At 39.0% G+C, this 72,089-nt stretch overlaps 2 protein-coding genes across 6 annotated transcripts in view; one reads left to right on the forward strand and one right to left on the reverse strand.

The window, feature by feature from the left end:
* Positions 1-10,556: 10,556 nt before the first annotated feature.
* On the reverse strand, positions 10,557-58,784 carry PLGRKT (plasminogen receptor with a C-terminal lysine). Of its 3 annotated transcripts, XM_061199042.1 has the most exons (7): positions 58,699-58,784; positions 57,489-57,616; positions 55,859-55,963; positions 55,570-55,656; positions 15,181-15,311; positions 14,499-14,608; positions 10,557-11,111 (listed from the first exon to the last, which is right to left on the reverse strand). In XM_061199042.1, exons 4-7 carry the CDS (start codon positions 55,648-55,650, stop codon positions 10,990-10,992), a joined length of 444 nt encoding a protein of 147 aa, XP_061055025.1. In that variant the 5' UTR covers positions 55,651-55,656; positions 55,859-55,963; positions 57,489-57,616; positions 58,699-58,784; the 3' UTR covers positions 10,557-10,989. The 3 variants fall into 3 exon arrangements, with proteins under 3 accessions (XP_061055025.1, XP_061055023.1, XP_061055024.1); XM_061199040.1 differs by lacking the exon at positions 55,859-55,963; XM_061199041.1 differs by lacking the exons at positions 55,859-55,963; positions 58,699-58,784 and adding an exon at positions 57,895-58,087.
* An 11,993-nt stretch (positions 58,785-70,777) lies between these two features.
* CD274 (CD274 molecule) overlaps positions 70,778-72,089 on the forward strand; it is a 17,988-nt gene continuing 16,676 nt past the window's right edge. For 2 of the 3 annotated variants that reach the window (XM_061199045.1, XM_061199043.1), the window contains exon 1: positions 70,778-70,854. The gene's annotated coding sequence lies outside the window, so the exon portion shown is untranslated. Of the gene's footprint in view, positions 70,855-70,876; positions 71,004-72,089 lie in introns of those variants that run through there. The other variant, XM_061199044.1, reaches the window with a different exon arrangement.

Below are 72,089 nucleotides of genomic sequence, written 5' to 3' on the forward strand. Positions count from 1 at the left end.
AATATTCATCATCTCCCAAAGTTTCCTTGTCCCCTTGGTAATCCTTACACCTGCCCTTCCCTGCCTTGCCCCTTCCCTGTTCCTATGTAACCACTAATCTACTTTCTGTCATTATAGATTTTATGAATTTTCTAGAATTTATATAAATGGATTCATATGGTAGGTACTATTTTGTCTGGCTTATTTCACTGTCTGGCCTAATTATTTTGAAGTTGTGTGCATCAATAGTTCACTCATTTTTATTGTTGAGTGGTATTTCATTGTATGGGTATACCGTAATTTGTTTATCCACTCACCTGTTGAGGGACATTTGGTTTGTTTTCAGATTTTGTCTGTCACAAATAAATCTGCTGTAAACATTCATGAAGAAGTCTTGGCACTTCCCTGGCAGGCCAGTGGCCAAGAATCCACGCTTCCAATGCAGAGGGCACGGGCTCGATCCCTGGGCAGAGAACAAAAACCCCACGTGATGCGTGGCGTGGCCAAAAAATCAAAAAAACAAACCAAATAGTTTCAATTTCACTGCTTGTGATTGGTCAGTTTATATTTTGTATTTCTTCCTGGTTCAGTCTCAGAAGGTTGTGCTTTTCTAAGAATTTGTCCATTTCTTCCAGGTTGTCCATTTTATTGGCATATAGTTGCTTGTAGTAATCTCTCATGATCTTTTGTATTTCTGCAGTGTCAGTTGTTACTTCTCCTTTTTCATTTCTAATTCTGTTGCTTTGAGTCTTCTCCCTTTTTTTCTTGATGAGCCTGGCTAATGGCTTATCAATTTTGTTTATCTTCTCAGAGAAGCAGCTTTTAGTTTTATTGATCTTTCCTATTGTTTCCTTCATTTCTTTTTCATTTATTTCTCATCTGATCTTTATAATTTCTTTCCTTTTGCTAACTGGGGTTTTTTTGGTTCTTCTTTCTCTAATTGCTTTAGGTGTAAGGTTAAGTTGTTATTTGAGATGTTTCTGTTTCTTGAGGTAGGATTGTATTGCTGTAAACTTCCCTCTTAAAACTGCTTTTGCTGCATCCCATAGGTTTTGCATCATTGTGTTTTCATTGTCATTTGTTTCTAGGTATTTTTTGATTTCCTCTTTGATTTCTTGGTGATCTCTTGGTTATTTAGTAGCATATTGTTTAGCCTCCATGTGTTTGCATTTTTTACAGTTTTTTTTCCTGTAATTGATATCTAGTCTCATAGAGTTGTGGTTGGAAAAGATACTTGATACGCTTTCAATTTTATTAAATTTAGCAAGGCTTGATTTGTGACCCAAGATATGATCTATCCTGGAGAATGTTCCAGGAGCACTTGAGAAGAAAGTGTATTCTGTTGTTTTTGGATGGAATATCCTATAAATATCAATTAGTCCATCTTGTTTAATGTGTCATTTAAAGCTTGTGTTTCATTATTTATTTTCATTTTGGATGATCTGTCCATTGGTGAAAGTAGGGTGTTAAAGTCCCCAGTATGATTCTGTTACTGTCCATTTCCCCTTTTATGGCTGTTAGCATTTGCCTTATGTATTGAGGTGCTCCTATATTGGATGCATAAATGTTTACAATTGTTATATCTTCTTCTTGGATTGATCCCCTGATCATTCTGTAGTGTCCTTCTTTGTGTCTTGTAATAGTCTTTATTTTAAAGTCTATTTTGTCTGATATGAGAATTGCTACTCCAGCTTTCTTTTGATTTCCATTTGCATGGAATATCTTTTTCCATCCCCTCACTTTCAGTCAGTATGTGTCCCTAGGTCTGAAGTGGGTCTCTTGTAGATAGCATATATATGGGTCTTGTTTTTGTATCCCTTCAGCCAGTCTATGTCTTTTGGTTGGAGCATTTAATCCATTTACATTGAAGGTAATTATGGATATGTATGTTCCTATTACCATTTTCTTAATTGTTTTGGGTTTGTTTTTGTAGGTCTTTTCCTTCTCTTTTGTTTCCTGCCTAGAGAAGTTCCTTTAGCATTTGTTGTAAAGCTGGTTTGGTGGTGCTGAATTCTCTTAACTTTTGCTTGTCTGTAAAGGTTTTAATTTCTCCTTCGAATCTGAATGAGATCCTTGCTGGGTAGAGTAATCTTGGTTTTTCTCTACCAAGAGAAATCTAGGGTTTTCCCTTTCATCACTTTAAATATGTCCTGCCCTCCCTTCAGGCTAGCAGAGTTTCTGCTGAAAGATCAGCTGTTAACCTTATGGGGATTCCCTTGTATGATATTTATTACTTTTCCCTTGCTGCTTTTAATGTTTTTTCTTTGTATTTAATTTCTGATAGTTTGATTAATATGTGTCTTGGCATGTTTCTCCTTGGATTTATTCTGTATGGGACTCCCTGCGCTTCCTGGACTTTACTATTTCCTTTCCCATGTTAGGGAAGTTTTCAACTATAATCTCTTCAAATATTTTCTCAGACCCTTTCTTTTTCTCTTCTTCTTCTGGGACCCCTATAATTCCAATGTTGGTGCGTTTAATGTTTTCCCAGAGGTCTCTGAGACTGTCCTCAATTCTTTTCATTCTTTTTTCTTTATTCTGCTCTGTGGTAGTTATTTCCACTATTTTATCTTCCAGGTCTCTTATCCATTCTTCTGCCTCCGTTATTCTGCTATTGAGTCCTTCTAGAGAATTTTAATTTCACTTATTGTGTTGTTGATCATTGTTTGTTTGCTCTTTAGTTCTTCTAGGTCCTTGTTAAACGTTTCTTCTGTTTTCTCTCTTCTATTTCCAAGATTTTGGATCATCTTTACTATTATTACTCTGAATTCTTTTTCAGGTAGACTGCCTATTTCCTCTTCATTTTTAAGTTACTGTGTTTGGGGTCTCCTTATCGCAGGCTGCTGGTTCATAGTTCCCATTGTTTTTGCTGTCTGCCCCCAGTGGGTAAGGTTGGTTCATTGGGTTGTGTAGGCTTCCTGGTGGAGGGGATTGGTGCCTGTGTTCTGGTGGGTGGGGCTGAATATTGTCTTTCTGCTGGGCCGGGCCAAGTCTGGTGGTGTGTTTTGGGGTGTCTATGAACTTAGTATGATTTTAGGCAGCCTCTCTGCTCATGGGTGGGGTTGTGTTCCTCTCTTGCTAGTTGTTTGGCATGGGGCGTCCAGCACTGGAGCTTGCTGGCCGTTGAGTGGATCTGGGTCTTAGCGTTGAGATGGAGATCTCTGGGAGAGCTCTCATCGAATGATATTATGTGGTGCCGGGAGGTCTCTTGTGGTCCAATGTCCTGAACTTGGCTCTCCCACCTCAGTAGCTCAGGCCTGACACCTGAGCACCAAGACCCTGTCAGCCACATCGCTCAGAAGACAAGGGAGAAAAAAAGAAAGAAAAAAAAATAATAAATAAATAAATAATTTTAAATTATTAAAATAAAAAAGTAATAATAATTTTTTCAGAAAAGAAGGGAGCAAGAAAACCAATAAACAAATCCACCAATGATAACAAGTGCTAAAAACTATACTAAGATAACCATAAAAATCCAAAGCAAATTAGTCGCATACAGCAAACCCCAAGTCTACAGTTGATCCCAAAGTCCCCTGACTCAATTTTGGGATGATTCATTGTCTATTCAGGTATTCCACAGATGCAGGGTACATCAAGTTGATTGTGGGGATTTAATCCGCTGCTCCTGAGGCTGCTGGGAGAGATTTCCCTTTCTCTTCTGTGTTCGCACAGCTCCTGGGGTTCAGCTTTGGTTTTGGCCCCACCTCTGCGTGTAGGTTGCCCTCAGGCATCTGTTCCCGCCCAGACATGAGGGGGTTAAAGCAGCGGCTGATTAGGGGGCTCTGGCTCACTCAGACCAGGGGGAGGGTGGGGTATGGTAGTTATAATTGGAATGCGGGGTGAGCCTGCAGCAGCAGAGGCCAGTGTGATGTTGCAACAGACTGAGGTGCACTGTGTGTTCTCCCAGGGAAGTTGTCCCTGAATCACGGGACCCTGGCGATGGCAGGCTCCCGGGGGGTGGGGGAGGTGTGGATAGTGACCTGTGCTTGCACACAGGATTCTTGGTGGCTGCAGCAGCAGTGTTAGCACTTCATGCCCGTCTCTGGTGTCTGAGATGATAGCCGCGGCTCACACCCATCTCTGGAGCTCATTTAGGCAGTGCTCTACCTTCTGTGCGCAGACGGGGAAGGAATCCCCTCTCCTCCTGCACCCCGATACAATGGTCTCTTGCCTCTTAGGCAGCTCCAGACTTTTTCCCGGACTCCCTCCCGGCTAGCTGTGGCTCACTAGACCCCTTCAGGCTGTGTTCACGCAGCCAACCCCAGTCCTCTCCCTGGGATCTGACCAACGAAGCCCGAGCCTCAGCTGCCAGCCCCCACCGGCCCCTGCGGGTGAGCAGACAAGCCTCTCAGGCTGGTGAGTGCTGGTCGGCACCAATTCTCTGTGCAGGAATCTCTCTGCTTTGCCTTCTGCACCCCTGTTGCTGCGCTCTTCTCCGTGGCTCTGAAGCTTCCCCCCCTTTCCACACCCCATCTCCACCAGTGAAGGGGCCGTAATGTGTGGAAACTTTTCCTTCTTCACAGCTCCCTCCCAGAGGTGCAGGTCCCGTCCCTATTCTTTTGTTTCTGTTTTTCCTTTTTTCTTTTGCCCTACCCAGGTACGTGGGGATTTTCTTGCCTTTTGGGAAGTCTGAGGTCTTCTGCCAGCGTACAGTAGGTGTTCTGTAGGAGTTGTTCCACATGTAGATGCATTTTTGACGTATTTATGGGGAGGAAGGTGACCTCCACGTCTTACTCCTCTGCCATCTTGAAGGTCCCCCCACCTGCACTCTTGTCTGATGGTTTTCTCTGGCCTCTAGATCCCACTTTGCCTAGGATCATATGTGCTGGAGAAATAACACACCAGGAACTGCCCTCCACCAATTAACTCAAGAGTGGGTTATAAATACCCCAGCTCTTTCACTCCTTGGGTGGGATAACTCTGGCCTGAGGGGAGGGTGTGTTCTAAACCATTTCTCAGAGTTCCCCAGCAGGATTAAGCTCCAGTTGCCCACAGAGGTAATTTCCTGGGTCAGACTTCATTTACTGGCTTCCTTTTCTTCCCCAGTTCCCCACAAGTGTTTCTATGAGCATCTCCCAAATAAATGCCTTGATCAAGTCATTATTGCAAAATTCGCTTCAAGGAGAACCTACACTGAGACAGCTAAAAGAGATAAAAGTGAGCATCTGAGGAAAAGAAAATGGAAAGGAGAACAGAATGCCTTTTAACTATGACCCATGAGCCTGTTTTTTGAATTTTTCCTTTTCCTAAAATTCTCCTGTTCTAGTAGGAAATTGATGTCTCTGCTTGAATTGCTGAAAAGAACTTACGAAAGTCAGAAGCTGAACAGAACCTCCTTTGCCTGCCTAGTTAGACTTTCAGGCTGTTTCAGAGGTAGCGGGCTCGTCCTAAGTCTGCAGTTCAGACAAGGAAACTGGCTGGAAGGTCAGTCCAACACCCTATGTTTTCCATGGCTATTGAATTCAGAGAAGTAACTATCCATAGGCACAAACTGTATTCAAACCCCAGGTATCTTTTTATTATTGCTAGTTTGAAATAGGTAGCATTAGTTGGACTCTTTTCAAAAATTTTAGTTCTTTGAAGATGAAAAGAAAAGCATTCCAGAGGCCAGTTTTTCTCTCTGTTATTTTAGGAAGATGTAAAATTGTCAAGTATCTCAGAATCCATATTGGGTTCCTAGCGCTCACTCTGTCTCTGTCTCTCTCTCTTTTACAAAATCGCCTTGGTGGATAGAGTTGGTGCTACTTTCTACTCAAGTCAGATCTTCATCAGCAGTACTTTAATGGTGTAGGGATGGTGGGAAGAGAAGGAAAAATAGTTACCTATATTCCTCAAAGCCCAACCATATTATCCTGACATCCTGACAGCTTTTCACAGACTTCCCTTATCACATTTCAGTGTCTACTAATATCTCTAGTCTGTTGACTTTCTCATACATTCAACAGCTGAGTCCTTACAGTTTTTTGAAACCTTCAAGCTATGATAGATCTCTGATTGCCAGTCTTTCATGGGACTTAACTTCATTTGGACACATTCTTAACTCTGTTCTCCTAATACCAAATGAAATGCCAAAACCAACTTGGGTTCAGGGTCTGTCTGTCCCTTATGTCCAGGCAGGGCAGAAAACACCCACAAAGTGCCGCTGACCATAGATGAAGTCCTCCAAAAAAAACCAGGTAAACTGAGGTTAGCATTGCATCATTCAACCCCGTGACACTTGTGGATTAAGAAATCGTATACCAAAAATGTCATCCAAACCTCAGACTCAGCAATACTACTGAGTCATTATCAGTGGGGTACAGATTTCCATTTGCTTTTATCTGTGGTCATGATGAATTTGTGCTGCCCCAGGCACACTTCTTACTGTTATCCAAGTAGCCAGAGGAACAAGTTAGCACAGCAAAATAAACTGGCCTGTGAGGGGATCCCATGGGTGACTTTGGTCCCTGGGGGGCTCAGCTCCCCCAAACAAGCTAGTAACTGAACACTGGCAGCCATTCTTGAGCTGTTTACTGTGAAAGGCATTTGATGTAAAATTCCAGCTCTATTCCTTCATGAGACTACACTTCCTTGGTCCTCTTCTTATTTTCTAGGCCTTTCTCACTTCCCCTTCTCTGCCCCTGGCCATTCTGGGCTTCCTGGTGCACCTGTAGCCCAAGTACTGCTCCAACCTTCATAAACTCCAAGACTGACACAAAGTTACTGTAGAAAAATCAGCAGAGATGCTAAATAGTTAGCCCTGAATGTTAGAAACAACTTTCTGCAAATTGACAGTGGGTAGTATGCAGGGTATTCCTGAAATCTCCTGTAGGCATCCACAAGGCCAAACCTAAGGAAACATTTCCAACCCTCATGCAAAACAGACACACTCGAAGGCCAAGAGAAACCACACTGCCTGAGTTACAGGCTTTATTTTAAAATATTTCTCAAAAAAAATTAATATTAAAAAAATATATTTTCTCAGTAAGAGTTTGTTCCTTTCCCAGAATACTGGAGCAGAATAGGTTCTGGCAAGGGTCTCTAGAATATCCCATTTGAACATGTGAATATTAAAATTGTTGAAGTCTATAAAAATGTTTTCAATTTCATATTGCTCATATTCCCATTACATTGTTGTAGATTATTTTTGCAATCTGAGTCTGATTCCTCCCCATCCTCTTCTAACTCATGCCCTTTTAACCTCACTTTAGGACACCTTCTAAGGCTCTGAGACTGAGCATATGTGATAGTTTTTAAAAATTATTTTTGATTTTGACTTTGTCATTGTCCTCTTAGAGTCAGGCAGCATGTTGCATTGGAAAAAATCCTGCCAGTGATACCAAACACCAAAGTTCTAGTACAAACTACCATTACCAGATGTGAAACTTTAGGTAAATCACTAAGGGCCTCCATTTTCTCAACAGTAAAAATGGGGACTTAGACTAGACCATTTCTAAAGGTCTTCCCTCCCTCTTTAACATCTTGACAATAATTTCAGTATTTGTCATTAAACTGTTTTGAGTAGATTTGGGACACTGCTATAATCTTTACAAAGTGCAGTTAAGTACTACGCCATTGAGGACCATTCAGCATTACCCCCAAACACAAACTGAATTGGGTGGAACACCATATAAACTTCATTTATTTGTAATTTTAGTCCCCAGTTGTCTCATTTAAATATGAATTTAAAACATTCAAAACACTTAGGTACTCTGATGTCATAAATTACATTTTTACTATTACAATATTATTTACTATTGTAAAGTGATTTCCAAGAAGGGTCATTCTGCTGTAGAGAATTTCTGGACCCGTATTTATTTCCTTTAAACTATGACTTAACCTCCGCATACACTAAGAGAGTCTCTGTGTTGCTTTAGTTGAACCAACAATGTTTGGGGAGAAATGGATAGCCACATGGACTGAAGATGAGATTTTTTCCCCCCAACTTTGTTCCTAATCACTGACAAAGACATTGGATGAGGCTACCATTATTTTAATCTCTAAATCTTTGCTCATAATCATACAATAGTTTCTCATCCTTCTCCTTATACACTTTCTCAGAATAATTTCCTCATTCTTCTTGTAATATCACAAAAATTTGTGGTTATAAGCTAGCTGAACAAAGACCCTATCAGGTTCAGTATTTGGAAATGTCAGATGTCTAGTTGTTAATCAGGGCTTATTATTAATGCAAGTATTAATTAACATAAATGACTAAGAAATAGCTCAAGAATCAGGGCATAAATGTTTGTCTTTTCAATTAAACGATACTGTAAATAATAAATTAGGGGGAAAGCTTTGGATAATCAGGAATACCAAAGACAATTGGGATATATTTTAATATAGTCGAGTTGCAAAGCCATTAGTTAATAGCTCTGCTTTGATTTTTGCCTCACCACACAATTGGGAGCAAACAAAAGTGTGAGTATGTGCGTGTGTTTAGCAGAGGCTCTATTCAGTAACAATTATTAATTAACTCAGGGTCAATGCCAAGAAGCCAAGACAAATGAATGGCCTGGTGGTTCAGAGGGGACTCAGGGCCTGGATATGTTTCACAGCAACACAAATCCCATGTAAGTTATTTAGCCAGTCAACCCTTGCAGGGGACTCAAACCCACTCTTGGTGAGCCCTGGCTCACCAATATGTCAGGAATATTTGGACAGCATGATTGAATTTAAGGGGAAAGAAAGACTTACAATTCCAGATTCTGACATGGTCTACAAACCAATGCTAGATATTAGATATCCAGTAGACTACCAATATGCCTCCCAATCACTTCTTTCCCATGTTCTCCAGGGTCCCCAGATAATCCATGTGGATTAAATGAAAGGAAATCACCTTCTCCCTCTAAAACCTCAAACTGGTTTCCTAGTCCTGTTATTATTCATTTTCCTGAATCCATCCCCAAAGCCACGCCATAGCCAAATTTGGGCCCTGGTGAATGCTCAGGTGGACCATTGCAGCAATTGATTGGGCGCTGGGATCTTCCCCCTGCAATTGACTAATCCCGATCCCAATTCAGATTCTTTCATGCCCATCACCCTGAAGATAGAGTGCAAACTATAGAGTGTTACACCCAAGGTCCTTCAGGAGTTGAGCTGTGCCTCCAGGCTCACTTCTTAAAAAGTACCCCATGTAAGGAACCTCTTGCTCCAGGCAAACTGAACAACCAGCAGCCGATCCCCGGACTTGGCACACATGGACGTGCCTTTAATCAGTCTTCTTCTGCCCAAGGTGCCATTCCTCTTCACTTCCTTATCTTCCTGGAGAAATTCAGTGGATCCTTCAAGATCTGGCCCAAGTTCTCTACAGCTATAATTGTTTCAAAACCATATCTTGCTATGCTTGAGGGTAGTGGCCATTATATTCATAATTGTTTCCCCCCTTCAGATTTCATCTTCCACTATTCTCTCTGGCCTTCTTTCTGTTCTCTGGCCATGCCAAGTCTCAGAGCTTTTCCTCTGGCTCTCCCCTTTGCCTAGAGATCCCTTCCCTGTCCCCATATGTGCTCTTCACAGGACTGCCTCATTCAAGTCTTAGCTCAAATGTCACCTCTGCAGAGAGGCAATCCTTACTGTCCCAGATCTAAAGTAGCCTCCCCCAATATTCTTCTAATCATTCTTTTATTATCCTGTTTGCATTTGTCTCCATCAGAAATGAACTTGTTTATCTTCATGTTTATTTGTTCTCTCCCCAGCTTTCCCACTCCTCACTAGAACATATTTCTCTGCCTAGGATATAGCAACCTTGTCTATGCATTCACTCATGTAGCCCCAGTGCCTACAACAGTGGCTGACACATAGCAGGTATTAATAAATATCTTTGGAATTAGTGTATATAGGGTTTGCAACTGTAGGAATGGATATAAACAGGATTATTTTATGAGTATAGGTTTCCTGGTGAGTGGAAATAAAAAGGTGGACATCCTAATCAACCTTTCCCTCCTTCCCACCTCTCTAGAAACTGTGCCGAGTCATTATTTGAATGTTTTTACCTTTTGTCTTTCACAATTGTCTTTTCATGTCAAGAATGCATTAAGGCATAACTTTTTCAAGACCTTTTAGAGTATAGACACTGGAGCCAAACCATTTAGAGTTATGTCCCAGTTCTGTCTGTGTATGACCTTAGGCAAGCAATTCAATCTCTTTATGCCACAGTTTCCACATCTATAAAAATGATGGGGGCTTCCCTGGTGGTGCAGTGGTTAAGAATCCGCCAATGCAGGGGTCACGGGTCCAGGAAGATCCCACATGCCGCAGAGCAACTAAGCCCGTACACGACAACTACTGAGCCTGCGCTCTAGAGCCCGCAAGCCAAAACTACTGAGCCCGCGTGCCACAACTACTGAAGCCTGCGCGCCTAGAGCCCGTGCTCCGCAACAAGAGAAGCCACTGCAATGAGAAGCCCATGCACCGCAACGAAGAGTAGCCCCCGCTCGCCGCAACTAGAGAAAGTCCGTGCACAGCAATGAAGACCCAATGCACCTAAAAATAAATAAACAAATAAAATAAATTTATTTAAAAAAAAATGATGCCTGCCTCATGGGATTGTTGGGATAATTACAAGAATATGTGCAAAACAATCAGACAATGGCCATAGCAAGTGCAATATACATGTTAATCATTAATATTAGTTGTTTTCTATCATGTGGAGACAGGACACAATTGAAAAATCCAAATAAAAGCAGTATCTGTGGGAGATTAATGTGATGGGGCAAGTGTGTGCAACAGAGAAATGAGAACAACAGAACTTTTGCTTCCAGAAATTCAAAATAATATAGTTTATTAATTTTACATTTAGATGTTTGTGATACACACACATATAGAGGAAATCTGAAAGTTATTTAGAGTACCTCCATGATTTTGTGTTGAATGTTATACATTTTATTTTAAAATAATAAAGTTCATCTTAAATTTTATTATTTTAAAATAAAAACCATTATATCAAAATCTCAAGCATTTAAAAAATTGTAAAGGCCATGATTCAAGTCAACAATTCTGTATTTTGAGATTTGGTGGGTAAACATGATTTCATTTGTCTATGAAGAATTTACTCTGTTCCCTTCTTGCTTTTTCAAGGTTTTCAAAAGTGATCATTCCTTTTGGCAGCTGCAACTTACTCTTTTCTGTTTCCAGTATGTTCTCGGCTTCACCTTAAATAAAGTACAGAAATGTGCAAGGTGACAAAGGGGTCATCAGCATTTTGTGAGAAGACCTACTTGTTGTGTTCCAGTGACATGCTGTAACACTGTGTGGAGGCATGCCCCCAGATCTCACAGTTAAATGTTTCACCCACTGTCCCCAGTGAAGTGACCTCCCAAAGGAAACACATTAATGAATCCTGAAGATTCATAATGAGATAAATCAGATGCCAGAGACTTTGTTTGACAGAAGACAGCATTTTAAAATGTAGAAGAGAAAGAATACCAAGTAATATTTTTTTTCCTTGAAGGAAAGTCAGGATGATAACTATTAGTTGTGTTAGGAGGGGTTTAGGGTGGTGAAACCCCATATAGTTCTTCTTGTTGCCCCTTATTATATCATAAGTGACGTGAGAAGAAAATAAAGTTTACTAAAAAACTCTAATTTTTCAGGAAAGCTAATCTTTGACTTGAAACTACTTATAAATACCCCAAATAATATTAAATGTTCTTTAGTCCATATATACATATATCCATACACATATACACATTTTTATAAACAATTCCTCTTAAATAATAGCTAGTAATTTCTTGGGCACAGTGACATTTGCCAACTTTTATTGTTGAAGACTAGCGAAATTTTGAAAAACTATAATATATATTGTTGACATTCCATAAACTTTCCTTGGGAATAAAGGCAGTTGTTTTCTTGAAATATTCCTCTTTTAATGCACAATTAATTTATACTCCAAACCCAACAGGGCAGGCTACAATTTGCAAATTATCACAGCATTCCAACAATCTGCAAACATTTTTTTTTCTCAGTCTTAAATACTAAGTAAAAATCATTATAAAATTGTATGTAATCGGGCAGGCTGTTGATGACAGACTAGATGTTTCCATGGGAGAGTGCCTTCCATATGGCAGATTCTTAGTATGTGTTTACAGAATGGCTGATAATAAAGTCAATTAAACAGGAAGTATATAGCTTGGGGTCATCTCTAGTTAACAGGGCTATATATTATAAACTAAACTTTTTAATATGGTAAGTTTCCTGGTGGATTCTAAAGTTTTTTTTTTTTTTAAACAGGAAATTTCCACAACATGCCTTGGAAGTTAAATTTTTATATTCTATAGACTCTGATGGACCTGTAATAAAATTACTTCCCAATTATACAATCAAAATATTCCTAGAAAATAAATTTGCTCTCCATTAGTAATACGTTCAAGTGCATGCTGTATAATAGAGTTGAGATTTCTTAATACTACATACTAACTTTTATGAGGGACTGAGAACTCTAATGTTCTTATAAACAGTGAGACATAGTTGAGCTCAGACTAATGAATTCTTAAGCAGATGAGTAACATGAACCTGAGCAGGTTATTGAAATGAGTTTTAACATAAGTAAATCAGTTTTGTACAGTTAGTTTCCAGCTTAAAATGGAATTATACTCCAAAAGTTAACTTGTAGATCAGTGTTTTAGAACTCAGAATACATTTTCCCACAGTAATATATGCTATAAATAAATTTCTAGGCCATCAACAAAACAGTTTAGCCCACAATATAGCTGAACTATGATACCAATAATGTCTGACCCCAAAGGACATTTTCACATAGTTTCTATGTGGAAAATGTACTTCTATTTTCAAAGGGGAATTTTTAAGAACATATCATCCCTCCATATCCCTAAGTTTGTGAATGAAATGTTCTACTGCCTACTCCCAATACCTGCACCTTCTCCTTTCCCATACTAAACCAGTCCCCACAGAGCCTCAGGGATAGTGATGGGCCTACAGCCCAGGAGAGAACAGGATGGCAAAAATGAAGGCTTGGGAAAGCACTGTTTCCAGCATGCTCTGGGTTGAAGGCTTGAGGAGTAGGGAAATAGGGATCCTCATGAGAGGTGTGTAGTGGTGGGAATTTGGAAGACATGGATATCCTAGACTAATGGGAAACTCTGTCTTCTTGGGACAGGAATGGCATCTGTGGCAGCAGGGCTATTTTCTAGGGCAATAAAAGCCAGAGTTCAGTGAGAGCAGCACAGTACTGGTGAAAATTTAACAATCAGCTTTCCAGAACAAAAACAAATGTACATAAGTTTATTATGTACATAAGTTTATTATAAATTCTACATATATGAAATATATGTAGCATACAATTTATAAATAATAATAACATGTACAGTACCCTTTATCATAAATTCCATATAGCAAATTGATCCTCAAAGAATGTTTTTATTGATTTTGCTGAACTCTTTTATCCATAGCTCGCCTAAGCAGTTGATGAGAAAGTATAATTTCAACATGAATGATGGTTGGTGTTTTCATTTACGTTAATGAGTAGGACAAAAGTGAAACAGTGACATATGTTGGAACTTTAGTTGTTTGAGAATATTGTGGACTTTGTTGAATCAGATAACAGTTTTCAAATATTAGGACATTTCTTGAATTTTTTTATGCTATTCACAACATAACGGATATGGACACAACACACTTTTAAGACTAATACACATTATTAACATTTTCTTCATCATTTTCTTAAGTCTAGACCACGGGTTGGCAGACTTTCTTAAAGGGCCAGATACTAAATATTTTAGGCTTGTGGGGACTTACATATCTGTTGCAGTGACTCGGCACTGTCATGGAAATGAAAAAGCAGAAATGAATGGGTATGTCTGTGTTCCAGTAAAACTATATTCAGAAATAGGTGGCCAGCCTGCAGATCATAGTTTGTCAACCCCTGATCTAGACAATCAACAAAATAGTAAGTCAAGCCTTGATTTGGTATTTGTAGATTTCCATGGTGTAAATACTCCCACCATGACCACCTTCAAGCTGACATACCAATGGGATGTCACTGAAGTCAGAGTTGTATCTGTATTTTATTATGTCTATATATTGTATCTGCATTTTCACCATACAGATACAGTAGATATACATAACTTAAAAGAATAGATATACATAACTTAAGAGTACAGATATTTGTAAAATAATTAGAAACTAAGTTCTGATTATTTATTATTGTTTTAAATATAATTTAATATTATGTATTTTCTGTAATTTATTTAATTTTAAGTTTATATAATTTAATTTTTTAAAAAATTTTATTGGAGTATAGCTGATTTACAATGTTGTGTTAGTTTATGTAATTTAATTTTTAATAATGACTGTATTTAACAACCAGCTTACAAAATTCCTAAACATTTGACAGTTGGTTCTTGTGAGCTGGTATGAGGTGACTCCAGCATACCACTATGTGAGAGGGGGTAGAAATATCGGTCATTGGTAGCTCAGGGAGAGTCTTGTCAGAATTTTCATAAGTCAAGGGGGTGTGAGGAGTGGATCCTGGAACCAGAAAATGTATCAGAAATTGAGACTCTGGTTTATCAAAGACTTACCTTTCATTCTTTGTATAAGGGTCCCGTAGCCCATGTCATACTGGTAGGTAAGGACAAAGCCTAATGGAACGATAGGGAAGAGGAAGGCAGGCTTCTTCTTTTTAATTGCTCTGATTCAAGAACAAAAAGGAATGAATATCAAGGAATAACCTGTAAATAAATATCTCTGTACTTGATGAAAGGAAAAAAGTTATCCGCTTTTGGGAAGAATATCCTCCATTTCAGAAGTTACTTAATTCTTCTATGGAAATAGGATTTGCTTACCCATAATCCCTCAGCAGATTCTGCAGTTCTTGGGTAGGGTCTATGATTTGTTCATCTTTATTTGATGTTGAGGCTCAGATTACTCATTTTAAAAATATTTAAGTATTGATATCTATCCCTTAGGGACTGTGGAGATGAATTTGTAGAGACTTCCTTCTGTCTTGGTGCAAAGTCAGTCCTCTCTCTTACTTATAAAATGGAGAAAAGTACAGAAGAAATCTAAGAAACTAAAGGAAGAATTAACTATTACTGTCCTGGTTCTACAGAGTTACCGCCAAGGACTAAGCTATCAGGGTTACTTTGTTTGCCTATACGTGTACTATTTGGATCAAAGTCCTATCTTGGCCAACTTAATAATATGATCATGGCAGAGACAAAAAGAAGTAGAAGAAAATTTTAAAGTAAGTAGCAAATATACCCAGCTGTTAAAGACACGGCTGCAATGCCAAAAAAAGTTCCAAAATATTTGAGGAATTCCCGAGACCAAGCAATCTGCATAGCCATTTGTCTTTCTCTCATTTCATTCTGCATCATTAGCTGCCTTTCCAGCTGAGGACAAAACAAAAGACAAAGTGTGGTTATTCATCTTTTGAATCCGAGCACAGAGTTAATAATTTGCTTTTCTAGTGGATTTTCTTTCTTCAATAGCTTTAACTCATGTTTTTTCTTTTTTTAATCTCAAGAGACTTTGACTAAAGTCCCTCTGGACTGCTATCCCCAACTGTAACCTTGGCAGTGAAATCTGGAATATATATGGAATAAGTATGATATTCTTCTTCAGCTCTTGTATGCATGCAGTCTGGAACATTTATCCAAGCCCAAAATATATGTTCAGCTTACTATATGAAATGTGAGAAAAATATCTATGTGCCTTTAAATACAGAAACACTTTATTGGCCTTAATTACCATTTGCACTGAAATCATTTTGTCTTCCAAAACCATCCAGCTCCACACTGAAATTCATTTGAAGTATTGGGTCCATATTGCATCATAATATGATGGTAGAGGGGTATTATTTTCAGACATCAATAGAGATTTTTCTTTGCCACATTTTTCTTGTTGCCTCAAGTCCTTCACCACTTTAGTCAGTGCCTTTCACTGCCTTAGAACAGAAAGCAGATACAGCCCAGAACACAGGAGACCGAATTTCTGAATGGATTTTTAGAAAATACATAGGAGAAGCAACAGTCTGAAAGCCCAAGCCCATTATTTTGAAAGAGTTAGATTCTTGAGAGAGAAAAGAGCTCTTTTTAAATTCTCAAATCTTGGCACTGTGTATCATTAGCAAAGCCTAGAGGATAGCAAGCATATAAACCATAGTGTGAGAGGAATGAGTAATAATGTGACTCAATTTTCCTTCCATGCCTTCTTTCTCCTGTGGGAAGGGACTGGAAGAGGAGAATGAGATTTTATGAACAAAGATGGGGCTTGGCTCCGTGACCCCTCCTGGGGGTTGAAGCCCCAGGGGATGTGATGGATTTCGAGTTTGAGAATCCTCAGACAGAGAGCACTTGTAGTTCTGCCTCCTGTCAAGAATTCTGGGAAGGGGCATCTAAAGTAAAGCAGAAATGGTTGCAGAGCAGATCTAGGCTTATAGAAGGCCTGAGAGAGGCCACCCCAGTCTCCCTCAGCTGCCAAGCGTTGTGGATAAAGTCTGCAAGGTTCCCAGGTCAACCTGGAGAGGGTCATAGAAGGTAGCTGATAATTGAAAGCATGTGGCTTACCAGAGAGTCACCAAAGCCTAGGGCCCAAGAACCCAATAATAGACACTTGGGTAAAAACTAAGGATATTCAAAAACTCTGAATACCCTAACTTTACTTATCTATAAATCTGAAACTATTCTAAAATTTAAGTTTATTTTTTAAAATGGTTATAAACAAATCTTATATTCTAGGTCTCTACTCTCTACCAATAAGAATAGAAGCAATCATCTCCATATATCATAGAGAAATTGTGAAAATCAGCAAGACTGTATATCTTCAATAAACTAAGTCTAGAGTTGAAAAAAAATCCATGCAGACCCTCTCTTTCATGGGCAAAAAATCCTGATGAAGGACATCATTGAGCTATAATGATAATTATCAATTAAAACTTTATTAATTACCACATACTTTATAAAATTGTGTTTAAAGTCACAGGTCTAGGTCCAAATACATTTTAAAATTCAAATTAATTAGTAAATTTTATCACCAAACTTTTTCAATAGCCATAAAGGGATAATTACATTAATGTAGTTATTAATTTATCAGTAATAGGCATTTTTTAACTAAATATACATTCATTTTCACCCTTCTTCCCCAAATATTGACACTAATAACAAGAGCAAAAGAGAACATGTACAGTAAGTTTCTGTAACAGTCTTTAACCCAAATCATAAATATAAAATTCTTTATCCTATTTTAAAAGAATTTTACACCTTTTTATAATAATTATTTTCCTATCTGTTACTTTTGATACTGCTTTATAGGACAATTTGAAATTAAAATGTTTCTCATTATGACTTCAGAGTAAGATGATTTTACAGGCTTAGCTGGTACTAGTTTAACAATTACAGAGCCACAATTAATTTTAAAGAGAATATAATAAAAGGGAGCTAGCTTATTAAAAATTACTGTTCAGGGACTTTCCTGGTGGCGCAGTGGTTAAGAATCCGCCTGCCAATGCAGGGGACATGGGTTCGATCCCAGGTCCGGGAAGATCCCACATGCCGCAGAGCAACTAAGCCCGTGTGCCACAACTACTGAGCCTGCGCTCTAGAGCCCGTGAGCCACAACTACTGAGCCCGCGTGCCACAACTACTGAAGCCCACACACCTAGAGCCCGTGCTCTGCAACAAGAGAAGCCACCGCAATGCGAAGCCCGCGCACCGCAACCAAGAGTAGCCCCCACTCGCTGCAACTAGAGAAAGCCGCGCGCAGCAGCAAAGACCCAACGCAGCCAAAAGTAAATAATAGATGAATTAATTTAAAAAATCATCATAGCGTTTCTTTAAAAAAAAAAATTATTGTTCATAGTAGAAACCACATTCTGACCACCTTCATAAAACTGTTACATCCACTCTTTCTTGTGTATTTTAACTCTTCAAACTCTTTGTTTAAAAAATATTAAGGGCAGCCACAAAATTAGTGACCTCAGTAATTTGTCAATCTTTTGAGTCTCAGAAGGGGCAACTATGTAAAGATCCACAGACCATTTAATACGTTTCCCTTTAATACAATCTTAAAATGATTAAATTTCATGTGGACACATAAAATATTTTCACAGCACAAAAAAGGCAACGACATTGTCCTATAAATTATCCTTATTGTAGTTTTAATTTTTTATTAATTAGAGCCTTTCCTATTTTTGAGAAATAATTAGGCCAACCTTGAAAAAAATCCGTATACTTCTGTGTTTTTAGTTTCCAACAGTCTTTTAATTTATGCATAATATATTCACATGTAATAGAAAAGTTGTCTTTTTATTTGCTTAACTGGACAATGCCAAAAAGCTATTCTGCACGTTTTGTCACAAAAGAGGTTTTGTTTTTATCAGAAATTAATATTTTATATTTGTCTATGCCTTTTTAAAATTAACAGAGACATTATTGATACCTTCTAAACTAAAAGCAAAATCAGAATTTCAGGTAAACAAACCATAAAGATCATTAAAATAAAGCAACCATAATGAAAGCTGTGACAAGTGGCATTTAACTTTAACTTGCTCTACAGATATTTTAAATGTTCAACATCCAGTAAGTAGTTTGGGAAGAATCTGGAACGGGAAATGAATAACAAATTGAAGCTTTTAAAAAATAAGTCCACTGTTTAATCAATGAGTTATGAAAATAATTGAAAATAAAATAATTGAAGTATTATTCAGAAGCTTAAAAGCTTTGGTTACAGCATCTTGTTACATACCTTCCAATAAAGATTACAACACAATTAAATCCACTCTTACTCTCAGATGTTTGTAAACAATAAGGTCACCCTATGTAAAAACTAAGAATTCCAGTTTGGCAAAAGCCCTTTATATTACTTATGGATTCTAAAATATATGGACTTTCTCCAGCAAGATCAGAAGATGCTGACAAGATGAGTAGAGCCTGGGAAAGAACGAAAGATCAATGACGTTCTCGTCCGTTATCTAAAATTCTTTAAAGACATAGCTCCTAACAGTGTCTGGTACATTATAAATGCTATTAACTGAAGTTGAAGACAATTCCAGAACTTAAGTAAAAAACAATAATAAGCGTATTTTCTTTTATCCTGGATTTCCTCATTTTAAAGAGTACATATTTCTTACTTTGATAATTAATGTTCCTCTATGTCAATCCTAGCTGTGCACAAAGCTAAGACCTCTATTCTATAATACTTAGAACAAAAAATCTTAGAAACAAAATATGCTTCAAAAATAAAATTAGAAAATCATTAAGATATTGTAAGATGCTTACTTCTACTTTATTGTGGCAGCTGATACACTGATAGGAATAATAATGTGGCTCACCAGGTGCTAAGCACTGTACTTAATTTACATATATTGACTTGCCTGCAAAACCCTATGAGGCTGGTCTATGAGTTGAAGATAATGGAATCCACTCCAATTAGTAATTTAAACAGAATGGGAATTATTGCAAGGTATTTGGCAGGTTAAGAATTCCTAGGGGAGCCATGGAAGTTAGTTTGTGTTCTATACTATCAGGAATAACATAGCAGGGAGAAATGCTCAGCCAGAACAGGGGACTCTCTTATGGGAACCCCACAGCTACTGCCTTCTGTCATAGATGCTTAGAACCAAATACTGAAATTCCACCTCCACATTCCCAAATGTCAGTCAGCTCCACTACAGTGATTACAAGAAGATCCAACATCTTCTAGAAGCTTTATACTGCCCATGTCCACCTCCCAGGTTTCCTTCAGGTGTGCCTAGTTGGCAGAACCATGTCAGATGTGAAACCCAGCTGCAAGAGTCTGAGAAATCTGCCTTTGGCTTTCCAGCCTCTGTTGTACTGGCAGGCACTCCATAAGGGAGTTGGATGGAATGGAAGCTGAGCAGAGGATGTATTGACTCAGTTTACAGTTGAGGAAACTGAGGATCAGAGTTCGATTGATTTTCCCTGTGGCCTCAGTTATCAAATGGCAGATCTAGGATTCAAACCCAGGCCTGCCTGTTCCAAGGCCCAACCTTGCAGTCTACTCTCAGTACACTGGCAATAATCAAGTCAGTGAGGAAAATGGGAGTAAAGCAGGCAGGGTATGTCGTTACAGATCATCTGAAAAGCCTTTGGCCTTCTATTATAATTAATACAAGAATTTTAAAAAGACACTGCGTAATGAGCTCTAAATTTACCGGGGTACAGGCTGACCTGAATTACTCTGTTTAATTCCCCTTAAAAGAGCCTCTCTACACACTGTCTCTGATTTTATGCCCCCATCCCTATAGTGATTTCAGTGACCAGCACTCTCTGAATGTGAGCCTCCTAAGGCTCTTGTGACCTCCTCCTCATTGTCATATCTAACTTCTCAGAGAACTGGGGGCAACCACCACATCCAAATAATGACCACGGCCCGCAGACTTGATTTCTAAACATTTCTTGAGATGTGGCCTCTCCTACGCTGTTGCGCAAGCGTGGGTTTGGGGCTCAGACCAAGGGCCCTGGGAGAGAACAAGGCCAGCCCGTGGCTCTATAAGGAAACTAGTGTCTGTGCTCAAGGTGAGGGCAGAACAGGAAGCTAAGGAAGTTCTGAAAAGTCAAGACCTGCTCCCCTTCCATAAATGAAATACAAAGGGGAAAGGCAACTCCTAAAAACATAGAGGTACTAGAACCTTCTCCAGAGAAGGTCCTTCAAATCCTCTATTTGTTTACTTTCCCCTAGAATTTTTTTCTCAGCCATCTCCTCTTGGTCTTCTCAGCTCCTGGTGATATTATCACTTTCCAGGATCCAACTACCACTTCTTGCTGATGACGTCTGAATTCTAAATCTCTACCCTGGAGCTCTTTTCAGTGGTAGATTGTGTTTCCAACTGTCTTCTGAGCATCTCCACGGGGAGAGAGACAGCCAAGTCTTACCTAAATGTCTCTGCACACCTCTTAAATCCAGCCTTCTTCCTGCTGTTCCTGCTCCAGCTCAGAGCATCATTACCCATCAACAAAAGCACTATATTACCACCAATCTGTCTCTATCCTAGTTTCTTCTCCCTCCAATCCATCTTTTATATGGCTCTCTCTATATTTATTTACATTTCTATTCCTATCTCAAAAGCAATCTCATGTTACTTTCCTGCTTAAAAAATTTTACTGGTTCTTTAATTCCTAGACAAGACATGGCCTTTAAAAATCCTATTCCAATTTACCTCTTGGGCTTCATGTCCTGCCAGTCTTCCCCTAGAACACAGCCAGCAATCCTCACCCAGACTAGGCACGTTCATCTTTCCACAGCTTTTTGCTCATAGAAAGAGACAGACATTGGAGTCACTTGGACTGGGTTCAAATTCTAGTTCTGTCACTAACTTGCTATGTGATTGTGCACAAGCCCCCTAAATGTCTTGACTCCAATTTTCTCTATCTCTAGGAGCAACATAGTTACCTTACAGGGATGCTCTCCTAAAGAAGATGGCATATTTGAAAGGGAGTTTTGCACTGCAGGCATTGGAATGTTAGCCCCTCTGTCTTGCTTTCTCCTCTTGTCTCCTGTCCCAATGGTTACCTAGACTTAGAGCCTTTTTCCTTCACTATCTTTGCTCTCTCTTTCTAGGACAGTTCACCTGTTTTCCTGACTTCAAAGTTTCTCTTTGCTGAAGATGCCCACATCTCTATCCGGAGCCCCATCCACTCACTGAGCAATGCTGCCAGCTGCAGTTGGCTGACTTGTGTTCCTGGTACTACACTGAATTCAGCACTCCCTGCACTGTGACTGTTAGTTCCTCCAGACCAGCCCCCCTGCCAGCTCCTTGTACTCCTCAGAGGCTCCATGATTCTCCCAGAGGAATGAAAACTTTGGTTTCCATCTTCAACTCACTCTTCTTCTTAACCCCCCACGTATCTAGTTAGTCCAGAAATTCTACCACCAGCTTTTCCTCTGAAATCTCCCCTTTTCTCCATTCTTGCTGCCTCCCCTGAAATCCAAATCCCTATCACCTTAGACTTTGGGTACTGCAGTGGCCCCATGTTATCCTTATATGTCTAGCCTGTGGTATAGATCTATTAACTAAAAAGCACTGTGGCCCAGAAGTTAATACTATGGACACTGGAGCCAGACTGCCTGAAATTGAAGCCTGGCTCTTGCAAGCTGTGTAGCTTCTGGCAAGTTCTTATATCTCTCTGTGCCTCAGTTTTCTCATCTGTAAAATGGGGCAAATGACAATGCCTACCTTAAAGGGTTGTTGTAAGGATTAAATGAGCAAATACATGTTAAGGTCTTAGAGCAGAGCTTTAATAAAGATTCAGTAAAAGTTAGCTGCTATTATTTGCCTCGAAAATAGACATAAGATTGCAAGATTATTTTAAAATATTTTAAATTAAATATAATAAAAAGTTCTGCTCCTGTCATTCCCCTGCTCAAAAACTTCTAAAACTTCTCTTTTCTGCCACATCATGTATAAATGCTCTACTCAGCTTTCTGAGCCCTCTGGACCAGATCTGTGCCCCACCTCATTTTCTAGTGTAGCCCTTCCCAGCTTTGGTCAGCTGGACTTCCTGCAGTTTTCCACATGTGGCTCTATCTGACTCTTCCTGGCCTTGTGACCTTAGGTGAGTCACAGCATGTCTAAACAGCCTGTTTTCTCATCTGTAAACTGGGGATAATAACAGTACCTTCCTGGTGGGATTTGTTTTTTTTTTTATGAGACTAAAAAGGAATTAGAGCATCTTTGTTTTAACATGCCTGTAGTTGTTGAGGGAGAGCAGGCTTGTATGGGAAAAGCAGCAGCAGTCTACATAGTGTCAATCAGAAATACATTTCTGTAAATCTTGAAGCCTAGGGAGGTAAAAATACATTTCAGGAGAAAAAGACAAAGTTTCCACAGAAATGAACATAGTATCCTTAAAGGCTAATGGTTATTGAGTCATTTACTCTTTATAACAGTCTGTTTGGCAGGTGTCACTAATATCCCATTTTTCCAGATGAGAAAACTGGTGGTAAGAATGATTAAGTAACTTGCCAGTGCCTGTAGCTCTCGTACATCCTGGGTGTTTCTTTTACTTCTTAGTAATACTACTTAACACCTTTTATAATAATAGCCAGGAAATTAATAAAGTACTTATTTTCAGAATACAAGCCAAGGCAAAAGAGAAGTAAAACAAAATAAAACAAAAAGACAAAACTAAACCCCAGTGAATACAACTGTGACCATGTAGAATATTCTTTAGTTTCACTTCTATCTTCTCAATGAGTTACGTGTGCTTCTGACCCTACATTTCAGTATCCATGGAATCCCCAAAACTAGAGGGTTTTTTTTAATCCAATAAAAAGTATTTCTGTACTTTGATGTGCTTTTCTTACATTCATAAGTAATATAAAATAATTCTTCTAAAATGCTTCAGAAGATGGAGGAAGCCAAAGCAAGAAATAAGAGGGATTAAAAGCATTGTTGAACAAAGGACTTTCCACCTGGTTGACAGGAATTTTTTAAAACTTTGCTTGACAAACTGATTCGAAAAGTCCCTTGGAGGAGAAACATCCCACAACATGGATGAACCCCAAAAATATTATGCTAAGGAAAGGAGCCAGACACAAAAGACCACAAATTGTATGATTCCACTTCTGTGAAATGTCCAGAAAAGGCAAATCTATGGAGACAAAAAGTAGATTAATGATTTCCTGGGTCTGGAGTTGGGATCAAAGATTTACTATACTTGAGCACAAGTGAACTTTTGGGGGTGATGGAAATGTTCTAAAACTGGATTATGGTGATGGTTGTACAACTCTATAAAAATACTAAAAATCATTGAATTGTACCCGTACAATGTGTACCCCTACAGTTTTATAGTATGTGAATTACTCAATAAAGATTTTTTAAAAATAGAAGTGGGACAGAGTAGCCTTTCAGCATCAGTAAGTAACAGCATGCATTTATTTTAAATCATTAACAAAAATGATGATGCTTTGTGGTGATATAGCTGCCTGACCACACAATTATTCCTGTGTCTTAACGAGGTTTTTCATGTTCCGCTCTCAAGAACTGTTCAGAAACATCTGAGCCACTTGGTAAGGAATAACTCTATTCAGATGCAAAGACTTTATAAATCATTTTATAATAATATATTCCACCTTTATATTTATCAAAGAGGGAAGAAAAAACTGTTTAGCATTATATATATAGTCCTTTTCATAAATAGTTTTAAGCTTTATATTCCATACATTTTCTATTTTCATACTAAAACACACCACCAAAATTTTCCTTGCAATGTCAGGAGGCAGGGAGGAATATTGTTTTTTCTCTGTAAATGTTTCTATTTTCTCTTCAAGCATTCCTATCCCTAATACTCATATCACCCTCCCTGGGTATTAGACCTTATTTGCCCTAAAGAGGTGCAAAATATACCACAGCAAATTTTTGGTTAAAAGGGTGGGTTGAGCTGATCTATCTTACTTTAAAACATTGCTCAAATGTCGGCTCATCACCAGTTTTGCAAGCTATTTTGGGAGCTCAGCTTAGATGGCTGTTAATCTAGAGATTCTTTTATTTAGAGGAAAATACATTTATATAGCAGCTAAAATCAGAATCCAGTTAACACCAGAAGGTTAACCTAGTGATATAATAATTGTTAATGGGAAGAATTTGTGGGGCAAGTCATTTCCAATTCTAATTAATTTTAGGCAAGCCTTTAAATTAGAAATTTATTTAAACCTGATTTCAATATGAAAACAAAAGTAGATTGTAGAAAGAATTCATTATTTAGTTACCCATTTCTGGGAAAAGATACTTCTGACAATTCATGTTCACATGCAATTTAAAAATAAAATATCATCTCACTATTATAAGAAAATAATCATTAATTCCTGAAATGGAAAAACATGTTATTTTTACATGTTGTCCTGTTCTGATTTGTATGGATCTCAGAGTTCTGCAGAAAGGTGAGCCTGACCCAGTCATGACCAATAAGTCTTAGATTTGCTGCTGTTTAATCCCTGTAGTGACACTCATTTCTTTTCAAATACAATGCTAAATAAAAACCTAAACTAAATAGCCACAGATAGGGAGAGAGAAGTCAAACTGAGAAATAAACATAAATGTAATTAGAGTTTTATGTCATAAGATTTTTTTGTGCTATAAACGTTTTCACACAGGCTTTTTGTAAACAAATTTTTTTTTAGTGGTTTCTTTTTTAAATTTTTATTTTATTTTGGAGTATAATTGATTTACAATGTTGTGTTAGTTTCAGATGTACAGCAAAATGATTCAGTGTCATATATATATATTTTTTCAGATTCTTTTCCCATTTAAGTTATTACAGAATATTGAGTTGACGTCCCTGTGCTATACAACAGGTCCTTGTTGATTATCTATTTTATATATAGTAGTGTATATATGTTAATCCCAAACTCCTAATTCATCCCTCCTCACCACCTTTCCCCTTTGGTAACTATAAGTTTGTTTTCTAAGTTTGTGGGTCTGTTTCTGTTTTGTAAATGAGTCTGTTTGTATCATTTTTTTAGATTCCACATACAAATGGACAAATATCATATGATATTTGTCTTTCTCTGTCTTACTTCTCTAGGTCCATCCATGTTGCTGTTAATGGCATTATTTCATTCTTTTTTATGGCTGAGTAATATTCCATTGTATATATGTACCACATCTTCTTTATCCATTCCTCTGTTGAGGGACATTTAGGTCGCTTCAATGTCTTGACTATTGTAAATAGTGCTACAATGAATATTGGGGTGCATGTATCTTTTTGAATATATGCCCAGGAGTGGGATTGCTGGATAATATGGTAGCTCTATTTTTAGTTTTTTAAGGAACCTCCATACTGTTCTCCACAGTGGCTGTACCAATTTACATTCTCACCAACAGTGCAAGAGGGTTCCCTGTTCTCCACACCCTCTCCAGCATTTATTGTTTGTAGACTTTTTGATGATGGCCATTCTGTAGTTTTGATTTGCATTTCTCTAATAATTAGCGATGTAGTGCATCTTTTCATGTGCTTTTTGGCCATCTGTATGTCTTCTTTGGAGAAATGCCTCTTTAGACCTGCCCATTTTTTGACTGAGTTGTTATTTTGATATTGAGCTGCATGAGCTGTTTGTATATTTTGGAGATTAATCCCTTGTCAGTCACATCGTTTGCAAATATTTTCTCCCATTCTGTGGGTTGTTTCTTCATTTTGTTTATGGTTTCCTTTGCTGTGCAAAAGCTTTTAAGTTTAATTAGGTCCCATTTGTTTATTTTTGTTTTTATTTTCATTACTCTAGGAAGTGGATCAAAAAAGATATTTCTGTAATTTATGTCAAAGAATGTTCTGCCTATATTTTCCTGTAAGAGTTTTGTAGTATCCAGTCTTACATTTAGGTCTTTAATCCATTTTGAGTTTATCTTTGTGTATGGTGTTAGAGAATGTTCTAATTTCATTCTTTTTACATGTAGCTGTCTAGTTTTCTCAGCACTACTTATTGAAGAGACTGTCTTTTCTCCATTGTATATTCTTGACTCCTTTGTCGTAGATTAATTGACCATAGGTGCATGGGTTTATTTCTGAGCTTTCTATCCTGTTCCATGATCTATATTTCTGAGACACATATTAATCAAATTGACAAAAATTAAAGACAAAGAGAAAATATTAAAAGCCACAAGGGAAAAGCAACAAATAACATACAAGGGAATCCCCATAAGGTTATCAGCTGATTTTTCAGCAGAAACTCTATAGGCCAGAAGGGAGTGGAACAATATATTTAAGGTGATGAAAGGGAAAAACGTACAACCTAGAATACTCTACCCAGCAAGGGTCTCATTCAGATTAGACTGAGAAATCAAAAGCTTTACAGACAAGCAAAAGCTGAGAGAATTCAGCACCACCAAACCAGATTTACAACAAATGCTAAAGGAACTTCTCAAGGCAAAAAATAAAAGGCCACAACTAGAAAACAAGAAACTTATGAATTGGAAAGCTCACCAGTAAAGACAAACATACAGTAAAGGTAGGAAATCATCCACACACAAATATGATATCAATAGGAGCAATAGTGAGAAGAGGAGAGCACAAATGCAGGATATTGGAAATGCATTTGATATTAAAAGAACAGCAACTTAAAACAATCTTGTATATATATAGACTGCTATATCAAAACCTCATGGTAACCACAAACCAAAAATCTACAATAGATACACAACAAAAAAGAAAAAGCAACTGAAACACAACACTAAAGATAGTCATCAAATCACAAAAGAAGGGAACAAAAGAGGAAGGGAAGAAAAAAGACCTACAAAAACAAATCCAAAACAATTAAAAAGATGACAGTAAGAACATACATATCAATAATTACCTTAAATGTAAATGGATTAAACGCTCCAACCAAAAGACGCAGACTGGCTGGATGGATACAAAAGCAAGACTGGTACATATGCTGTCTACAAGAGACCCACTTCAGATCTAGGGACACATACAGACTGAAAGTGAGAGGATGGATAAAGGTATTCCATGCAAATGGAAATCAAAAGAAAGTTGGAGAAGCAATACTCATATCAGACAAAACAGACTTTAAAATAAAGGCTGTTACAAGAGACAAAGAAAGACACTACATAATGATCAAGGGATCAATCCAAGAAGATATAACAGTTGTAAATATATATGCACCCAACATAGGGGCACCTCAATATATAAGGCAAATGATAACAGCCATAAGATTTTCTTTTATAATCCTCCTGAATGTTTTATTTTCATAAGAAAGAGGTACATTTTTTATTATGGGCTGTTTATTCACACTCACTTTCTTGCAATAAAAAATAAGCCTAATTTGATAGCATTGATAAGCAAGCAAAGATAGGAAGTATTAAAAACAACAGTGGCTCAGTATTGGCCCTGGGTTGGGGGGTGGGGGAGCCACAGGAAAGTCAGAGTGGTAGAAAGGGAAAGGCATGAACTATCAGGAATGACACTTGCATCATTGACTCTTCAGTCTGGAAGAAGACAGTTAGTACTCCCTATCTTAAATCAAATAGAAAATTAATTCCAGGTGAATCAAAGCCCTGAATGTACCAAATGAAGTGATAAATATATTATAAGGAAAATTTGGAGACTGCTTGTATAACCTTAGGAAGTCAAAGACCTTTCCAAGAAAAACAGGAAACATGAAGGAAAAGATTAACAGATTTTATACATGAAAAATAAAAAAATTCACACCTATTAGGATGGCTATTATGAACAACAACAACAGAAAGTAAGAAGTATTGGCCCGGGGCAAAGATATGGAAAAACTGGAACCCTTGTATGTTGCTGGTGGGAATGTACAGTGGTGCAGCTGCTATGGAAAATGACATGGCAATTCCTTAAAAAAATTACAGGATTACCATATGATCCAGTAATTCCACTTCTGGGTGTATACCCAAAAGCAATGGAAGCAGGGACTCGAGTAGACACTTACACACCCATGTTCACTGCAGTATTATTCCCAATACCCAAAAAGTAGAAGCAACCCAAATGGCCACCAACAGGTGAATGAATAAACAAAATGTGACATGTACATGGAATATTATTCAGCTTTAAAAAGGAAGAAAATTCTAACACATGCTCCAACATGGAAGAAACTCAAGGACATTGTGCCAGTTGAAATAAGCAGATCATGAAATAACAAATATTATATAATTCTACTAATATGAGGTACCTATAGGAGTCAAATTCATAGAGACAGAAAGTAGAATGATGGTTGCCAGGGGTTGGGGAGAGAGGGGAGTGGAGAGTTAGTGTTTGATGAGTACAGAGTTTCAGTTGGGAAAGATGAAAATGTTCTTAGAGTTGGATGGTGGTGATGGTTACACGAGAGAGGCACAGTGAAGGGTTAAGAGTGTGGGCCTTGCAATCAGACTGCCTGCATTTGAGTCTGATGCCACCACTTATTAACACTGTGTCCTTGGGCAAGTCACTTAATCTCTCTGTACCTCAGTTTCTTCATCTGTAAAATATAGAAAATAATAGTAACTACCTCATGGGGTTGTCTTGAGGATTACATTATTAAGGAGAATAGCATGTAGAAATAAAACAACCCTATGGTTGAATTTGGAAACATCTATTTTAAATGCACCTACCCCTTGATCTAGCAATTCCACTTTCAGGCTGAGTCAATACTTAATAAAAACTAGTTGTTTGTTCTGTTCTTATCATCATCATCATTAATCCTATGCAGCTATATATTCTGATGTGGAAAAATCTTTCAGCCTAATTATATATATATATATATATGTGTGTGTATATATATATATGTATATATGTATATATATATGTATATATGTATATATATATGTATATATATATGTATATATGTATATATACATGCATGGCTATATATGGTTTTTTTTGCCTTTTTTTTAACAGCTTTATTGGAGTATAATTGCTTTACAATAGTGTGTTACTTTCTGCTTTATAACAAAGTGAATCAGCTATACATATACATATATCCCCATATATATGTATGTTTTTTCCTGACATCTGTTTCTCCCCTTTCCCCCATCACCACTACTTAATCTTAGTCTTCCCATGTCCTTCACCTATAATTATACTCTGGGTTCATTCTTTATGGGTAAAAAGAAGTTAGCTACCATACTGTGAAATTAAGGTCACGTGGTAAGCCGACAACTGGGTCAGGAGAAGAAATTGCTGACCAGGTCCTGCTCACACAACCTCTCAATGATGAGCATGTCTGGGGTGTCTAAGGAACAGCAAAGTAACCGGTGTAGCCAGAGAGGAATGAGCAAGGGGGAAAGTGGTAGATGATGAGGTCAGAGAGGTGATGGCAAAGGGATAGATCACCAAGCGCAGAGCTTCTCAGACATGCATGTGAATCACCTGGGGGATATATTAAAAGCAGATTCTGATTCAGTAGGACAAGGAGGGACACATGATTCTGTATTTCTAACAAGCTCCAGTGTTGATGCTTTTAAAAAGTGGACCGTATTTGAGAACAAGTCTTGTAGGCCTTTGCTGGAACTTCAGTAAAAATTGTGAGGAAGATGGGAAGCTGCTGGAGGGCTTTGAGCAAGAAGCTGTGTGATTTGACATTTTAATGGATCAGTCTGACTTTGAAGAATATGATGTACCCAAGAGACATGAGCACATACGTTTACCACTCATAGCAGCAATATTCATAATAGACCCAAACTGGAATCAATCTAAATATCCATCAACAGTAGGATGGATACATAAATTATGGTATATTCATATAATGGAATACTACAAAGCACGGAAAAAGAATGAATTACTGCTACAACTAACAATGTGGATAAATCTTACAGACATGAATTAAAAAAAAAAAAAACGAAAAAGAGTACATACTGTATGATCCCATATATATGAAGCATTACAAAGGCAAAACTAATTTATGGAGGCAGAGGTCTGGATAATGGTTGCTTTTAGCAGTGGGAGAGGCAGGAGGAAGCTTCCTGGGCTGGAAATATTCTATATATTGATCTGGATGGTAATTATATGGGTATAAACGTATGTAGAAATTCATTGAGCTCTGCACACAAGATTTGTGCACTTCACTGTGTCTATGATATACTTCAAGAAAATAAGAAGTTGTAGGGGAGCAAGTGTAAAAACTGCGAAAGCAGCTGGGAGGCTGTAGCACTATTCCAAGCAAAAGATGGGGGTTTGGAGTAGAGTGACAGCAGTGAAGGTGGTAAGTGGTTGGATTCTGTATGTGTTTAGAATTCAGAGCTGAAAATCATTTTCTGATGGACTTGATAAAGGGATGTGAGAAAAAGGGAAGAGTAAGAGGCAATCCCAGGTTTGTAGCCTGACCACAGCATGGTGGTGCCACTTATGGAGATGGAGAAGCCTGCAGGATGAGCAGATTTGATGGATAAGAATGGGGTCAGAATGGGTGAGAATGAGGAATTGTGGTTTGCATATGTTAGTTTAAAATGTTTGTGGATATCCAGATGGATATGTCAAGTCAGCAGTCTGTAGTTACAGCCAAAGTCTGGGCTAGCAATAGAAATTTGAAGTCATCAGTTATATAGGTGGTATTTGAAATTATGAGACTAGATGAGCTCCCCTAGGAAGTGAGTATAGATGGAGAAGAGAAGACAAGTGTGATCTGAGCCAGGGCCACTCCAGGAATATGCAGGAGTCAGGGAGAAGAGGAGGCAAAGGGGACTGAGCTGGTGTGGTCAGGGAAGTAGGAAGAGAACTAAGAGGTGTGTTTTCCCAGAAAGGAACTGAAGAATGTGTTTCAAGGAGGGAGTGATCAATGGTCAATTGTGTCAAGAGTTGCTGAGAAATTGAGTGTGATGAGGACTGAGATATTAATTATGTTGACTAGTAAACATCTGAAACTATGCCTGTCACATAGTAAGTGTTCAAATATCATAGGCTATATGGAGAATATCATGGAGAATATACATTAAAACCTATATATATCAAATCATTGTTCTGGGCAGGAGATCATGTTTTGCAGTGAAGAAAATAAAAGTTCTTCAGAAATGAGCTCACGCTTCTACTCTTTCCCCTTGGCCCTTGAGGTTTTGGCTTAAGATGGGCAAGTGGAAAGGATCTTCTCCCCATTTGGAACAGCCCTAGGGAACTAGCCTAGCCTTCAGTCACCTCGGTCCTAGAGATCATAGAGAAATGAAGTGTTTTCTTGGCCTATTCTGTAGCTTAAAGACTGCCCAAACTCATGAGGGAATATCCTTCTTCAGGGAAACAGGACTACCACGTATTCAAACTCCCCGTGCTTCAGTTTCCTCATCAACAAGATGGGACTAATTATCATGCCCATTTCATGATGTGTAACAAGGATTACAGGTATTAATATATACAAAGAGCTTAGAACAGACCTTGGCACATAGTAAGCGCTAAATAAACAGTAGACATTTATCACATTATCATAGTGATATCAATGTCCTCCAGCTAAAGAATACCAGGAACATACCTATAGTCAAAAAAAGTAGGGTTCATGGACTTGTTGCAGTAAAGAAGACACATACTATGGGGAATTGTGGGGAGTCTCAGTGAGAAGGTATTAGAAAAAGATTTATACCATATGGACTTATGTCAAGTGATTTGGGGGAGGTTCAAAGATCATTTGGACAGGGTGCTGCCAGGAAGTGGGAGTAATTCCATGATTGGAGATCTTAAGTCTTCTTATCGAGGTGAGAGGAACCAAGCAGATCTAAGTGGTAAATAGTAAAGATGCAGTAGCACTCATATTAGTCAGGGTGGGGGGATACTTGGCCATTCTGCAGTTTGGACAATGTTCATATCTTTGTCTGTTTCCTGACATGATTACAGAGTGGTGTTGGCTGATGGTGGTGATCTGTGAAACTACTTATGTTCCATAGGAGAACACCATGGACTAGCTGATAGTGCCAGGTCAGCTCCTAGCTGTCAGTGGGACAGTTTTCTTTCTCATTCTGTGTAAAATGACCTGTGCTTTGAGAGGGTGATTAAAAGACTTCAGGAAGACTTTCAATTTCCTCTGACAACACCTGAGTCATGAGTCATCAAAGAGAACCCGGAGAGGTGGGCAGAGAGGGTAAACTGATCGAGGAGAACTCTGATTGCTTAGTCCTAGATGTGCCCATCATCTCTGCTCTGAGCTGCTCTCTGGAAGCTCTCTGAAAAAGATAGAAAATTAGTGGGTGACTCGAAGTGAGCCCAGGGAGAAAACAGGAGGTGATGGGAGTTTGCTTCTGGCTCTTGGAGCAAAGAGATCCTGGCACATACTCCAGGATAAGATGGTGTTCTCCTAGGTGATCTAAAGCCATTATGAAGATGAAGTGGAGAAACTAGCTTCACAGTAAGTAGGACTGACCTTCCCTGAGGGACAGAGCCCATGGGAACTCCCAGCCAGAATGTACATCTGGAAAACTGAAATGCCAAGGAGAAATATCAAGGAGGAGAAAGGAGCAAGGGTGAAGTTTTCAGGGGTCTGAAATGTAAACAACCAGGAAAGCTGTTGTAGTGTGGCCAGTAGCACTAAGAAGGAATCTTTTGGGTCAGATATTCATTGTAAAAACGCAGTGGAATCAGGGGGCCCAATGCAAGCTGTCTAGAAAGTTCTGAAATCCTGGTGCCTGCCTTCATTTGACTCAGGCTAGGGGGGTGTTTTTGTTTAGAATCCCAGCAGTTGCCCACTCGTACATAGTTAAGTCCTTGTTTATATTTTGCTTGCCTTCCTCCAAGTAAAATTATCCTGTAAAACCATGGATTGCCAGGGGTAGACCTGAACATGTTGACAGAATTAAGGCAGCCTGATGTTGGACCAATTTCAGAATCTGAAAAATCACAGGAGAGGCCAAACAGAGTGGTGTCAGGCAGAGAGGGTCAAAGAAGCAGGCTGTGGAGCCTGAAGACCCTTCTTGCCTGGGCTCTATCCCCACAGGGTCCAAGGGCACAATGTGAATACTATTACATCATTCTCACCTTTACTCTACAATGTTTATTCTCTGTGGCATTACATGATTCACCAAATCAAGTTGGGGTCTGTGGCTCTGGAGCCAGAGAGACCAGATTATCAGCCTCCTTTGGTTACTAGTTATCTGATCTCAAGCATGGAACTCTACACCACAGTTTCCTCAACCTGTAAAATGCAGCCAGTAATACCTCCCTTGCAAGGTTATTGTGAGACTTAGAGATAATATTTATAAAAAGGCAAGCCCAGAGTGTAGGAAACAAAGGATGATGATAGCCAGTCAAATCTACGTCTGTGCTGCCTTCCACATCTCATGTTAAGTGGGAACATTTTCAGGGAGGAATTTTTAAATGTCTTCCAAATATAAAATGACTTAAAAAATCTATTGACTAACGTAATGCTCAACTGTCAGAAAAATTGTAACAAGGGACATTTGTTCTTTTACACTACTAAGTCTCTCTACCCTAAATATCAAATTAGCAAGATTTTCTAGGAACAGCAATTGAAGGATATATAGCATATCCTAATAGCCAGAAAAATAATTTGCTGAGCCGATGTTGGCCACAAAAGACCTTAAATTTGTCTCCGATGGTTAAATGTTTGTGTGTGCGTAAAGCATCATTAACTTTATCTAAAATCATTGATTTGAGTAAACTTTGGATGAAGCAATATGATTTTGATTTGTGCTAAATCAAAATAAGATTACTTTCTTTGAAGCAATCGCAATTGATGACATTTGTTTAATTTCTACATTGGTAGAAAAGAAAATAGCCAAGATGTCCTAAAACATTGTCTGGGGAGAAAGGTTAAGATAAAAGAAGGAAGTCATAACCTACTGCAATACTAATTTTATCTAGATTATCATAGTATTTCTCATGAGGGTAGCATACTTTAGTTTTCTATTAGAAAATTCCACAGAAGTAGTTTGTCACATGTAGGAAACAAAGGATGTGCTGTTGGGCACAAAGGTGATGTCGCATTGACCAGTTCTTAGAGCTTTGGTCAGATGCAGTGAGAAACTGGTGTTGATTGAGCTCTGCGTTCTGTGCATCATCCTGTGATCAGTGGCACACATTTCTGAGATTGTCCTCCAGAGTCAAAGGCAGGGTCTGTGGCCTTGAAGCAAGGGTAAGGTTGGCCCTAAACTGTCGAACCATGCAACAAAGCAGGCAGCCGCACAGGTGTCCTGGTATGTGCATTGATTTTTGTGCTTTGTCCATCTCAGCTGTCCTCAATCTTTTAGCTAGCCAAGACACCCTGAAGCTGGTGACTTACTAGGTTCAGTATAAAATTTGGGGAAAGAAGGGTTGGTTGGAAAGCCTCACAGGTAATTTGGATACACCTCCCCCTTACCCACTGCTAACATGCTGAAGGGTGTGGGCATCTTCTCCTCAACTGGGCAGTCCTAGGCCAACCTCCTTAGCTGCAAGGATGCACAGAGGTAAGAAGTTGGCCTGGCCTGGACAGCACTGAACTCATTTCTTAGATTTCTGACATTGGTACTATGATATCCAGAGGGGGAAAGGCAGCAAATCTCTTAGAACAACAATGCTGGGGAACTAGGGTTTAATCAAAATGAGACTTAAACAGGCTGAACACTGTGGAATAAATCTCCTGATTTTTCCTTGCCTTTGGTTTTTTCCCATTTCTGTTTTAGACATGGCGATAACTGTTATATAATCTGCTTTCCTCAGGACTGCTCCAGAGAGGAACTCTTAGAATAAATTAAGTGACACTTGCCAAGTTGTAATAGATGCTTACAATAAAGATGCTATCATAATTCAGATTAATTGCTTAGGGTTGATATGCTCATATAAATTAATTTTCATTGACAATAAGTCCCAGGAGAGTGTATTTCTTATTTCCACGGCTTATGCTAAATTTTATCTTAAAACTCCTACTCACACTTCCTGTATCATTACTGTGCAATTACTACATAGATATTCATAAGCCAAACTGTTTAAGGTTAACTCACCTTCTCATATTAGGTAATTACCCTGGGCTTTCGTATATGTTTTGCGAAAAAATACTTAAAGCAGAAAGAGACAAGTATTGTTATGTAAAAGTGCAAATGCTGTAGTCAGACTCCCTGGTTTGAATCTTACTATATACACTATATACTGACTGTGTGACTTCAGGCAAGCTACTTAACCTCTCTGGGCTTCAGTTTCCTCATCTATAAAATGGGAATAATAATTGGATCTCCTTATTAGGTTATCATGAAATAAAATAAGAGAATACATAAAATGCTCAGAATAGTGGCTGGCATTTAGTAAGCACTCAGTAAAAATTAGCTATTAGTTTTATCGACATGTTTCTTTATTAAAATAATTCATGGATTTAAAAAATAATTTGCGGGCTTCTCTGGTGGCGCAGTGGTTAAGAATCTGCCTGCCAATGCATGAGACACGGGTTCAAGCCCTGGTCTGGGAAGATCCCACATGCCGCGGGGCAACTAAGCCCATGCACCACAACTACTGAGCCTGCGCTCTAGGGCCCACGAGCCACAACTACTGAGCCCGCGTGCCACAACTACTGAAGCCCGTGTGCCTAGAGCCCATGCTCCACAACAAGAGAAGCCACAGCGATAAGCCTGCGCACCACAATGAAGAGTAGCCCCCGCTCACTGTAACTAGAGAAAAGCCCGCGTGCAGCAACGAAGACCCAATGCAGCCAAAAATAAATAAAATAAAATAAATTAATTAATTTTAAAAAATAAAATAATTTGCAATGCTATAGTAAAGAGACTTCATCCTGCCATTTTCACTTCTCTCTTGATTGGTGGAAGTTGGGGAAGGGGGTGATGAATAGTATTCTTTATTTTTCTCCTATCATCTACTCAATAATAAGAAATAGCTGGTTTGAACAACGAACATCTCATAATAATATGAAACAAATTTTAAGGCTTCTGTGTATATCTTATACCTCCTGTTGATTGTTAGCATAGTTACTGTGAAAGGTATAGATTTTTTAAAAATTGGCTCTAGCAGTTAAATAATGTTGCTGTAAAAATCTCACTAAGGCATGTGTAAATAGGTATAACTGTTTTTTCATAACCATACCCCTCAAAGCAGTTTCTTCTATAATTTAATATGGTCTTTCAACATTAATCTTTTTACTTAGCAACAGATATGTGCTTTCTCAAAGGGAACTGTAGATTAACAGAACTAACAATTTTCTTTTTTTTCTTATCTATTATTTTCTTTTGGTTCCAGATATTCTATTACTAGTTTGTAGTTTATATTCAGGTTTTTATTGCTTTAATAAGCTGATAATAAAGACCAGCAAACTCAAGGAATCAAGTAATTTCCTTCTAATAATATTTAACCATTTGTTGATTTAAAGTAAAACTAGTTCTTCCTGGGTAGTTTCCAAAGATAATATATTTCTATTTTAAAGATTTATATGATTGGTAATAACAAAAAGGCAAATCAAATACAAACCTGTGCCTTCATGGAAATGACCATTAAAAAAAACTGAATTGTGATAACTGTACTTAGACATCTGATGATTTGGGAAGGAAAGAATCTTATATTTTATAGCGATTCATTCTCCTTCAATTAGTAAATCTGTAGAATGACCATCTCCCTAGCTCAGTATTCCAACTAGTGTTGCTATTTTTATTATTAACAACAAGCTTCATATATATGAACACATTCCTAAGGAACTGTGAACACATTAGTTATAATTAACTTGGTTAAGTGAATTTTTCAAAGGCTTAATGGTCTAGACTTTTTGATGTAGTGACTGAGGTTTTTGAAATTCTTGGGAAGTAAGAACATGCAGGCTTTATCACTTGCTGACCAATGTGGGATGAGGAGACAGAAAGTAGAGGAGGCAACAATAGTCACTGAGAAAAAAAGCAAAACAAATGGTCAAGATGTAAGGAAATAAAGAACAAGGGGGAAATAATTGGAAGTAATATAACTGTATGAAACTTCTCAATGTAAGTTCTCTTTCATGAAAGGTTTTTTAAAAGTAACTTTTCATTTAGAAAAAGCCAAATATTGGATGCTGTAGACAAAATACACCATCAGTTCCCTCTAGCACCAATTTAAACACGTCTGTTTTTCATCAACTCTCTTTTTGCCTGAGATAGAGCCTAAAGTTGAACTATTTCCAAACAGTAATCTGAGGTGTTGCTGGCTGCAACAGACACCTATGTGAAGGTGGTGATTGCTCAGTGGGTAGAGAGATCAGGGGCAGAGGCGCTCCCATTCTGCCCATTCTGCAAGGCTGCAGCAATGACAGATTCAGACATGTTTTATTTCACTAATTATTTTATTAGCAAACCATTATTACAACAAAACATTATACTCAAAACATCACACTTAGATTTTCCTAGCTGTGAAAAGATTTTGCTAAAAGAAAACTTTGTGAAAGATTATCTTCAAATAGTTGCTGTATACAAAAGTTGGGAGGGGGGCTTCTTTCTTATCAATTTGCATGAGAAGTACTCAAGAAATAACGGTAGTTAAGTGCCTGCACACACACATTAAGCGGACAGACTTGTATTAAGATTCAGGTTAAATTAGTGGGTTGGCCAAAAAGTTCGTTCAGGTTTTTTCCGTACTTATGTAAGCTACAGAAGCATGTAACTGAAAAAAGAATTTTCCCTGACTGTGTGATCATTACTCTGAGGCATGATATTAGTTTCTGTAATAATTGGCAAGAAAGCTACCCAGTCAATTACCTAAACCAGAAGTCACTGAAAGCCTGGTTAGTGGTTCTAATCATCCCTCTGTAGATAACTTCGCAGAAACATGGAGCAATTTTAGAAAATAAGGGCAGTGATCATTAGGAAAAAAAAAAAGTATGAACTCATACAGCAGAAAATAACGTAAGAGAAGGTGAAAAGAAAAGTTTAAATTTAAGCACATCTTTAGAACAGGGCACATTCCTTTGTATAATAATCTCTATTCACAACTTCAAGAAATTTTTGTCCTCCTGTGTGATTGCATTATAATTTGGAAGCCTGTCTCTTCCCTTTTATCTATCACATGGGCAGATTTTTTTTTCCCTTTTTTTCAGAGGTGTGCATTTTGGGTTTCCGGTTCTTGAAAATGACAGTTATATTGCAAATGAAAGTTCTAATTGACGTAATTATTAAAGAGGCACACCAACAGAGTGTTACTTATATCAATTTTAACACATTTAAAAAAAAATCTAACCTAATGGAGTTTCCTTTGCTTTCAAGTTCCTAAAGGTTTTAAATATGCAAATATTTAAATGCTAAAAACATGAGCAAAATATTCTATTAAAATATACATTCCCAATCAGCTTTTATGGTGGAATTGATTTTTATTATGATATGTGCAAAAAACCTTTTACCAGAAGCCTGTGGGTAGACTGGCAGTTGCTAATGCTAAGGTACGGGGTCTACAACTGCAGCTCTCCCTGTTTATTTGTTTGTGTATATTATAAAGATACATATAATCACAGAAAGATTTTTCAAGAGAGGAAAAACACTGATAATCACCTATTCTAATATAATTTTTTTAAGCTTTGAAGTCTTCATGTTCAATTTTTCCTCAAAACAAACATGGCTTCAAAATAATATTTTTCTTTTTGGGTGCATAACTGAAAATAAATATTTCATACTATATAATTCAGTGTCCGAGCCATGTACAATGATTTAAAAATCAAGTGAATGTGCTCATACATAACAAAATTTCAAAGTCTAAATTATATATTACCATTAATGTAATAAATCTAAAATTTAATAGCCTACACATTTCTAATTTTTCATCAGTAAATATACCCAAGCTGAACCTAACCCCAAACCTAAAACTATCGTTAATTTACCAAATAGATTCAAAGAGAACACAAAATTTTTCTTTACTGAAAATGACCCAACCATTTCTTCTTCCAAGAAAAGCACTCTGTGAAATAATATGAACCATTTCAGAACATAATACAATTACTCAACTTTGTCTTTTCATCTTTATATCCTCGTTGACTAGCACACGGCCTGGCATGTGGTCAGTGTTCAATAAGCATTGAATTAATAAAGCAGTATCAGAATAGTCTCTTTGGAGTTCTGTTCTTTACATAAACATTAATAAGAAGCAAACAGAAATGACAACATGTCAATTACAATGCTAGGCAGCAAAGTTAATGTAATTCTAGCATATTTTTCTAGAAACATTCTGAGGCATTGCTTTGCAAATGCCTAAGTTTCTGGACAAATGTAGAAGTTGGGTATTGGGAGAGTTTATCCTTAAAAACCCCAGAAACCAAGTTAGAGAGATCATAAAATTGGATTAGAGTTTTAAAGTAATGTTTTGATTTAAAAACTTTATTTTCGAAAGGAAGGAAAATTTGCTGCTGCTGGAGTTGACTGTACCTCTTTGTGTGTGTGTATGTGTGTGTGTGTGTGTGATTGATATGAGCTTTTAAGGCTGTCATTTTCAAGTACAAAAGTTTAGTGTTCTATTATCCAGTCTGTACAATAGACATTACTATAAGTTCAAACATGAAAATTAACAGATGTTCATCAAAGACATGAAGAATAACTTAAGCAATAAGAAGTTTAAGTGTAGGAAGGGCTGTAAAAATTATGTTTTAGAACCACCTCCAGAACTCACTGCCTTCCCACCCTCCAGGCTCCTGCTGGTGCCTCCCAATGAATGGTCCAACCAGAAGCCAGAGGGGAAGGGAGTCTGGGAGATGCAAGGCCAAGGGTCAGACCCCCAGGATGCAGGGTAGACAAGGGCAGAGAATGGATCTAGGTGGGGGCAGGGAAAGGGGTGTTGAACAGAGAATAACCAACAAAGTGGTGACCTGATTTATATGAAATAATGATTTGATTCTGTGTGAAAGAATGTTTTCAGAGTTCTGGTTTAGATCAGATCCAAAAGTCTTAGAAAGTATTAAAGATGGGCAACAAATTATAAATCACTTTTTAATTTTTTTATAAATAATATGGTCATATATAAATCAATATTTGTTGTAAAGTAAATGCTAAGTATTAGAATAGGTATCAGATCTCTTGACAAGAAAAATTAGATATAAGAAATACTTTTATTCAATGATTATAATAGAAGCAATTATACTTTAAATTGCTATTATAGTCAGTCAAATTTAAATAAATGGTTCTTAAGAGAGAGAAGCTAGTTTCTCCCCAATTACTCTGGTTCTTCAGGACAATGTCTACTCAGTACCTACCTAAATCTGTGCTGCTTCCTTTGCAATATTTCACGTACATCACAACTAAATTGGTATTTAGTGAACTCACTTTAAACTGGGATTCTTTTTTGTTCTGAAATTTCCTGGGGGAAGAAAGCATAAAAACCCTGAAATATCGTATGTGCAAAAGGAATGAACAAGAAGTGATTCCTTTTTGTACCAAGGTGGGCACACAGGAATACATCCATGTCCTCTGGACCAGGTCACAGGGATCTTTTGGAATGACTTAGGTTCTGCCATGGCTCTGGAGGGGACACTTGCTAAGGTCTCTTAGTGTCTCAAGGCTGAGCATACTCAGTGGGATCAGGAATGCCTATGAGAGTATGTGGGGCTAAAAGGCTAATTGGTCCCCTTTTCTCATTACCAGAATTGATTTTTTAAAGTGCTAAACATCCTGCAAGACAGAGGAGAAAGGGAACTAGAAAAGCATATGCCTGAACACAGAATTGAAAAGATGGGAAAAGATAAAAAATGATAAAGAATGAAAAATGGAGAATGAAATTAGAGATGGAAGAAAGAATGAAGTAGAGACTATGAGTAAGTAAGAGAAAGGAAAGTAGAAAAATTGGAAATAAGGGAACATTTATTGAGCATCTCCTTTGCCATACAAGTTAGTAGTACTTGGGTATCCTTCTCCCCATTTTAGTGATGAAGCTGAGGCTCAGAGAGCCTACGTCATTTATCCAAGGTTAGACAACTAGTAAGTGATGGAGCCAGGGATGGCCCTAGATGTTTCTGTCTCCAATGCCTGTGAACATCTCATTGCAAGAAGATTAAATCCACAGTCCTTAGCAGCCATAGCCTGGCCTTACATCCAGCAGGCAACAGTCTGGGGCCCAGTTTTTCTTTCTAGATTTCCCATTGTGCCATCCCAACCTGCCTGGAGGTTCTGCCATTCTCTCTCTTTCTAGTCTTCAGTCTCACACATTTCAGAATAAGAATGCCCCTCCCTCATGTGCACTGGTAACATAGTCCCTTGCCAAACAGGTAAGGAATCCAACTGCAAGAATATTTGTATGATCATTTACAGGAAATTTTAAAATTTAACTTAAAATTTTCCCTTTTTTAACCAAAAACACTTTGGTTTAGTCTGTGATTCATTTATAAACTCCTGGAAGACATAAAAATAGACTCAAACAAATGGAAAAACATTCCTTGTTCTTGGATAGGATTACTTAACAGTTCTTCCTAAATAAATTTATAAAAGCATGCAATCCCAATTTTAAAAATTGACAAACTGTTTTAAAGAGTTGGACAAGTTGATACTAAAGTTTCTATGAAAAAGCAAGCATGTAATAACATTGAAAAGATAAACTACAAGGGCATACTAGCTTAACCAGGCATCAAAACATATTATAAGGCACCTTTAATTACAATACTGTGGTACTGGTACACGAATAGACAAGTAGGCCAGTGGAATAGCATGTCCAGAGACAGATCTAAGTACATATAGAAGGTTATTAAAGGTGACATCTCAAATCACTGAGGGTAAAGATGGAGTTTTTAATAAATGTTGCAGGTACCACTAGGTAGCCATTTGGGAAAAGATAAAATTAAAATCATATCTCACACCATGTATGGAACAAACTCCACATGGATGAGGGATCTAAATGCAAAGGAAAAAAAATGAAGCTATACAAGTACTGTAGGGAAACATGGGTGACTGCCTCTTTAACTTTAGTACAGGAAAAGGCTTTCAAAATAAAGACTCAAAATGCAGAGGCAATAAAGGATTGTTCATTTGAATACATAAAAATTTTTAAATTTTTTCATGGCAAAAAAAAACCCATCATAAACAAAGTCAAAGACAAATGATAACCTGCGAGAAAATATTTGCAATATATTCCACAGGCAAGAGATCAATACCTCCAACGTATAAAGAACTCTTAAAAGTTGAGACAAGGGACAAAAACCCAGTAAACAGACAATTCACAAAAACAAGGTATATAAATGGCCCTCAAACATGTGAGAAAATGTTCAAGTTTACTCATAATTAAAGAAATGCAAATTAAAGCAAGACTGAGATACCATTTCTTGCCTATCAGATTGGCAAAAATTAAAAAGCAAGTACATATTCTGCTGGGGAAACTGGGAAAACAGGCACTCTCAAATTGGTACAACCTTTCTGAAGGGAAATGTGGCAATACCTAACAAAACTACAAGGCACGTGCCTTTGACCTAGCAATCCCACTTCTAGAATTCTACCCTGAAGGTATACCTCCAACAGCACAAAAATGTAAAAACACAAGGTTATTCATTGAAGGACTATTTGTAACAGCAAAATATTGGAAATAACCTAAGTACCTGTGGTAGGCAGAATAATGCCTCCCCCCAAGAGACGTCCATGTCCTAATCCCCAGAACCCATGAATATATTACATTACATGGCAAAAGGGACTATGCAGATATGATTAGTTAAGGAATTTGAGATGCAGAGATTAGCCTGGATTATCCAGGTGGGCCCAATGTAATCGCAAGGGTCCTCATAAGTGAAAGATAGAGGCAAGAGAGTCAGAGTTAGAGAGAGATGAAGATGCTACACTTCTGGCTTAAAGAGTGAGGAAGGAGACATGAGCCAAGAAATTCGGACAGCCTCTAGAAACTGGAAAAGGCAAGGAGAGGGATTCTCCCCTAGACCCTCCAGAAGGAATGCAGCCCTGCTGACAGCTTGACTTTCTTCCAGTGAGACCCATTTCAAACTTCTGGCTTCCAGAACTGTAAGATAATTATTTTGTGTTGTGATAATTTGTCATAGCAATAGGAAACTAATACAGTGCCCATATATCATTTGAATAAATGATATATTCACACAATGGAGCATTATGTAACTGTTAAAAAATGAGGAAGAGCTCTATGAACTGATTGGAATGATTTCCAAGATATACGGTTAAATGAAAAAAGCAAGGTACAAAAGGGTACAATGGTACACTACCCTTCATGTAAGAAAGAAGGGGACATAAGAAAATAAACGTGTATCTGTTTATGGTACAAAAGATATGCAGGAAGGATAAACCGAAGACTAGAGAGATCAGACACAGAGACAGCATGGGAAAGGGTATATAAAGAGAAGAATAGGAATAGGTTAGCAAGGATGAGGAGGGAGGGATGCTTCTTGGAGTGTATCTTTTTGTATAGCTTTAATGATTAGAACATAGTTTTGTTTCATATACTCCCCTACCCTGTAACTAAACTCAACCAGGATGTGGAGAGAATACAAAGTATAACTGTATTGCAAATGAAATTACCACCCTGAAGTAGCCCAGGAAGAAATACCCTAATTTATAGGAAAACAGTATTTTGAGTTGATAGTGTAAAAGGGAAAAGAACATACAAATAATGTATGCTGGTTAGTATATATTGGCAATCCTGTAACAGAAGTGAATATATTGTAGAAAATGAGAGCCAGGTTTTTCACTGTCTGATAAAGAACTTAAAAATAAAGAAAAAGGAAAGGCCAGAATGAAACATAATAATGCATTGGAATTAGAGGTATCAGTATGAACTCATGGTTTATAGTATGAAATACTTCTATGTGTAAGTCTGTGTATACACATGGGTTAGTATATAAGTACATGTCTTTGCTGAAAGGATCTAGGAACAGTGGCCATAGCAATAAGCACCCTTAGAGCCCAGATCTTCATTTCTAAATACCATTCTCTAATTAAAAAACTAGGACTCCTTGAATGAGTGATTAATTCCAGGCCTGGGCAATATATATGAACTAACTTATGATACAGAAAATGAGCAAAAAAGGATGGGATACGTCAAAGGGACATAGGGCACCAACTGGAAGGAATTCCCAATAGCCAAAACAACTTAGGCCATAAAATAAATAATGATGGTACTAAATTATAACCCACAGAATAATAGGTCCATGTGTCCATATTGATATAAATAACTGAATAAATAAATACATGGAGAAGGGACAGCTATTCCAATGAACAAATATAAATGGAATGAAGGAAATACAAAAATTACCATTAGGCAAAAATTACCACAGTAATAATTGTTCCATATAAGATCCCACCAATGGATGCTAAAATCAGTGGGCAAAAGTTTAAGGAAAAGCAAGATATTAACAGTCTCAACATATCTCCTCTAAGATATTTATCAATAAGAAAAATAATAACTTTACAGTAGAGAAACCTGGTGGACACCACCTTAACCAAGTGACCAAGGTTAACATCACTAGTAATAAGTCATACCAACAGTATCCTCTGGTATGATGTAATGAGAGAGACATAACAGCATCCTGTGGTTTAAGAATAATATGTAAAAAATGGACAACCTCAATCTAGTCATGAGAAAACACTGGAAAAACCCAAAGTGAGAGAAATTATACTAAATAACCAGTACTTATCAAAAGTACTTATCATGAAAGCCAAGGAAAGAATGAGGAACTGTCACAGACCAAAGGAGACTAAGAAGAAACAACAGTTTAATGCAATGTGAGATCTTGGATCCCTGGAACAAAAAAGGAATATTAGGAGAAAAACTGGTGAAATTTCAGAAAGATCAGTAATTTAGTTAACAGTATTGTACTGATGTTAATTTCCTGGTTTTGATCATTACTATAATTTTGTAAATTGTTAATATTAAAGAAAGCTAAACAAAGGGTGTGTGTGAACTCTCTACTAGTTTAGCAACTTTTCTGCAAATATAAAATTATTTCAAACTAAAACATTTCTTAAAATCTGGATTCACTATTATTCTGCATTTTAGTAAATTTATTCAAGAATAATGACACTTAAGCTTGTTCCCTTTTATTAATTATATATTAAGGATGTTTATGGGGCTATTTTTTCTCTAAAATCCTTCTCCCCCTGCTGCCCTATATTGTCAGTTATCTTAAGGAAGAAAATGAAGTAGAAACAAGACACATATGAGAAGTCTAAAGATTTTAACAGCAAGCCTACTTTACATTCTTTTCAAAATAAGATGGAGTGAGTGTGTATGTGTGTACACATTATGTACATGTTATGAAGATTTATAGAGGAAAGTGAAGATAATTATTAAAACCATAGGATCATTTTTTAATTAATAGTTTTGGGCCCAAAACTCTTATATACTAGGCATTCAGTAAATGCTCAAAGTTAATGAATAAGTAAAGTAACCCTCCATCCCCTGCTTGCTCAAGCAATGAAGAACTAAAAATAAATTAAAATTGACTCTGATTAGATTTATGAAAATAGGATTGTAGCTGAGGGAGGAAACTAAAAGGAAAAGCTTTCTGATCATCTATAACTGGATTTATTGATCTCATTTAAGTTTGTGAACAAACTTAAAACCAATGTCCCCCTTGGAGAACTGAGTGTGGGAAGGGTCCTGGACCAACCTGTCAGCATGGAAGGGCTAGGCAGCAAAGGATCAACTTGGGGGTTTGACCTATTACCAATGACTTTTATTAATTATTTTACTTTCATTTCCTACCATTTCTCAACATAGACAATATACAGGAAATCTTAGTGTTTTTATTAACTCCTCTAAGTGATTCCAGACATATTAGTATCTTGTCCCACACTTAAAGAGACTTACTTAACATTTTTAGAAGTCTCTTTAAAAGTCAGGAAATTCATTAAGTATATTCTTTGCATTTAGACCCAATCCTTCATAATATAGTTAAATTAACTTATTTCCATTCGTTCCAACTTTGGTAAAGAAAGACACTAGCAGGTTACTACCATCTTGAAGTTCAGGCACTTGAAGACCACTAACAAGTCAAGATGCTCATTTCAGAGGGCCTGGACCCAGGTGAACAGCTTCTTCATCTGCGTCAGTAACAGACTTACTATGTGATTCCTAATCTTTACTGTGCAATGTCTAACTTCATGTTCATAAAGAATGAACATCATACTGAAATAACTGGGTATTCACATTCAAAAAAATGAAAATGGACCCTTACTTCACTTCATATACAAAAATGAACTCAAAGTAGATCAAAAACTTAAATATAAAAGCTGAAACCATAAAACTCTTAGAATAAAACGTAGGTACAATCTTAATGATCTTGAATTTGGCAACACTTTCTCAGATATGATACCAAAAGCACAAGCAACAAAAGAAAAAATAAATTGGACTTCATAGAAATTAAAAACTCGCATGCATCAAAGGACACTGTCGAGAGAGTAAAAAGACAACTCACAGAATGGGAGAAAATATTTGCAAATCTTATATCTGATAAGGATCTAGTATCCAAAATATATAAGGAACTCTTACAACTCAACAAGGAAAAGACAAACAACCCAATTTAGAAATGAGCAAAGGACTAGAAGAGATATTTCTCCAAAGAAGATATGCAAATGGCCAAAAAGCACATGAAAAATGTTTAATGTTATTATTAGTCATTATGGAAATTCAAATCAAAACTACAATAAGATACCACTGTAAACCCACTTAGAATGGCTAGAATTTAAAAACAAACGAACAAAAAATGAAAATAACATGTATTGGTGAGAATGTTGGAGAAATGGTAACCCTCATACATTGTTGTAGGAATGTAAAATGGTAAAGCCACTGTGGGAAACATTTAGTGGTTCCTGAATAAATTAAACATAAAATTATCATATGATCTAGCAATTCTACTCCTAGGTATATATACTCAAAAAGAATTGAAAAGCAAGTGTTCAAACAAAAACCTGTACAAGAATTCCCATAGCAGCACTATTCCCAATAGCTCAAAGTGGAAACAATCTTTATGTCCTTAAACCGATGAATGGATAAAGAAAATGTTGTATATTAATACAATGGAATGTTATTTACCTATGAATGGGAATGAAATACTGATTCATTCTACAACACAGATGGACTTTGGAAAGATTATGCTAATTGAAATAAGCCAGACACAAAAGACCACATATTGTATGATTCCATTTGTATGAAATGTCTAGAACAGGCAAATCCATACAGACAGAAAGCAGATTAGTGGTTGCCAGGGTCTGAGAGGAGGGGGAATGAGGAGCGATTGCTTAATGGGTATGGGGTTTCCTTTTGGGGTGATGGAAGTGCTATGGAATTAAATAGTGGTGATGCTTGCACAACACTGTAAATGTACTAAATGTCACTGAATTGCACACTTTAAAAACGTGAATTTTATATTATGTGTATTTTACCACAATTAAAAAAAAAAGAATCTCAGAAGAGGGAAGCTAAGAGCAGGTAACCAGGATGGGGACATGGGCAGAAATGAGTTTCAGAGGGGTAAGTTGAAGACAGTTGTGAATCCAGGCACAAGAATTAAGCTGTTGTAGCCTTCCTTGTAGCTCCCACTGTAGGTGAACTTGTGTTGATCATGCTGCCTTTTTTTCCAAGGTACTTCCTAGTTAAGTCTCCTGACATTTCTAGTTCTTGAGCCAACTCCCACTTCGTCATCTTTTTGCTATAGATGGAGTTGGCTGCTTTCCTCTCCTCTTCACTACCTACTCTACATTTTGGGTTCCTTGTCGCCACAAGACTCTATACAAAGCAAACACTGTACTTTCTTGCTTTCCTCAGAACATCAAGCCCTTTTTATTCTAAGATGTTGGTACAGCTTTCACCTCAAAAAAAACAGATGGGAGGGCACAAGAATTATAGATGTTGGGAGTTATAGGGGTTTAAGCAACTTCAAGTTCTCATAAGTTATTTGCTATTATTTGCTGTTTTACTTTTTAAATATTTGAAAAAGCATTTATTGAGTCTACACTATATTTTATGTTGTAAAAACAACCCTAACATATACAGCTGTATAGACAAATTACTACCATCTTAGTGGCTTAAAACAACACAGATTATTATCTTGTACTTCTGGACATTGGAAGTCCAACACAGGTCTGAATGGGCTAAAATCAAGATGTCTGCAGGGCTGTGTTCCTTTCTGGAGAGTCTAGGGGAGAATCTGTTTCCTAGCATTTTCCAGCTTCTAGAGGCCACCTGCATTCCTTGGTGCCTTCCTCCATCTTCAAAGCCAGCAACATCACATCTCTCTGATCTTTTGTCTTTAACTCTCTACTTTAAGAATTAGTGTGTTTAGATTGTGTCCACATTGATAATCAAGGATAATTTTCTCATCTCAAGGCCTGTTCCCTCAGTCACATCTGCAAAGTATGTTTGCCATATAAGGTAATATATTCACAGGTTTCAGGGATTAGGGTGTGGACATCTTTAGGGGGTCATTATTCTACCTGCCACATTCATACCACAAACATCTGGTTATTTGCAGCATACCTCACCTTCTTCCCTCCAAATAAGATGAGAAGTTTCTTGAATATAGAGCCTGCACCTTATACACGTCTGAATCCTGCTTAGCATGTAGCACATTATTTCATATATATTAAATAACTGTATTTTTGGTTTATAACTGTACCTCATTTTCTTAACACCAAACACTACATAGACTTACAGGTCAAAGGCTGGCTCTTTCTCTAATTGCGGCGAGCGGGGGGCGCTCTTCGTTGTGGTGTGCGGGCCTCTCACTGTGGTGGCTTCTCTTGTTGCAGAGCACCAGCTCCAGGCGTGCGGGCTTCAGCAGTTGTGGCATGTAGGCTCAGTAGTTGTGGCTTGTGGGCTCCAGAACACAGGCTCAGTAGTTGTGGCGCACGAGCTTAGTTGCTCCGCGGCATGTGGGATCTTCCCAGACCAGGGCTTGAACCCGTGTCCCCTGAATTGGCAGGCTGATTCTCAACCACTGCACCACCAGGGAAGTCCCTCATGTATTTTTTTAAGTCATTAGTTTGTTGCCTGCTCATAGTGAACAATGAAAAAACTGCCCTACTAATCTTATACATGGACCATGACTGCTTTGCCTACAACGCACTACAGCACAGCAAAAACCCATGGAATCTTCCCTCATTTTTTCTGCTTTATACTTCCAGTTTCTATCCTATTTTATAACATCAAAATGCTTTTCTGGCCACTTAGGTCATATAAAATTGGTTTAGGTGTGCCATCTAGTGGCATTTTTAAGGAAGTATTCATTTTTACCTGATTGATACTTGGCTTAATGAATACAGCCATCCAGCCACCATCCTCAGTAACAGAGGCTAGACAGAGCAGTGAGAAACTGACTTTTGCTGATGATCTGAAAACATTATTATACTGAGTAGTATGAATCCCCTCTAGCTCATCTGGAACCAACTTGTTAATAAAAAAGAAACCATTTTGATTTGAAGCCTTTTATAAATTTTTATTAACCAGACTCCAATGATTGATTTAATTTCATCATTAACTTACTTAAATTGAAAACTTATTTGGGTTTATCTCCAATGTATGCTATATTAAATCACTGCCAATCACCAATTACAATTATGTAGCAAAAGGAAAGGGCAAAAGTTCTCAACCCAGGCTGTGCATTATAGTCTCCTGGAGAGCTTAAAGCAACTACATGTCCGGCCATGAAGAGATCTGATTGGTCTGGGGTGGGACCTGTACATTCAAAAGCCCCTCTGAATCGAACATACAGCCAGAGGCGGGAACCTGGCCACTGGTATAAGATGTAGCTGAATCTCTATTTCTGGTCCTTTCTTCTGAAAGATAAGCACCAATAATATGGAATTATCAAGTTATGATTTATCTTTTTTTACCAAAAAAAAAAAGTAGAACTTAAAAAAACCCACTGGGAAAAGGATTATAGTTATTAAGCTTCTTTTTAATAAATGTTTTGCTTTATTTATTCTATTTACCCTTTTTAATTGAAGTGCCATCAAATAGGAAAAGAGCCAAAAGACATGCCATCACAGGCTAAAGATATTAGTAGGCCTGGTGTTTCAACTGGGGTTTTTTAAACCTCCCCTTTGAAGAACTGACATGCCATCTCCCACCCCAGTGGCCCATTCCTTCCATTTTCAGAGTCATGCTTAGTTCTAGGAACTCTGGGACATTCCAGCCCAGCTTTAGCTGTTTGGGTTCATTCAGCATATAGGGAGGAATCCATATGTAGCTTCAGGGGTATTGTGATAATATAATTCTTCAATTTAGTGATGGGTTCATTGGTGTTCATTTTATTATGCTTCATAATTTATAAATATATTCTCTTGTATATATAAAATATTTCATGATATTTCTTATATAAAAAAAAAATAGCTCTAAGCCTTAAAATGATGCTAGATGTTTAGTTTCTTTAAATGAGGAACATTCAAGGACCAACCCAATCTTCCAAAACTGCTACAGGTGAGTATGTTTCTCCCTTGGCTGCCCCAGTTAGGATGAGATCTCAAGCAGCTTTAGGGTTGGAAGGCTGCTTCAACTGTATCGATCTATATTCTTTTTGTCATCCTTCCTTGAAATTAAAAGATAAATAATAAAGTATATCCTGGTCAACAAGGAAAAACTAATCATCTTAACCAACACATGTGTTGCAAGAATCAATCTGCCATGGGACCTAAGCATTCTTGCTGAGTAGGCCAAGGATACAGGCCCTGACTACTCTTTGCCCAGGCCAGTTGTCAGGGTTGTGTTTGCAGTAAGCAACTTTAAGGGATGAAGTAACATCTCTTCCCAGTCAAAGAGCAGCCTTGCTCACCATTCATGACAAAAGTGATAGATTCTATAAGCTCACTGTTCCTCACCTATGTCACAAACCCAGGCATCCACCTAAGCATACAACTAGGCCCTCCTCCATCACCTCCACGGGACTTGGAGTGCATAGAAAACTGGCAGCAACACCATGCTTATGCTCCTTGTTGTGCTGTGAGTAACAAAATCTTCTGCTAGCATCTGTGAAACAGTAACAGGCTAACTTGTTAATTTGCAAGTAGGGTAAAATCCCAGACCCTTCATGCGGCCTGCCAGTTTGGGTGACAAGGATAAGATGCTGATAGAGATGGCGTTCTGGAAGAGGGCCCTTGTTGGTCAGGTTAGAGGATATCAGAAGGCTCCCTGAGATCTGGAAGTAAATGCTTTTGCATAGGTGGTGGTGAAAGTAGGAGGGTAGAGTGAAGATCTCTCACTATCTTATGTGTTAAATGAGGCTGAGAAACAAAAGGTAGGGTCCAAACAAGACTCCCAGATGGTGCTTTGGTTGTGGCACATTCTCCTCTGGAGTGGGAGAAGGAAAGGATGTTTTCATGACATCAATGGGGCAGCAAGCCCCACACCCCAGCCAAAAGGCATGCAATGTGGCTATGGCTGATGCGTCAAGGGTTCCCCAAAGCTGAAATAATGGTGTTAGCAATGAATATATAGAACTTTGCATAGACTAAATACGTTAGAAATTTGTTTGTTGAGTCCAGCGACGGGAGGCCCTTTGAAACAGAGTAAATTCAAACCCTTGCTGACTGGCACCGAGCTGCTCTTTCCCTCCTCCACTCCTCCAACTTGAGCTGCTTTAGGGAAGAAGGCTGAGTGTGCCAGGGAATTTCAGGGAGGGGAGAGGAGGAACTCAATGTTTATAGCTTTGTTGGATGTGGGCGCCCATGTCTACTTGGTCCCATGCAGGGAGGATGTGCTAAGTGCCAGGGTGGCCCAAAGTGCTGAGGATACAGGGCAGAGCAGTGGTACCAGTGTTGGCTAAAAGAATGATGCCCCTGAGCCCCAGTGCTCTCCAGAGGCCAGGGGAGCCAGTAATACCAATTCTGGGATGAGAAACCAAAGGGCAAATACACATTTGTATTCTCTATCTCCCCCAGCTGGGAAACAGCCTAATCTCCTGAAACTATCATGATAACCCCTGAAGTACCTATGTTAATATCTTTGATCTGTGTTCCCATAGAGCAAAATTCAACTGATAGGGTTTGAGCAGTTTGCAGTGAGAAAGGGAAGTTAAAGAACATTCAGCTGATTCAACGTACTGCAGTTGTGTCCTCTGAATATAAATATATAACGTATTTTGTGTTACTTGCTTTTATTGTAAACATTCATAGTGATGAGAGGACATTCTCCCATTCAGGGATTCTCTGACCCCTTCCAAGTGGTCCAATAGAAACAATATAGAATCCCAGGGCGAAAGAGAGAAAATCACAGCCATCTCCAGAGGCCATTGCCCAGTACAGCAGCGCCACACGCTGGACACAGGCACCAGATACATCCTGTATTAGTTTTCTGGGGCTGCCATAACAAAGTACCACAAACTGGGTGGCTTAAGCAACAGAAATATATTGTCTCAGTTTTGGAGGCTGGAAGTCCCAAGTTAGGGTGTCAGCAGGGTTGGTTGCTTGTGAGGGCTGTGAAGGAAGGCTCTGTTTCAGGACTCTCTTCCTGGCTTGTAGATGGTGTCTTCATATTCACATGGCATTCTCCCTGTATGCATGTCTCTGTGTCCAAATTTTATAAGGACACAAGTCGTATTGGATTAGGGCCCATCCTAATGACCTCATTTTAACTTGATTACCTCTGTAGAGACTCTATCTCCAAATAAGGTCACATTCTGAGGTAGTGGGGGTTTGGACTTTAACATATGAATTTGGAGGGGGGGGATGGGACACAAACCCATAACAGACCCCTTTCAAAATGGGGAGGCAGTTATTGGCCTATTACTGAGCTCCTGTTAAAAATGAACACCTAACCCCTGGAGAATTTGTGACTCTCAGGCCTGACATCCCCATTTTTGGGTGGGTCAACTAGGAGATGACAACTACAAGGAAAGCACCCATTTGCTGGTCAAATGAAAATAATGTATCTGAGGATGTGCCTAGCCTGGCCCTGGTGTCATCTCAGTTTTGCATAAAGGAGTAGTAGCTACCCTTTGGTGAAAACTTTATCCCCGACTCTGCCACCTGAAGCAAAGCTACTGGCTCAAAAGGCCCTTGGATTCACAGAGACTGTCCTAAATGCCTGGGCCTGGTTCACCTTTGGTTCAGCTAAGCTGAAAACTAATGGTGCTGATAGTGTTCCGGCCACTTTGACCCTCAGCACCAGCTATAATGGTTGCTGGGATCAGTGGGCAGAAGTCAAGGCTGTTCTCAAAGCTCTGGTCAGTTGCACTGAGGGGGCAATCTGCCATGGTCCCTAAAGGTCCCCCCCACATTCTGGGTAAGCCAAGAATGCAAGGCCCAGACTGCTGTTTATTCAGGCCATTTCTTGAGGTTGTGTTTGCAGGGAACAACCTTGAGGAAGGAGTTAAAGTTCTCCCCACCTCAACTCCACCAGCTCCTCATTAACTAGAAAAGCAGCAGATTCCCCAAGTTCCAGGGTGCCACAACCCACTGAGTGCACAGCACTCATGTGAACCCATCTTTGTCACCTCTGTGAGACTTGAGAGGCATGGAGAATTGACACGAACCTCATGCTTATGCTCTTGCTGTGCTGTGAGTAATAAAGTCCTCTGTCTGATGTAGGTGTCTCCTGTGTTCTGCCAGCATCCGTGGGATAGTAATAAGCTAATCTCTTAGCTTGCAAGTAGGGTAAAATCCCAAACCCTTCACAGACCCTGACTTCTGACATAAAAGTAAAAGCCCTGTAGTTTCCAGAGGTCTTGGACAAGGACTCTCTGAGTATGTGACATACTTTGCTGGTTCATAAACCTAATGTTTGGTCTCCTCTAGGTCACTTTGTTCTGTTAAACAATTCAATTGCCTATTCTTTCAACAGTTCCATTCCCCCCAAAGAGATCTTTATCCTGCACAAGACAGTCTTATCACTCTTTAATAGCAATAATAACAGCAACAACTAATGCTTATAGAGTGAGAGACATTGTTCGAAAGACCTGAGGCGTTGTTCTACACACTCTCTATATACCGTCATCTTTACTCCTCATAGCAACCCTCTGAGGGGGATACTATAACCTCCAGTTTACAGGTTAGGAGACTGAAGCACAAGCCACACAGTTAGTCAGGAGGTGGAACTAGGATTCAAACCCAGGCTGCCTGGCTTTGGTCCTCACTTTTAACCACTCACTATATGTCTCACAATAGGACCGTCTACTCCCAGGGCCATAATGAACCACAGAGGCCTAGAGATCTTTGTTAGATGTCTTAGGAAAATAATTTCAGTCAAACTTTTAATACTTGATTGATGTACAACATTTTAAAATACCTTTTGATAACCTATATTAGGCATTTAGACAATCTTCTACTTTGCTTTGATCTTTTTATCCAGCCATTGTATAAATCCAATGTCAAATGTTCACACTGTATTAAAATTTCTATTGCTGCTATAGCAAGTTATCAAACTTAGTGGCTTAAAACAACACAAATTGATTACCTTACAGTTCTGGAGGACAGAAGTCCAGAATGGGCTAGAGGGACTGCATTCCCTCTGGAGGCTCTAGGGGAGAATCTGTATCCTTCCCTTTTCCAGTTTCTAGAGGTTGCCTGAATCTTTTGGCTCATGGCCCTTTTACTCCATCTTCAAAGTCATCAGCATAGCATCTTCAAATCTCTCTCTCTCTCTGACTCTGACCCTCTTGCCTCCCTCTTTCCCTTATAAGGACCCTTATGATTACACTGGGCCCATCCAGATAAACCAGGATAATCCAGGGTCTCCCCCAATTCAAACTCCTCAGCTTAATCACATTGTAAAGTCCCTTTTGCCATGTAAGGTAACATATTCACAAGGATTAGGATGCAGATGTCTTTTTGGCAGGGTGGGGGAGGGGCATTATTCTACCATACACTCTAAGCAGTTATCTCTTCCTGCAGTATGGAAATTTTTACATTAGATATCTAGATTAGAGATTTAAACAAGCCCATTCGCCAGATAATTAGTAGTCCACTTCATCTTGGCTTTGAGGGTAGAGCACTGAGGGCATTTTACCTTTTGGGAGGTTAAGGAGAACATAGTGCTGGAGCACATGTGACAGAAACTTTAACCACTGTAAAAACATAAAAGCTTAATTATCTAAAAATGTATCTGAAGGACTTCCCTGGTGACACAGTGGTTAAGAAACTGCCTGCCAATGCAGGGAACTTGGGTTCAAGCCCTGGTCCAGGAATATCCCACATGCCGCGGAGCAACTAAACCCATGTGCCACAACTACTGAGCCTGTGCTCTAGAGCCCGCGAGCCACAACTACTGAAGCCCATGCTCCTAGAGCCCGTGCTCTGCAATGAAGACTAGCCCCCGCTCTCTGCAACTAGAGAAAGCCCACGTACAGCAACGAAGGCCCAACGCTGCCAAAAATAAATAAAATTTTTTTTAAATTAAAATAATAAAAATGTACCTGAAGTCGGGCATTCATAAGCATGAACTCCTGCTGGCTTTTCATGTTCTCATTCATAGATTTTGAAAATATAAACCCCATCTTGACCTAAAATGTAAAAAAGCAAAGTTTAAAACAATATATTCTACATGCATCCTCATATGCTCTGTTTTCAGGCTACCATGAGCTTAAGACAAAGTAAAAAAAGAATATTTTCTGACCTGGGAACACAGTATGGACACTAGTCTTTGCTCCTAACTAGCTGTCTGATCTTGGACAAACTTAACCAGTCTGGCCATCATTTACTTACATAAGAACAGCTGATTGAACTGGATGATTTCCAAAATCTTTTCCTGCTCTATAGCTTCATGTTTCCTGATTTTTCTTCCCACTGTATATCTTGAAGAACTGAGCACTTAAAAACAAACAAACAAAAAAAAACCTCTCATTTTTAGGAGGGGCAGGGTGAATACCATCCACCCTCTTACCTTCTGTACAGCTGGATGACAGAACCTTTGCTTCTGAGAAGGAGTGATTTAGAAGATGCATTGTACACCTTGAAGACCGATTTCTCTGTGCTCCTTGCATTTGTAGTTTAGGATGTTTTAGGTATCTCAAGGTTACTATATCAATACTCTTCCTATAATCCCTACCCCTCTCCTACCCACTTGCTCTTTCCATCCACCCACTGCTAACATCCCATGGCCATCGTCCTCTAGCCTCACTTTTTTCTTCTTAAGCTACTACTGAAGTTCTCAAAAGGGGGGAAACCTAAGGATACTTAAAAATGTTCTGGGAAACACAAATTTTAAATGAATACATGGTAACGTCTATCTTATTTATCTTACTTAAGAAGTTCTTAAGTGGGCTGGCAATTCTAGATGGTCCAGAACTCCAATTTTTGTTCTTAAGTTAATTGGGTAGGTACAGAAGACCTCAGTTAGTTGTTGATTCTACCTTCAGAAGACTGCAGAACTCAGGGAAGTTACGACTACTCTACCCTCTTCAACGATGCTGCTGATTCTCTTTGGTAGGCTGTTGAGCACTTCGTGAACATCAGGTCAGAGTGGCCATTCCTAACGCTTTCTACCCAGAATTCACAATATTCTGTGGGAAGCCCAGACAGAGTTCCTGTTTTCCATAGCCTCAGCAGAAAATCTTGGGTTCTAGCTAACTGGTGAGAAGATGGTGGAAGAGGGAGGATATTTCATGCCAGATGCAATGGGTTATCCCTGCTAATGGGACTCCAAGTGAGTGTATACTACAAGCCAGACTTCAGTGGCTTCCCTGTATTTTGGCCAGAGATGCACCCTGGATTTATAGGGGTCTCCGAGCCAGAGTCAGTTTCAATGCTAGGCACAGGAGGCTGAGCCAGAGGAGGAGAGGCAGAGTCCTGAACAGGCCTGGGAGGTCATGAGATTTCCCTACCCACCCCACCCCTCAGCCGCTGCCCTGCTCCATCCTGTGAGTGACCAGAGGCAGTCACCCAGTAAGGGTGGGCAGATCTAGCAGAAGTTCTCTGCTGTCTCCAGATTTGACAGCCCCAAGTCCATTGTCTCCAACAGCAGAGCAGAACTTGCCTGAAGGCAGAAGCAATATATTATCCATTTTGGCAGTCACCAAGGTGTCTCTTTCCCACAAATGTGCAGAAAGCATGAGTGATACAAGAGAAAGTGTAGCTCAGGCAGTTGCCATTCCTTATTTTTGTTTTGCGTGTAGGAGTGGAACATTGAATTTTTACATATGCAGCAAACATTTATAAAGAAAACAGCTGTCCTCTAATCCCATTTACACACACACACACCCTGTATGCCAGAGTTATGTCCCTTAGAGTGCTCCTATTTATAAGGGGGTGGACTCTCCCCTGAAGTGGAGTGACAATCCTCATGTCAGTCATCCAGGGAAGAGAAACTATCTGGAAAGTTAGGACTTAGGCTTACCTTTTTCTTGGCCTTGCTCTCTTGGGTCTGGATTGTAGTTTCGATGTATCAGGGGATATTCCCACGGGTTAAAGGTAGAAGCCAAGCAGGAAGAAGAGCTTTCCCTTGGTTCCCAAAGGAGACCACACCTGAAAATGAGTGCACCACACCTTGTGAACTGTGCCCTGGAATTCAGTATTTTCAACCTTCTTCTCCTTCTTTTCCCACCCTAAGAAAGCCATTTTCCAAAGTCTGGGAGGTTCCTTAGGGTGTCCAGAATACTCTCAGCTTTCACTCTCCCACTCACAAAATATAATAAACAAGAGTGGCCTTGCAATAGGAGTAACATTGAATTCACCAAATTGTATAAGGTGAGTCTTTCAAAAATGCTAACACTGTCATTGGTGACAAACGCCTTGCTACTTACAACTTTGACACCAGTGTGTGTCAGAGGGCTAAGAATGCTGATTTGGGTCCTTTCTGCCTTCATTTTTCCTTCAGTTACTCCTGAGACCTTAGAAAGGACTCTTTAATGCTCCAACCCTGCCTCAGCTGTGCTACAGATTACAACAGGCATGGGTATTTCTGAGGAAGAAGTGTTGGGACTGCAACTTCCAGGCAGCCCTTCTCAGGTTGCATCTAGGAACCAGGATTTGATTTCACTTTAAAAAGAAAAAAAAAGGATAATTCCATGACCCATAACCTCTGTCATCCAAGTTTCTGCGCTGACTCAGTTCCTGATCGAATGACACATTAACTACCTACATTTCTGACTGGTTGCATGATTACAATCATTTTCAATAAGTCTTTGGATTCCATTCCAACTAGCCCATTTCCCCTGCAAATTCCAGCCGAGAACTCACAGCTTCCGGTAGGTTTTCTGTAATTTATAACTCCACCCGCTCATCCTGGACCCAGTCACAGTAACTTGGGAATTCCTGCAGTGGTATGCTGATTTCCGTTGATAACGCTCTGCCTACTTCCCCCAACTTAATTGCAACGGTATGGGAGAGGTCTGGAGTCTTTAGCACTAGAACCGGTTCCTCCGAAACGAGGTTGGCGATACTAGGAGCGGGAGAGCCAAGGGCACTCACGAGGAGAGGGCACCCAGCGCGGCCCGTCAAGCCCGGGGCCCCGAGCTCGGCGCCGGCAGACGCAGACGCAGCCCCGCGGACCCGCCCTCCCCAGCAGCCTGCGGCCGGCCTGGCACGCACGGCCGGCGCTCACTCACTGGTCAGTGGGCAGTGGAAGTGCGGGGACACTGATCAAAGCAGAGGCCTCCAGGCCGGAGTCCGAGACCGCCGCACGGACCGGGTCTCGCCCCGCAGAGCTTTGGGATTGGCTGGCCATGGCAGGGATTCCGAGCCTCAGCCTATCAGCGCAGCTCTCGTCTTCTTTAAAGGGCCCGCTTGCCTGACCGAGGAGGCCTGGTGTTTTCTTTCCCGCCTGGCGCTTGGGAGGGGCAGGTTAAAGAGGCAAATTCAAAATCCAGCGACTCAAATTTTGAGGGGAGGCAGAAGAAGCATAATGGAAATCTCACTTAAAGTCCTCAGTGAGGTTTGTCAGTTACCCACGAGGAGCCTGAGCAATCCATGCTCCCTCGCAGAGCTAAAACCTCCTTAGAGCTTAATGAGCCATCTCACAGTTCTTCACATACGATGTCAACCACCACTTGTAGGGTCTGTTTCTAGAAGAGAATGTGTCTCGTGAGCGGTTGTCACTTAAACATAATCCACAGTTATAAACATTTGTAAGGGCTTTTCTACTTATAGAATAGGTTTATGTTGAGCCTGGACTTTTTTTCCCGTTTGAATCTCAGCACAGATATAGTTTATTTAATTTGATAGAGCCTCCGCCTACTCCATCTGTTGAGCTGCCACCATTAAAGTGGCAAAAAGATTAAGACAGGAAACGAAAAAGAGCAGACTTGACCAGAGTTACCAAATCAATTTTTTTTTTTTTTTTTGACAGAGCTATCTTTCTCCCCTTCTGCTCTGAGAGATATTCATTTCTTCTCACCCCACTAGTAATTTCTATCTTGAGTAAGTCAAGCCTCTCTCCCAGCTTCATTGAGAGAATACTTGAGGAACTGTTGGCATTCTGTTCTTTGTTATTAAATGGCTTGGAAGAATAGCATGGACTTCACCAGGTTCTGGCCTTGAGGAAGGTCAGTGAGGAAGGTCACTGCCCTTAGCCCTGGCTGACCATCACATCTGTGGAGAAGGGATCTAACCTTCCCCAGGCTCTGTATGTGAGCGAACACCACACCGACCTGTTGCCAGAGTGACCGGGGCACCACAGAAGCAAAGCCATGTGGAACTTTGACTCTTTAAGAGGGGATAACAATTGATATGATAGCATTTGAGTGCTTGGACTCTAGCATAAGCACACCTATATTTGATTTGATTTCCAGCTCCATCACTGTCACTCTTCATCCTCTCCAAAACTTACTTTTATCATCTCTACAATAGGACTAAAGCCATCTAATTTATTGGATTGTGAAGACTAAATGAGATAATATATTCAGGCACTTAGCACCATGTCTGGCACACAATTAGCATTAAATAAACAGTAGTAACCAGCAACAGTGGGATCCTGTTACTAACTCTAGGTCTGAAGGGACAAAGGTAAGGGAGCAGTTACTAAAACCAGGCAAGAGCCATAGCTGTGGCTGTATAAGAGGGCTACCAACAGGAGCTATGTTGTTCAGGAGAGGAAAGAAGTCGATGCTGACCTTTGGCCCAGGAGGGTAAGATCCTATAGTTGTAGCCACTGCTAGCACCTAAGCTCCAAGTGGGGATAGGGTGGAAAAGAAAGATACATCCTTCTGTCCTTCCATGCTCTGATATCCTGCTGAAATCTTCCATTGGCTGGATCCACAAGAAAGCCAGAAGATGGGGGAGCCAGGTCCATACAGTCTGTAGAGGTTCCTAGGCACAAAGACCTAGGACAAATGAAAATATCCAGCACACCATTTCTACAACCTTGGGTTTATCATACTTTGAAGTCCTAGTTCAAAAGGAAGAAATGCTTCCACTAGAGGACCCAGCCATAGCTCCATTGAATTGGAAGCTGAAACTGCCCCCTGATCAGTTTGGTTCCTCATGATGATGGAATTGGAATAACTGGTCCTAATTACCAAGGGGAAATTGGGTTGCAGCTATACAATGAGGGCAAGGAGAAATGTGCATGACTCCCAAAGATTCACTGAGCATATCTTAATACTCCCATGTGCAATAATAATGATCATTAGATAACTACAGTAACCTGTTAAAGTCAGGAGCACTTAAATTTCAGACCATACAGGAATTAAAGTGTTGTATCACCATACCAGGTAAAAAATCCTAATCTACTAAGATACTGTATAGGGCAAGGGAAACAAAAGTGAATGAAGTAGGAAATTATGATTATCAATTTTAGCCTAGCAACAAGCTATAGAGGCAGGGACTGCTGTAGCTCTGTATATAAAATGTTAATTGATTATTTCTTCCCTGCCCTTCCTTTCCCTGTTTCCTTGGATGAAGAGTACTGATGGAGACAAACATTATAATTTAGTTTCTAGGTCAGAGTATTGCCATCACCTCAAAGCAATATAGTACTTGGTAGGACTCTGTGATTCTCATGTTTAGGGGATGCGTTTCTCTCCATCTGAGCAAAGGGAAAGAAAAATACTGGGTGGCAAAACAGGTAGACTGTCCGGGTCTTCTATTTGCCTCCCCTCATATCCATTCTCCTCCCTTCCTTGCCCTATTCTATACCCCAGCAGCTGACCTCTTTGGAAAACAGCACCTGGGCTCTTCTCAGCTGGCTTGCATTTGGGTTGGGACTTTGGAGGCATCCACAGGAGACAGGAGGCAGGAGAAAAGAGAGGTAGGGTATGTTTTATCCATTCTTTCTCTGTTTGAGGATCTGGCAGTGGTTGTGTCCCTCAACAACTACAGCTCTTGACCAGTGGCCCCTCCTCTGTGGCTCCAGCTCACAGAGCTCTGGAAATGCTCTCCTCCCTTGCTCTTCAGCCTAGAGATGCTATGGGTTTCCCGCTGCTGTTATACTCTCAACCTGATGGTTCTTCACCCCAACTTAGTGGTTGGGATAACTCAACTGGATGGTTCTCTTGACCCTACCCCCACTCCTTTAATTAGCATCTAAGATCTCTTTAGTCAAACCAACTGAGTAGAATTCTGATTCCTGATGGAAACCCACTGGATACACTTTATACACATACATTATAAATACTCTTGTATGTATTTTAAAATATAAGTGAAAAAAGTGACTATGAGAATATCTACTCTGGGAATTGAGAGAAATCTTGGTATAGATATTGAACACATTTTATAGACTATGGGGTGAAAAGATTAAAGGAAAATTATTTCAATATCAAATGACATATAACTTTAACTGGTGTGTACATTATTTCTAATTGTATGAATTTGTGAATGTATGTATATATGCTTTATACACACATACAAATATGTACTTTTAAAAATCATTTTGCATTATAGCATAAGGATTTACATGTTGTTAAATGGAATTCATATATACCATTTAACATATGTAAGATTTTCAGCAAGTATGTATACAATTTCCATCATTGGATATTTCTGATTTTTTTTGCTACTGTCAGTAACATCATTGTTAATCAACTATGCTCCAATATAAAATAAAAATAAAAAAAAAAAGAATTAGATGGCTTCCCAGAGCCTAAAAAAAAATAACATCATGATGATCACCTCATATATATATAGCTTTTTAATATTTTGATTGGAAATACTGGATTAAATAGTATACATATTATAGAAAGAATTGATGTAAAATCCGTAAAGTCCTCAACTCATTTAAAGTCCCCTACCTCAGGACAGTAAAATTACTCAATATTTCCCTATATATCCATAAAGTAGTTTTTTAAGGAAACAAAGTTTTTAATTGGGGGATTGGGATTGACATATACACATTACTATGTATGGAATGGATAACTGATGAGGACCTACTGTGTGGCACAAGGAACTCTATTCAGTGCTCTTTGGTGGCCTATATGGGAGGGGCATCTAAGGAAGAGTGGATATGTGTATGTGTGTAGCTGACTCACTTTGCTGTGCACCTGAAGCTGGCACAGAATTGTAGATCAACTATACTCCAATGAGAATTTATTTTTTTAATTTATTTTTTATTTTTTAAAAATATTTATTGATTTATTGATTTATTGATTTATTTGGCTGCATCAGGTCTTAGTGATGGCACGCAGGATCTTCGTTGTGGCATGTGGGATCTAGTTCCCTGATCAGGGATGGAACTTGGGCCCCCTGCATTGCGAGCACGGATTCTTAGCCACTGGACCACCAGGGAAGTCCCAGAATTTAAAAAAGAATATTTAGAATAATAAATAAAAGTTTATAGAGTAATAAATTTTTTAAAAGTTTTTGAAAGTTCAAGATGTGCTTAGAGGTATTCCCTTTTAAAGGGATGCTTTTGAAAGGAGTGTGAATTTCTTCATTAAAATGGGAAACAGGTTTAGCCAAGAACTTCGGTCTATGAAGGAGAGCATGTGTGGGGATAAGGATAGAAGCTCTTCAGTATTAAGCTATTCTGGAATTGTGTTGCCCATACTCTGGAACACAGTCTGAATTTTAACTTTAGACTTCATTCATGGGGCATACTGTAGCCTGGGCACAATCTGAACCGGCAGAGCATCACTGAGCTTTGGACAGCCTTCTTTGGACCTTGTCCATTCCTCAAGTGACACCATATGGCACTGTAATATAATGGCAGCAGTGGACTCAAATCTTGTTTTCTCCCTACCTAGAAAATTTTAGTTTGAGATATAATTCACATATCATAAAATTTGCCATTTAAAAGAGTACAGTTTAGTGGCTTTTAGCATATTCAAAATGTTGTTCAACTATCACCCCTATCTAATTCCATAACATTTTCATCACCCCAAAAAGAAACCCCATACCCATTAGCAGTCACTCCCCATTGTCCCCCTTCCCCCCCTAGCCCCTGGCAACTCTTAATCTGTTTTCTGTCTCAATAGATTTGCCTATTCTAGACATTTTATATAAATAGAATCATACAACATATGACCTTTTGTATATGGCTTCTTTCACATAGCATAAGGTTTTCAGGGTTCATCCAAGTTGTAACATGTATCAGTACTTCATTCCTTTTAATGACTGAGTAATATTTCATAGTATGGATATACCACATTTTGTTTATCCATTCAAAACTGATGAACATTTGGATTGTTCCTACTTTTTTGCTATTATGAATAGTGCTGCTATGTATATTCATGTACAACTTTTTGTACCTATGTTTTCAATTCTCTTGGTTATATACGTAGGAGTAGAATTAGCTGGGTTAAATGGTAACTCTATGTTTAATTTTTTGAGGTTGAACAAATACATGATGCCACCAGCAGTGAACAAGGATACACTTGTATGGTAGTTAAGGGCATAGACACTAAAGCCACAGTACCTGGGTTTGAATCTCAGCTGTACCACTTCCTAGTTATATAAGCTCAGACAAGTTACTTAAGTTTTGTGCCTTGGTATCCGCATGTCTAAAATAGGGGTGATAGGGACTTCCCTGGTGGTGCAGTGGTTAAGAATCCTCCTGCCAATGCAGGGGACACGGGTTTGATCCCTGGTCTGGGAAGATCCCACATGCCTCGGAGCAACGAAGCCCATGCGCCACAACTACTGAGCCTGCACTCTAGAGGCTCAACTACTGGGCTCACACACCACAATTACTGAAGCCCGTGTGCCTAGAGCCCGTGCTCCTCAACAAGAGAAGCCACCTCAATGAGAAGCCCACACACCGCAACGAAGAGTAGCCCCCGCTCGCCGCAACTAGAGAAAACCCACATGCAGCAATGAAGACCCAACGCAGCCATAAATTAATTAATTAATTAATTAAAAAATAAAATAGGGGTGATAATAGTATCTTCTTCATAGGATTGTTGTAAAATGCAAACTAGCTAATGTAGGTAAATCATCAACACACGGTGTCTGACAAAAAATGCTATATATTTTATAAAAATGCTATATTTATAATCTTTATTATAATTATTGCATTTTGTTTTGTTAACTTGATAGTTGAAAAAGTGATGATATAGTTTGTTGAGGTTTGCCATTGAAATGGAGTAATCAGAGATGATAGTAATTTAAGGAGGCAGCCAAGTCAAGGAAAGCTTTTTTGAGCAGTGGGCAATTATATTTCAGAGTGTAACCTGAATAAAACTGAAGCTTCACATGGTTCAGTCCAAGCATGTAATAGCAATCTAAGAAAACATCAACTGACAGCTGAAGCACTTAAGAATAATACATAAGCTTTCTTAAGCAGTCCCTGCAAATGATCTGCACAGCATATTTAACAGGAAATGCCTAAAATCTTCTCTAGCTATTTCTCTCTTTCCAAATATTTTTTCCACTTACAGTAGCTGCTTGTATTTTTCCTTCTTCTCAACCATGAGGTTTCCATATCACTAGACTAAACCCCTGATAAGTTCCTTCACCTACAGCCCATGCCACTCACATAACCCTGTTCCTAGCCAGTGACTCTCAGCCTCCTGCACCTCTGAGAAATTCAGCCTGGTCTCCTACCTGGAATCCCAGGTAGCATTTCAGTTTAAGTTGAAAACAGTCCCTGAACTCTGATGAATAAAATTATCTACCTTATTATATATTCCCTCTTTTGCAGCTCTTCACAAGAGGGACACAACATCTGTTTGGGCCATCCAGGGACATCAAAAAACCATACCCAGAGTTCATTCTTCATTCTTTTTCTCTTCCTTCTGTGGCAAGAATCCCTGGAAGTGCTGCACAGCTTGGCCTGACAGTGTCCATTAAACTTCTTCCAAGCAAACCTGGAAACAAGCATGTCAATGTTAGACGTTATTCTTCCCCATGCCAACTCCCCATCTTCCTCTTAGGATCTCCAAGAACACATGAAAAATGATGAGTTCACTGGGTTAATTTTTTTGTGGTTACGGCAGGCATTAATTATCCCCTTTATCAAAACCAAGCAAATGAGGGTTATCTTCATAACTGTTGGAGTCTGTGACATACAGAATAATGGATACCCAATGATTTTGCTTGATATCAACCCTACAATATATCAGCTGCAAACTAGAACCACCTTGTCCAATTCACACCTAGGCCAGGCCTCACTGGGTTTGGGGAAACTGCTTATCTTCACCCCCTGGGGCCTTGCCTTGAGAGAGTTGGACTTCAAGAGGTAGAAGTATGCCTGTGTTGCTTCTGACTTTCCAAGTCTACCTCAGTGTTTGAGGTCAGAGTGTCACTATCCTATCTTACTCTTAAAATGCTGCTGTGGTCTTCTCTTTTGCTATGTCAGCTCTGATTAACACAAAATTAGCAAGAGATTCTGGGTCGGGGGGCTTTGCTTGGGGCTGTAAAATGTCTATTACTCTAGTCTATAATTCATGTTTCTACTTGACTTGTTCATGCACAAGCGCGAATGAAACCTATGCTTTCCCCTTACTCTCCACTCTGCCATATTCTGTAAGAAGTAAACCAGTTCATGCCTAGAGTACACACAAACACACACCTTAATGCTATTGCCTTAGCTGATGGCACTTCTTAGCCTCTGAGGCTTTCCCTCTGCATACTTGTCAAAGGAATGCTCTAACCATAACTCAGAGCCTTTTCCTCTCATCTCTGGCACAGTGTTCCCAGTGAATTTCTTCAGCTTATGATAGCAAATGACCTAGACCAGTCATGTTGTACCCTGATTAAATCCCATGAGCAGGACCAAGGCCTTGGACCACTTCCAGCATACTGCCACCAACTTTCCATTTCTACAAAGGATTGTATCAATAATTTCTTCTTAATAAGTTATGAGTCTCTTGATGGGTTACAACCAGTTTCCAGTGATAATTTAATGGGAGAGTTTGTGTTTCATTTTTAGACTTCCTTAAAGAGCTTACAAATATTGTGAAAGCCTGTAATTCTGGCTATAATATCCTACCCTGAAACAGCATATTACATCATATCTATCATCCTTGATTCCCTTTTCTCTATTACTACTAATATCCCTCAACAAGTTCTATTAGTTCTGCTTCCAAATTATATTTTGAATGTACTCTACAGCAATAGCTCCTAAAGGACTCCCAGCTTCCATGCTAGCCCCTCTATACTCCATGCTTCAGACCACAGCTAGAGTGATGTTTTTGGAACACCAGTCAGGTAACCCTACTGCTTTAAATTATCCAGCGGCTTTCCATTGCAATTAGAATCCAGCCCTCTTCCCTTGGTCCTCAAAACCCTTCATGATCTGATCTGATCACCACCCCTCCTTTCACTCTGTACTCCAGCCACAATGACATTTGTTCCATCCCTAAAACTTGCCAAGTTTTTGCATCTGTTGCAAAAGCCTTGGTTTTTGCATCTGTTGACCCCTCTACCAGGAATGTTCTTCCTGCAAATCATTTCATGTTTGTCTTCACAATTCGTTTCTCAAATATTGCCTCTTAGAGAAGACTTCCCTGGCCACCACACTAAAGGAGCCTCATATCTAGGTATTCTATCATATTGTCCCACCTCGTTTTCTTTCTTTTTTTGTTTCTAATAGGACTCTTCAGTATCTGAAATTTATGTTTATTAGTTTATGTTTGGAATCTCTCTCTCTCTCTCTCTCTCTGTCTCCAGAAACAGAAAGGCCTTGCTGTCCTTTCAGGATAGGGTGGGGAAAAGAAAAAACTACATCTCATTCTTTTATGATGAATCTATTATCATGAATGGCAGATTAATTAGGTTCTAGATCCAGTAACCTGGATGTGACTATAATTGGCCTTTGAATAACTACTTACACCAGAAAACAAAAATCAGTTTTTCTCTTTCAAGTAGAGATTCTGAAGACTTTTAGACTCTTAGAAGTCATAGTGTTCTTAGTTTAAAACCAAGAATGAGTATAAAATAATACTCCCGGAGGCAATTCTACAGACACGTTTGAACTAAATCGTGTTCTCGAACCAAGTAAAATGACTCACAAGGGGGCTGTTTGATTTGTACAACATTCGCTTAGGTTACTTAGTTCTAAGATATTAAATCTATAAAATATTTCCCAGTATTCTCTGAAAAGGTATCTCCCAATTGTAAATTCTATTTTTAGCAGCCTTCAATTTGTTTATTGAGATTCCTTGGAATTAAATTATTTACCATAGAGTGTTCCCAACTTCCCACAGCATTTACCTGGGTCATACTTATCTACGTCTGGGTTTGTGAATTCCTTGAGGACAAGGGACATTGTTGGAGGCCTCATCTTTGTTTTAAAGAACCCACAGTGTGGGAGCTGCCCTTTGTAACCAAGAGCTCTTCACCTGACCAGCTCTTCTCCAGCTCAGGACAGGAAGGAAGAGACAAATACAGTCCTTGTTAAGTAAGAGAAGCATCTGAGCATGGGTGTCAAGTGATGAAGGCTGCTACCCCTTGGCCATCCACACATGTTAATTGCTCCTGTATTTTAAACAGTTGTATTGTATAACCAGAGCAAAGTGTTCTGCTCCATGAAATCTGTTTGGCACCAGTCTATGCGGGTGGATGGCAAAGGTGGAGGCAACAGAAGGTGAGAGTTGGTGGATGGGGACAGAGAGAGAGAAATGGGCATAACATACGGCAGTGGTTTACAACCCTACACAATCAGAAATAGAACATGGGGGAAAATCTGGATGTTGTCTTTATATATAATAATAAAATGCATTTCTACATATTCAGTGAAAACAAAGCAGTTTGTTAATATTTTTTTGTTTGTTTGTTTTAAGTATCTTTATTATGTCCTGTCCTTGATGATCAAGAAAGTTTACTGGAAATTGCTCCTTCACCAGGAAATTGCTAGTATCACTTCAGACCCACTTGTAAGAGCCTGGAATCTCTCTCTCTAAGGTCAGGACAAACAAAGATCATCTCTCTTGTTTTAGGGGCAAAAGTGAAAGTAGAATAGGCAGAGGTAGAGTGAAGAATGGTGTTGATACCAATTAACCAAATTAGATGGAGGAAGGAGAGTTATAACTGTACTTGCAAAGAACTCTTCGTTCAATTTTTTCCCTTAAACATTATATCATCTATTTTAAAAACTTCAGTGTGCACATGACTCATGTGGGGATGGTGTTGAAATGTAGACTCCCAGGACCACCCCCAGGAGAATTGGATTTAACAGGTCTGTGGCAGAGACCGGGAATCTGTATTTAAACACCTATCCCAAGTCAACTGTGATGCAAGTGACCCTCGGAAACACTCTGAGAAATAGCACATCAGCAATGATGAGTTTTTAACCTCTAAAAATGAACAGATTAAGAGGGGTGTGAATGGGACATGGCGATACTGGAGATGATCAGGTGTCTAGTTCTATAGCTCTGGCTTCCCACTGCTCGTCTCGTATCTCAGCACTCCTCCATCTACTTCACCCAAATCACAAAACATGAACAAGGTTTTGGGACTGATGCCCCCCTGGCTGTTAGATTTTCATGTACTTTTTTGAAGTGATAAAGTCTCTTTTTTTCTAAACACATCCTGTTTTTCTATCTCCAGACGATATAAAAACTTCATTAAGAAACTTGATAAACAGTATAGGAAAATGAATGGCTGAAGGGTGGAAACAGGTGGGTGAGATGAACAAAATCACAAATCCTCAGATTAGTAATATGTAAATCACTGAGGAGAAAGCTGAGTAAATACCTTCCATTCCCATCAACAACTTCAGAGAAAGGCAAATTCCATTCACCTCCTGCCTTGCCTGCTGATCATTATGTAGACCTTGAACAAAGTGCTTTGGTAAAACAAATAAACAAGCAACTAAACATTCCCCCCCCCCACCGCCCCCAGTTTTAAAAATTATTCATGCATCATAGAGGCCATCTAAGAGGATATCACTTATTCCTGCCTACTCAGTAAATTATTTGCTCAGGAAAACTCAGCTAGTTAGTGGTAGGTGGCTCTAGAGCCAGCTTTTTCCCACGTGATGGTCATGACCCCATTAGCAGGTCTTGAAATCTATGTCCTGGGTCTTGAGTGTCATTTTTAGAAACATGAAACTGGTTAAATAGAAAATATCACAGGGAATAAAGTTGAGAAAACGCGGCTCTATTTCACCATGTGGCCTCAAAAAGAGATTTGAGCTAATCTCCAAGTCTATTACAATTTTATTGAGGCTAAAGAGAATTTCACACTCCCCACCAGATTTTAAAGGCAGTATCATCTTCTGTATTTTTCCAAGTTAAAAAATAAAAATATGTGATATTCTAAGAATGTGAAAATTCTTACTTGGGAAGCAAATGCCGTATCCAAGACAACGGACAGCTCAATATTCATTCATTATGCAGTAATTTGAATTGCAGTTGAGATGAATAAACAGGAAAAGCAAACAATGAAGAGTCCAATATATCAAATTAAAATTAAAAAGAAAGAAGAGAGGGAGAGTGAGACTGCGCTAGAGAGCGAGAGAACGAAAGAGCAAGAGAGCCGCACCTAGAAGTTCAGTAGTGGGGAATGCTTGACACAATTCTGCCTCCGCCTCAGTATGAGTCACGTGGTTTCAGCTTGGGCTCAACCATTGATCCGGAGTTACCAGAGGATTTTCTTAACCCTCACCTGTGCTACCCCAACGTGGATCTCAAGGACGGCAGGATAGCAGGGATCCAACGTGGATCTCAAGGACGGCAGGATAGCAGGGATCCAGAGCATTCTTAAAAGGTTTAAGTCCTGATGGGAAGTTATTTTAATGACAAAGCAATGATAGTTTCACTATGTCGAGGAACTTTGAGGAAGTGACAAAGTCCACGTTTTAAAAATATATTTCCTATCACACACACCTACTTTCTAGAATAAAAACCAAAGCCATATGGGCCTGTCATTTTACTTTCTATATGTTGTAGATTTATGGCAAGTTATCAGGATGATCCGTCATCTTGTAAAAGCTTTTATCAGAAAGAGGGGAAACCTCGTGGCAGAATTTAGAGCGTGAATTCTGAAGGTAAAACCAACGTCTGAAATCTTTGCGATGATTTCGGACGTTGGTTTGTTTTTAAACATTGTTTAAAACATCAGATATTGATTTGTTTTCATCTTTGAAGCTTTTCTTTTGAAAAGCTGATTTACGGGAAGCCGGACTTAAGTTTCACTTTTGGTTTCACTTATCTAACTTTTTATTCCAAAAATGAAAAATCCGCTTGTTTTCCAAATTACAAGTTTAGCGGCAGCGTAAGAAAATCCAGTCGGGGGCGTGGGGTGCTGACCCGGGGGCGGGTCTGTCTGGCAGGGGTGGGCGGAGAACTCATCCACGCTAGCTCATTAGCGGCGAGCCGCCGCGGGTGGTCCTCGCAGTCCGGGGCGCAGTGCCGAAGCCTCCCCGCCAGCCGAGAGTCTCCCGCCCGCAGGTAGGGAGCGTTCTCGCTCACTGGCCAGCATCTTTGGCCATCTCGCTGGGCACTTTAAAACGGAACGTCAACAGACCCTTTCTTTGGGATGGAGAGCGGAGAAGGGAAAGGGAAAGCGTGATGGTTTGGGTGCAGTAGAGCCGATTAAGGTTAGTAAGAACAAGTAACAAGTTTAGCCTTTAGCTAGGGGGATTCAGTTTTGCTTATCTTGTAAGTACATATATGTTCCTGCGCGTTCATGAATGTGGTCCTGAGGTGGGTAAACCGGGTCTAGAGGGAAATTCCTGGGTTGGAGGTCGGGACACCTGGGTCCTAGTCCACCTTTAGCTGCTCATTAGCAGTCTGATCTGGGTAAGTCATCACACCTGCAGCATCTCTTAAGGTCCCTTCCTGCTGTAAGAGCCAGGATACCCGAGCCCGAGTTCTTTGCTCTATCTGCTTTGAGGACTAAAGGAGTGCTGAAGGCGGAAGAGAGGAGCCTAAGGAAAAAAATGTTAAACATTTCTTAGCCACATTGAGCTTAGCCTATGTCAAAGTTCAGTTTGAGTTTCTCTTACAACACAGGGAGCCTTCATGTATCATTGTTCCACCTTGTTTTGTGCACCTAATGTGGCTGATTTTCTATGGATTAAATTGCTTTCTAAAAATGTGATTTTTTTTTTAATGGCTACATTCCATGGTGCTGGATAACCAAACAAAATTAATCCCCCATGCTGGACATAAAGATTATTTACAGTGGTTCACTATTTTAGCCATTCACTGAACATCATTGCATATAAATATTTGGGACATTGCTGATTATTTCTTTCAGATTAACTCTTACAAGTATAACTACTTAATCAAAGTCTGAATGTTTTAACAGCCTTGCCTTTTGATACAAATTGAAAATTGCCTTCCAGAAAGGTTGTGCCAGTTCACATTGACAGTTGCCCAGAAGTTTTTAAGAACTGTGATACTCTAAAGAAAAAATTAGCCTTTTTTTCAGTGAGGTAGAGTAGGCAGAGGTAACAGGATAATAGTTAGAGTGTGGTCTTAAAGGAAGCCACAGAAATACTATTGGGAATTGAAGCCACACCTGGGAAATGTACAAGAATATCTCAGTGTGACTGAGGGGAAGGAGAATGGGCACAGGGTTTAGTCGAGTTTAATAGAGTTTTATATTTCATAGAGGTTTAATAGATCAACTCGATCTGTTAATCGGGTAGGTTTTCAGCTTACTTGGAGACACATTTTCA

The sequence above is a fragment of the Eubalaena glacialis genome, chromosome 9 (assembly GCF_028564815.1).
Source record: "Eubalaena glacialis isolate mEubGla1 chromosome 9, mEubGla1.1.hap2.+ XY, whole genome shotgun sequence".
Classification (NCBI taxonomy): Eukaryota; Metazoa; Chordata; class Mammalia; order Artiodactyla; family Balaenidae; genus Eubalaena; species Eubalaena glacialis.

What these genes read in the sequence shown, in the direction of transcription:
- PLGRKT (XM_061199040.1), bottom strand. Translation starts at nt 55,650, where the DNA reads ATGGGGTTTATATTTTCAAAATCTATGAATGAGAACATGAAAAGCCAG. An exon ending in TTATGAATGCCCGACTTCAG is followed by an intron (nt 15,312 to 55,569) that starts GTACATTTTTAT and finishes TTTTGTCCTCAG; the next exon opens with CTGGAAAGGCAGCTAATGAT. An exon ending in CCTTATACAAAGAATGAAAG is followed by an intron (nt 11,112 to 14,498) that starts GTAAGTCTTTGA and finishes ACTTTATTTAAG; the next exon opens with GTGAAGCCGAGAACATACTG.